Raw genomic sequence first — 61,597 nt, 5'->3', positions numbered from 1 at the left:
GTCTTCAGAGCCCACACATACATAGAGCTTGCACTGGGGTGCTACAATGCATAGGGGGTCCCACAGATCACCAGGACAAGATTCACTGGTAGTAGCAATACAGTTAGGAGTGTTTATGGCATCTTCTTTGAATACCTGTCAGAAAGAAACGAGAAACCACAAAACATGGGTGCAAAAGCACTCCATTGCTCCTTCTGCTGTGCTCAGAGGAAAGACAGGGGTTACCTTCTGTAAAAAATTAAAATCAGCATTATTCCAATGGGCCTTTGGCCTCTGTTTGTTTGATTATGGGTGCCCATCTTAGTCATTTTAATCAGATTTGGTTATCTTGGTTATTTTCATTGTTTGTTGAGCTTTACTCCTTTTGTTTTGATGTTATATCTTGTTTTTTCTGTGCATTTTTTGTTGTGCATTGCCTAGAATCCTTCAAAAGTGGGACAGCTTATAACTCCTGTTAACTCATTGGTTTTTAAGCAGCACCTCAACACAAACTATCTCAAAAGTTTTGGCCACTTTACAAGTAATCCCTTGACAGGGGAATATCTACATCCTAGCCTTTTTCATGGCTCTATTTGATCTTTAATTTTTGGTGTCAGATCAGCTTTCTCCATTCTGGTGTCTTCCAGATGTGCAAATTTCAGTTCCCAGAATTCCCCAGCTAGCATAGTCATTGCTTAGCATTCTGGGAGGTCAAATCTGGAGGGTGCCCACCCTGGGGAAGACTTTTATGCTATAGTTCCTGAGGATCTGATAACTTGCTTTCCAACTATAATATTGACATTGTGATTTTTATAATTTATTCTATGCGATAGGTAAAGGTAAAGGTTTCCCTTGACATTAAATCCAGTCATGTCCAACTCTAGGGGGCGGTGCTCATCTCCGTTTCAAAGCTGAAGAGCCAGCGTTTATCCGTAGACACTTCCGTGGTCATGTGGCCGGCATGACTAAACAGAACGCCCGTTACCTGCCCACTGAAGTGGTACCTATTAATCTACTCACATTTGCATGTTTTCAAACTGGTAGGTTGGCAGGAGCTGGGACTAGCAACAGGAGCTCACCCGGTCACGCGGATTTGAACCGCCAACCTTCTGATCAGCCAGCTCAGCGGTTTAACCCGCAGCACCACCGCGTCCCTATTATTCTATGCGATACTTTTTTTAAATTATCACATAAAATCAGTCCCTTTGAAGAAACCAACACTCTTCTCAATCTCAACTGGAAGGCAGGCAAACAATTTAACAATTCATAGCCAACAGTGTTGAACATCATTGAAAATACCAAATATTCCTTGCTTGAAAGGATCTTTGTCAGTGGCGTACTGAGCAACTCTAACCTCTTTTTAATCTTCCCTAGTTAAGATTAAGTGTGCATTTATCTAAAAACAAGATGACCATTGTAACTGATGGGGTGTAGCAGATAAGGCATTGGACTAGAACCGGAGAGGCTAAGATTTGAGTTCACCCTCAGCCACAGGCAACCACTGGGCAATCTGGGCCAGTCATGCTCTCAGACCAGCCAATCAGGTTTGTTGTTGGGATCCGCATGTAAACCACCTTGAGCTCCTGGAGAAAAGCTGTGATATAAACCTAAGAAATAAAGAAGCCCAGAATGTACTTGGAGAAGCCTGAACCAAAAAGCCGTCAGAAAAATATGAATCGCACATTACCTACACCAATCCCCAGCACTGCAATCAACTTCGCACTGCCTCTGGCCATTGGTGCATGCCTTTCTTCAGAGGGGATAGCTTATCTTAACATTTAAGGTAGGTAATCTGGTGCCCACAACACATTTGCAATACAGCTTTTCCCAGCCCAGCCGATATAGAGGGGATACAAGAACCATAGTCCAAAACATCTGGAGAGGGGCCATGCACTAGCTAGTTGTATCATGCCTATACCTCTATACGGAACAAATCCTTGTCTTGCAACATTTCTAAGATCCCACCCAGGCCAGGTTCGCACACTGCGCAAAGCTATGGTTGCTGAATAAGCCATTAGTTGGATTCACACAACACCAAAGTCAAAACCAAATAAACCAATACAGCTTCATATAATGTACAAGCCCAATTACAGGGTTCTTTTCTTATTTGTAGTTTATGCCAGGCTAATTGAATAAATGTATACTGAAGGTTACTCAGCTGAATGGCCACCCCAGTTCCAATTCTGCAAGACACACATACTGTTAAACCACAGACCTGCTAATTGTAGCTTGATGTGGGTGGAGATTACCTGGCTCATAGGCTGAATTCACATATCACAGAGTCATAAACCACTATTTAGAAATGAAAATCGATCATATTACAGCTCAGCATATGGTTCCTGATCAAGCTCATGGTCTATCAGGGCCTATCAGAGATGAACCATCTAATGGGAAGCATTGCCCACGCTGCTCCAGAGAAATCAAGTGGCTAGCAGCAGGGTGTAGGTAAATCATCCTCTTCTACTCAGATCCTGAGTTAAATCTCAAATGTGCCTGCCCCTTTAAGAGCATCCTCATTGCCTTATTCCACTAGAGAGCCATCCCCCCTCCCCTTCAACCCAGTCAGGTTACCTTAACAGATTTTGATCAGCAAAGGGAGGGTCCCTAGCAGACTGGCTGTCAGCACCTCCACTTCTCTTCCATTGTCCTGCTCAGGCTCAGGGGGAATGGCTCTGGGTTGCACATAGCTGAGCCAGGAGGAAATTCTAGAAGGCCAGGACTGGAGAGAAGAAACCTCATTACTATTTCATAATCCTGAGCTGATGTAGCCCAGTGAACAAGACGCAACACAAAACACATTGTTTACAGGACACAAGTTGGCACCCTATGAGGAGGGATGGCGCTCACACTTGCCCAGTCAAGAACAGGCCAGAAAGCATCCTACAATATTACAGAAGATAAGCAGGGCAGGTTTCACCTGCTGAATGGCTGCCTGCCACACAGCAATTAAAGACACAGAATGCCTAGCCTTTTAAAAAAGAAACCTCTCAGGATTCTGCACAGCAGACACAGAGTTGCCATTTTCAGTCACTGACACCTCCTAATGACCCTTAATATATCATTAAATTTTTTTCTAGTAAACCTTAGAATTCTGTTTATACTCCACATTTGCAAACAGCACTAAAGCAAGCAAGCTACCGGGAAGGGTGTTCTTTCCTTTCTTTTGTCAAGCCATTTTGCTCTAGGAAGTGCTGGAGCTGTTACAGGAGTAACTCCTCCAGCTTCCTCAGGATGCCCCAAAATTGGAAAATAGAGCTGGACAAAGTCAATTACTTTTGATATATGCTTTCCAGCAGCCTCTCCCCACCCACTTAGCAGCCTTCAGCACACTACCTGAGAATTTGGGGGGGGGGAATCTAAGCCCTCTAAAGGCACCAGGTGGAGGAAGGTTACTTTACAGCATGAGTAGTCAGCCCCCCAGTATCACAGGCAGCTGCAGAAAGGGGCATTTCAGTAGATGCAGTGCTACAACAGTGAAAAAAGGGCCAGTATTTTCAATATTCCCACTGCTTTAAAGTTCTTAAAGGTAAAGGAAGAAACATGGCTTGCTGGTTCTACAGCTGAAGAGCTCTGATTAGAGCATCTAGCTAAGCAGAAGTCAAAGGAATCCAGAGAGAACAAAAGCAAATAGAATAAATCTGGGGAGGGATCTTAAGTAAGAAACAGCCAGCAATCCTATCTGGGGGATTGGAAGCAGCTTGTGAAGACAAGGCCCCATCATCAAGTTGCCCTGGTAGGAGCAATGGAAAGGGGATGAAGCAATTTTCTCCCTATGTGTTTGGACTACAACAACCTTCATTATCCCAAACTAGCATAGGGTAATGGACCAGCACAACTAGAATATTCTTGAGTGGAGAGGAGGGACTGTGAGTATTCAAAGTCATCCTGGGTCCCTTGTAGTTCTGAAAAATACAAAGGTAGATAACTTCGTAAAAGGCCTCTCAAAGGTTTTGAGCTACAGTTCCTGCAATTACTTGCCATTATTCATATTGGCTGAGACAGAGAGTTGAAGCCAAAATATCTGGAGGGCACTAGCTGCTTATTCCACAATAATCTTATTCTTTATTTCTAAGACAAACCATTTAGCCATTCTGACTGTCACCGTTACACCATACATATAATATTCCTTCTGTACCACTATTCACATCAAGAGGGTCTCTACTGAAGCACACCCCTGCTTTAAATGCACCAGCTTTCTCATCAACACCCTGTTGAGTCTGCAGTGCTTGAACCTTCCTGCATTTCAGATGAAGAATTCCTTAGATTCATGACCATTCTTTCAGATCCAGCAAGGCATTACTATTATATTACATCCTTGATGGTCCACTCTTTAAGGTCCCATGCCCATCACATATTATCACAGTGCCTGTAGACTGTTCTGGTAATTTATGTCACATTCTGTACCCAGAACTGCCCATGAAATTTGGCTACACAAGCCAAAATAACTTAATTTCAGTACATGAAAGAGGGTAACTGTTGAAACTTACTTTAAGAGTTACTTAAGATTTAAGATTACTTCAGCCATGCAACACCATTTTCAGTACACCATCTGAGGACAACCAGCTAACAGGGGAGCAGAAAAGGCCATCCAGCACATACATATACATGAACAAAGATCCCATCATGCATTTGAGGGCCTTTCTGGTTCATCAGTATAAACTCCAACAGATAAACCCTTTCTGTGAGAGTATCTGCTCTGTCTTTGCTATCCTTCAGGAAAATTTTAAATATTTATTCTAGCCTGGTTGAATATACTGTACTCTTACATTTAGGTTTAACTGATTTTATTTATTAAAATAACCAAAGAAAAAGTGCACAGTGTACCATTTTAGGATCTGATTGTGCATTATGTATTTTTAAATCGCAATCTACAGTGTGAGAGTTTCATTTCCCACAAAGATAAAGATTCCCTCGAGTTCAGGTCAACTCCTGGCAACTACACAAATAAATCCATGACAGGTTTGCTGGAGGATTCACAGTATGGAAATGATTTTCCATTGCCTTCTTCTGAGGGGTTTTTTCCTTTCAACTTTCCAATTTAGCCTACAGCCATAGGAATTCCTGGTGGACTCCCATCCAAGTACTAACAATGTTAAAAACACCTTTTGCCCTCCATAGGGCAACATCTGATGGGGAGCTCAGGATAAATTGCCAAACACTCTTGCTTCCACCCCATAACATCCACAACTTAAATATCTGTGCCAACTCCCACCCAAGTGCCAGTTTCTGAAGGTTTAAATATAAAAAAATGTAAAGGACAAGAAGTGGGTTAAGTGAACAAAATCACTACCTTTGCCTTCCATACTTTTCCCCTTCTTTACATTAAGAATTACAGTTTGTTGGTAACATTTAAAAGGGAGAATGAAGCTGCAGCTGATGAAAGCTTATGCCTCTTAATAAAATTTGTTGGCTGGAAAGGTACCACCAGACTCCTCTTGATTTTTTAAAAAGGACACCATTGACTTAGACACCATTGACTTCGAAATATAGCCTCTGTTTTAAGTCCTTACCATTGGAAAGTTCCACTTATAACACTTATGATGGAACCCCTCCCAACCTCATGAATTTTTCCTGCATGTCAAAATTAAGCTCACCTGGTTATCACGTTGATGAGCAGTGATAGTTCGCAAACAGTTCTGGCACCGGTTCTTGGCAAACACATTGGCCTCAAATTTCTCACAGAGAGGATAATCGGCTGATTCGGACATAGTCCATGCAGGGAAGGAAAGATGCCTTCGGCATGCAGTTTCACAGAGAGGTGCAGAGAGCAGGGAGGGAAGAGCGGCTGTGAACGGATCAGGAGACAAGACACAACACCCTTTGTTTCCTCCAACCTTATCAAAGAGAAAACATTTTGTACAGCCTGGCATCTACTGGCAATTGCAAGATTGCTCTCTCATCACCTGGAAAAGAACCTTCAGATGGGAATATCAAAGCTGGAGAAATGCCTACAGCCACATGGGAATCACCCACTCCCCCATATGAGTATATCCTGTTTAAGTGGACTTGCTCAGTTGACCCAGCAGAGTATCACATTAAAGAGGTTTCCTCAATCTGCTATCTCCTAGATACACTGTAACTGCAGTTTCTCATTTTTTTTAGCTTGCTGAGACCCTCCAGCAAGGGTTATTTTTCAGCTAACCCTGGTTTACAGAGGGAGTACATTGCCTTCACATTTCTTACCTTGATGCATGTATTTCAGCAAAAGCTTTTCTGATGTTAAGACTCTGTCTTTTGTCGTTAATGCAAATGTGATAAAAGACAGCTGAAAAAGTATTGTTTGCCTAAATATCCTCTGCTCCATCATCCCAGCTGGCAGATATTGCTTCTAATTTTCAGCTACACTTAAGTGTGTTGCATGCCTAAAATACTTGTATTTATCTTGATGCTTTTTAAGTTTATACAATGTTTTCAGAAGACATTTATGCCCAAGTTTATTCCATGCATTCCTCTGTGAAGTGTTTGACAAGATTGTTCTACTTTCTGATAGATAGTGGAAATGGTATGGGTCAACGTCAAGCTTAAGGCTTTGGAAGAGAAAAAATGAGAGCAAGTGATGGGTCACCACCTACTTTTAACAGGGAGACAGCAATCAATGCATGATTCCATCAATGTAAGAACTAACCTAATGGCAGTGGGTACTTGCCTCTACTTTTAATTATTTACGCTCATGAGGGTATAAAGTCAAACGACAATGACTGAATAATTAAACGCAGCTGCCCCTGCCATTTAATAATCTCTCAAACTTAACACTGGTTTTATATCCTCAACTTCCCACCTCGGTTTCTTCTATATCAATTCCGCTTTTTATATGCTATTTCTGTGTGGTTAATTTATGAGCCCTACTGTACTTTACCTGGGTACAACATCCCCCTAGAAAAAGAATGGCCAAAAAATCTAATCCAGCTACCATACAATTAAATCACCAGTTCCTTGGGACAACTTAAAAAAAACTAACAGATTTCCATAACATAAGCTTTACACAAGCATACCCCTCCTTGCATAGTATCTCATCCTATCACACAGAAATATAACTCCTGCTCATTAATTAGAAACCTGATTTAGGATTTAGCAGCAGTACAGTAATTTTTAGAAAGAAAATTAGAAATTATTTTCTTGCAATGCTTGTTATACAAAGAATCAAATTTCATAATCCACATCTGCTGCACATCTTCATTTTTTGTGATTTTTTTTCCTTTTCTTTTTTGCCACTGTTTTAAATTGCTATGCAATGCATTTAGAAACATATAAAAAGAAAGCAGTCACTTGAAACTATTCTGGAACTTAGCAACAGAGGAAACTTTTATTGTACCCTAGAGAAATTCCCAACCCTTTATAAAATCCACTTTCTGCCTGCAACTGAAGAAAATAAAATAGATTACCAGTGAATTCAATTCAACAATTGGAAAATGTAAATTCTCTTCTACTGAAAATGTAAATAAAATAGTACTATCCAGTTAAGTGCTGGGTAGTTTTTAATACTAATCTAGAACCAGCTAACTTGTGGCTAGGAAATAGCAAGCTCACACATCCTGACAACATAATAGGAAAAAAAAGGCTATAGAACGCACCTTGAGAATGCAGCTCCTACTACGCACGCCTATACTTAGCTACAGCTGTAACTCTTCCACCACTGACTTTTTTTATGAATACAAACTTTCCTCCGAGGAAGTGGATCAAGACCCCACCCACTAGCCTCCTTCCCATTGGCTGAGTGGACCACACTCATTTGAATGTTATATATCAATTGATTGTCTCAGCGGGGTGGGCCGATCGGCAGCGAATGAAATTTCTGGCGATATTGAAAGTTTTTGAGTCGGGAGTTTTTTGGCTGCGGGGTTTTTGCAATTAAATCGACGCCTCCTCTCCCCCTGTGTCTTATTATAACCCCACGTTGCAGGGACTCTAGGCGTGTGTCTCATCCCTCTGCTTCACGCTGTCAGTGTTAGCATGCTTCCTTTCGTGCAAACCATTTTCTTTTACGCTTTCGGTCTTTACATTATAAGGAAATAAAAATGCGAAATACATAGACAACGGCACACGCTTTGACACAGCGTGGAGTGAATTATTTTGATTTTTGCCGTGGCAATAGTGTCTTTGGAATCTCTTTCCATAATGTGCCAACTTTCCTGTGCCCTGCTCTAGGTCAAGCCTGCCATAGCAATGTATTTTTGGCAAGGATGCTGTCGCTACTGATCAAGCACTGTACCCTTTTGGCATACTGTTCATTGTATGCATGTGCGTGTTTAGATTTGTTTAATAAATATTGGATAATCAACTGTGTGTGTGTATGATCTATGTATTTATCTACTTCTTTAGCCAAAGTTTAATTATTGGATCTGACTTTCACAGTATATTTCATTCACTGTACACTTGGACTAAATATGCTGTTAGGGCCCTTCTTAAATGCTAAAAATCATGTTGCTGACTTGAAAATCATGGATTTTTGACCCCGTGATACAAAAAAAATGTGTGGTTGCACGGCTGCGTCCGCCATCTTGACTTTCTTAACCCCTTCCCGGTGGACACCCCGGCATTCTGAGAGTACCTTCATTGAATCAGGACATAAATCATACCCCAATATGTTGCTTAGTTGACCAACAAGGTAGGTTCTATTTCAATTATTCCAATGTTTATAGGTCTTTTTTCATTTCTCAAATGCATTTTAGCGTTCTTACAGCAATGCCTCCTCCCTTTTCTCTCAATCTGTCTCGCCCTTGAAAACCTGATTTAACACTCTTTAGTTGGTCATTAATCATGATCACATTTCTCCTCTTTCTACACAAGGGGAATTTTGATTAAAACAAAGCTTAAGCGTCTCTTTCTAGACCACCCAACTATTGAAAGCTTACTCTTCTGCACATTAGTAGGAAAAACTAATCTGTTGCACATTTAAATACATATACAGTAATTATGGATGGCTCCCAGATGTAGCAAGCCAAATGGAGATAAACCCTGCCATCCTATGCTGTAGTACCAAAGAAAAAAGAACAATATCTAGTCATAAAGCATTTACGAGCAATTCCACCATTAAGCATCTGAGTTCATACAACACACTAAGCCAAAACCAAGTAAGCCACATTATTGCTTAGTCTCATCTAAGAACACCAACCATTTTAGCAGCCTTCTCCAGTCTGGCATCCTCCTTCATACATCTTGGCCATATTGGCTGAAAATTCTGGGAGCCAGAATCCAAACACATCTGGATGGCATCAGGACAGAGAATGGTCTATACATTCATTTAATTTGGGGGGAGTCTTCAAAGGAGGCAGGGAAGAAATGAAAGAATTCTGCTTCAAGGTATATATGCTCTCTGGAGATCAGGATCAAAGGTGACCTCCCTTTCAATGCTATCCACTGGAGAACAGTGAGAATACTAATAATAAACCTCATGTCTTAATCGTTGAATCTCTAGTTGGATACTACAAGATACTGAATTAAATTGGCCTGATCCAGCAGGGATATCAAAATACCCCCCCACCCCATCTTGTGTGAGGTGTCTCCTCCACACAATCCGTTATAGAAATGGGGCTGAGCTATCTGGCAGTTGTTTGAACTTCAGAGCACTTAGCAACCTGGTCTCCAAATGTTTGGACTAATTCCCATTAACCATATTTGATGGAGACACTGGGTTGCCTATCTGATTTAAAGTCTAAAGGGAATAGTTCCAAGATGATATTCTTGCTAACAATCCACTTCTCATGTTTGTTTCTACCACCTTTTGAAAGTTCAGTGCTAGGATACTTCGCAGGACCAAAGTCCACGCAGGTGCTGGACAAAGCAGCAAATAGGTGATGCATTTCCATGCTCCTGGGTGATGAACTGTATTTGGGTCATGGTTACATTCTCTATTCGAACCTGATAGTGGTTATAATGGAGGGAAACACACGCATCCTAAATTCACCATCAACTCCAATGAATACATATTCAGCCATGGGAAGCAGCTTGCTAGCATAAATTGAGATGGGCAGAGGTTGCCATCATGATTTTCCAAAAGAAGAGTTACAAGATAGCTACTGTACTATTAACCAAATCGACTGATAGGACCCCACAAGGCCTCCCCTACTGATTGTAATGCACAATTTAGATGATATTGAAGGAGGTATTCTCTTATGTACCTGGATCCTAAACCACTTATAGCTTTATAAATTAATCTCAACACCTGAAGTACAGCTCAATAATCACAAACAACTAGCATGACCCTTTCAGGACCAGTGTGATATGGCCCCCTATATCCATCCCCCTTAACAATTAGGCAGTTGCAGCTGCACCAGTTACAGCTTTTGGACAGTCTTCAAGGTAGCTTCACGAAGAGTTCATTGCAGTAATCCAATCCAGAGGTTACCTGGGCATGGAGCACTGACATTAGGCTATCCCAGTCCATGTAGGATAGTAGCTGGCACACTAGCCAAAGCTGGATATGGGTGTGCAAGTGCCACCTTTAAAAGATTGTGCCACCCCATTTTTTGTTTGAGTGAGGGCTTTCCAACAGCTCAGAAGTCAGAACATGTACTCCCCGCCCCCACCCAAAAAGCAGAAAACTACTCAACTGCCATGAATCTAGTGTTTCTGGCATTTAGCCTTCAAAGAGAAGGAGCAAAAATATTTCATCCAGCAAGGGCTGCCATTCAAAATCCTCACATGACTGAGGGTCACAAGACACATACACAGCTTGACCTCCAGGTCTCACCTCTCCCCCATTCCCCTTTCACTTCCCCATCAGAATGCATTCTTTCTCTGTTGTTCTGGGCTCTGTTACCAATTATAAGTAGATCAGAAATATTCTGGCCTGGTGTGGTTATTGCCAGAGCACATGCAACAGCATCTGTACTGGCTTTCTCCCCAGCTCTTCTGCCTGATGTTATAACACAATATAGAAATGCCTCTTCCTCCCTCCCTCCCTCCCTCCTGTCCTTTTGCTGGACAGGCCAAACAGTGCATCCAATAAATCTTCTCAATCTGGAGATCTAATTCAAGAATTAAAAATGTTATTGCCAGATGCCCTTTAAGCCTAGCATTTAAATGTAATTAAATTGTGCTCAGACACAGAGAAGCAGCCAACACTATGAGAGAAGGCCTCTTCAGAAGGAAAAACAAAATGCAGAACTATGGACACATGTGAAGAAGCATTTGGATCCTGACCATCTTTAGGAAATCTCTGACAGCCAGCAGATCAAGTGTGGGGCTTTTAACTGGAGATCTGGATTCATTCCCACTGCTCCCATAGACTCACTTCCTGTGAGCACAAGTTTCTCCTTGTGACCTACTGGGAACTGTGGCCACTTCTATGTTTCGCCATGACAGCAAAAACAATACAGAAAGTTAAAAACTACTTTTATCTTCAATGCTCGTTCAGCAGTAGTGGTGTAATCTTCTGCAAATGTCATAAGGATTTATAAGGAACATGTTTCCTCATCAAGGGATGAGCATTTAATATAATAGTAAAAAAAAATGCACAGGATGAAAATATTGCTATTATCTGTTCCAGCCTTACCCAACTTGATCCTCAACAGATGTGTTAGCACAGTACCAGGGTGTTTGTCCCCACACGTTGAGGACATCTGGTTGTCCATGGCTAGTCTTTTATATCTGTTTCTAGGCACTCAGTACTGGCTCTCCAGCTGAAAATGGGCTCAGAATACATGAAATGACATTGCATGGAGGTAAGAGCCAGAATGTAATTATAAATTTGACCTCCCCCAATCTTGGCAAATGTGACGTTAATCAGGGATCTAATCTATATGTGGGAGGGGAAAAAGCCTTTGTCCACCCAAATGACAGAAAGGTGAATGAGACCTTTCCCAGCAGGAGACCTACACAAACCAAGATCAGGCTCAACATTTCTTAGCTCCCGGAATACCAAAGACCACCTCTCCTCTGTAATCCTGAGCAGACAGGCTTTGTCCACATAACGCTGATCTTCCTCTACACCAATTAGCAGAGTTTAACAGTCCATGCCAGCCTTTCACTCTTGGACATGCCTCCTTTTGCCTGTCATTTTCCGGCGCTGGGACTTGCTTGTTCGTCTGGTTCTCGTCTTTTGGGCTCTGTTCTTTACCCCTTGTTTGTGGCTGATGTGCTTTCTTTTTCCCTTTTTCTGGCTACGGGAATGCAGCGAAGCAGTGAGGGAAGAAATTCTGCAGATGGGAGAAGAAAATAATGATATTCATTTCTCAGTTTAAAAGTTACAAGCTAGCTTCTAGTTCTCAGGTTTACACTTCCCCCTCATCCATGTTTCTTGCTTTTTCCCGTGATGCTTGTCTTTCTCCTCTATTGGGGAGGTTCGTGATACAACTCAACTGGTAAAGCTAATGAGCTCTGGGTCTTAAGCTGCCTAAATGGGAGACTTAGGTTTAATCCATGACCTATCCAGGGAATTCAGGCACCAGGAAAGATCCACAAGACCCTCTTGCAAGAGCAGATGGTCTGGGCTAGATGGAACACCTGGTAGGACTATGCCGCTGGTTTCCCCCTTGCACTAAAACAGCTTTATCCACAGGATGACTTCCAGATATGCTGGACTTCAACTCACATTGCATGGGAGAAGACCCCCTACACAGTATTGTGGCTTGTTTGGTTTGGGCCTTATATGCTGTGTAATTCTAGCCACTGTGGTTTGCAAACTATGGTTTATACTTTGTGATTCATTCAACAAATGATGATTATAAACGAGGTTCAGAACAATGTATGAGTCCAGCCAGTTTTAGGATCTTTAAATGTTTTAAAGGAAATTCTGAGCTCTAAGGAGGGACAGCAAACAGATAAGGAAAAAAAAAGTCCTCTCCTTGGACTACTTCTGACTCGAATGTTCCTGTTATTTAACTTGAATGTTCCTGTTATTTACAGAATTACCAGTCAGTTGTCTTTTCTATTTTATTTTTACATGCATTAAAAAAAATGCTGTACATCTGAAATTCTCCAGGCGGATTACAAGAAATGAACAAAACAATACAAAATGAAGCACCATTAAGAGATAACAAATCACTTCATATTGAGAAAAACAAACTTTGCAGCAATAAACCAATGTAGGACTAGAGAGAGAACTAGCGCAGTAAAATAAAAAACAAAAATCCCCAACGTATTTAAAAGGACTGAAAAACTAACTAATTTTCCTGGTGGGAGAAATATATTTACGCAGGCAAAGGGGTAGGTATAGGAGTATTTGCATACTTTCTAAGGAAGGTATAGCAAAGCAACAGAATCAGCAGTGAGAAGATTTGTTCCTAACTTAGGTCACATTTCTTCCTAACTCAGCCAGTAATACTTCTACATACACTTTCATATAATCCTCTGTGCCCACCTCCACCTGAACGTGTCATATTTACCTCTACTTTTTCTTCCTAACATAATTTGATAGCATCTCCTATTCACGTCTACTCAGAACAAACAACCCTTAATGGAGTTTGCTGTCCCTTCTATGTTAGAATAATCTCTAAGCAAATGTTCAGATGGGACATTCTGAATGGTTTGGTAATTAAAAGGAAGTCACACAATTCTAATACCTCTCAGACAGGAAAGGATCTCTAGATTTCTTAGGCAATGTACATGTGTGGTTGTTGAAGGTATCTTCTCCTTCCAGTCTGGAATTCTCTCTCTAAAAAGAAAGCACACGAGCTCATAAAGAACCACCACAATAAAATCTAGACATACAACTAGAAACATGATTTTATTTTTAGGCAAATTATTAAAATTTCAGATTAAATATTAACCTTTGGATTACTGTAAATAATAGTAGCCATCATTACATCAAGAGCAAATACTGTATGTAGAACCAAAACTTGGCATGCAGAGTCATTTAGCACTGTGGGTGATTGATGTGAACTGTGAACCATAAGTCATGGTTCAGAATTTGGCTTCTAGCTGGAGTCACGCAAACTATTCCCTTCCATAAACTTTGGGGATAACAGCTTAGATATTACTTTCATACACAACACCAAGATCTTGCATATTTGGACGCACAAACACGTGTATGATAGACATCTGTAGTATAGTGGTTAGAGTGTTGGACAATGGCCATGGAGATCACAGGTTAACACCCACTGAACCATACACCTCACTGAGTGACTCTGGCCGGTCTTAAGACTGTTCTCTCAAGATTCTTTTGCACATTTTTTTGGGTGCCTCTGAGTCAGTGCTGACTCCTGGAAACTGCCTGGAATAGAAACCTAACATCAGGTTATATCCAAATATAACTGGGTGAGTGGGTTGTGGATATCCACTGGCATGGAGTTAAGTATTATCAGTATGCTAATGGTATGTAGGTTTACATCTTCATCCTGGGCCAACCAAGCAATGCCTTCAAGTCTGAAGGCCTTGGGGGTTTGGATGGAGAAAAACAAACTTGGGCTCAGCCCAAGCAAAATTGAGTGACTGTGGGTTTTAGCTCACTCCACCCTCACCCACCTGGGATCTGGAGACTTTCCACCTTTAGTTTGGATGGGGTAGCACTCCCCGACAGAACTGGTGCACAATTTGGGGGTCTTCTTGGACTCGTAGCTCCTGCTTGGAGAGCACCTCCCCATTGGACTATTCCAGCACACTGCATATGGGCCTGCCCTTGGCCATCCAGAAGCTACAACTGGTCCAAAATGTAGCAGCTTTGGTACTTATGGATGTACCATGGCCTAAGTTACTGTGTGACCACTGCTTTGCAAGCAACACCGGCTTATCAGCTTCTGGGTGCAATTCAAAGTGCTGGCTGTCACCTAAAATGCCCTTTATGGCCCAGGGCTGGGTTATCTGAGGAACCACCTATTTTGGATAGCTGCCCATCCCACAAGATCTAACAGAAAGGGCATGCTTTGGGTCCCCTCCAAGAAGCAACGCTACCTAAAGGACCCAGCAGGCTTCCCTTCCATGGTGTGGTGTCTGCACTTTAATAGTGAGATTTGGATAGCTCTGACCCTCTGACCTTCTGTAAGGCTTTAAAAACTTTATTCCCCGCCCCTCCAAGTTAAGATGTTGAATGAGACTGTATGGAAAACCTGGTTTAGGATTTTGACATGTTATGTTTATGTGCCATTTTATATTGCATGGTTGTGGTTCTATAATTGTTGTTTACCTTGTCTGCTTTTTAGTCCTATGTTAGCCAGCCAGAGTTGCATTTGTGAGTTGGGCAGCCATATAAACCATTACGTAAAAATAATTTTTATTAAATTAACAAGTTAATAAACAATAGATAAAGTACCTCATGGGTATCTAGCCCCAGCAAACGTGTTCCAGAAAGGTCCAGGTCGCTGATGGTAGTAACAGTGACTGTATGGTTTGGGTGATCGTAGCTCACCGACTCTGTTTGAGATGTCACTAGATGTTCCAACTCATCAGCTTCCTCTGAGAAGATGAAATAAGATACAACCATAATTTCTTGTGCAGTTTCTTCAATCAATCCGTTAAAGAATGGCATCCATGTTCCAAATGAAAACCTTATGGAAGGAACTCTTTTAGACTTTTCAGACATGCTACCATTACATTCTATTTTTATTTCTCTACTTATGTGGGTTGAATGACAATTAATGCCCCCATCTTGATAACTTTAAATAGGGATATTTTAATAAATGAAACACAAAAATAATCCTTCAGCAGGCTCTTTCATTATCTGTATTTACTTTGCCACATAATCATCACCATTTACCTCACAATCCACTAATGATGGGCAAGCTTCTTAAAGCCATCATAAAAGAACTCCACATGTGTCTTTTCGACCAGATCCTGACAATCCTTTCCATCTTTTCATTTGAGTCAAACAGATACCCATGAAAGTATTCTTTCAATTTTTTTATAAATATAATTTTCATTAAGAATTTTGATTATAATAGTAAAACATAATACAAACTAAACTTAAAGAAACAGAATAGACAAAGAGTAAAATGTGCAAGGAAACTTGAAGCTTTCGTTTCTGCCATCAGCATGTGAGGAAGCCATCTTGCACAACCCTTCTGATATTGAAGAACATCAATAATGTGATCCCCATATTCCTGTAAAATGCCAAGCTTGACAGCAATTTCCCTTTGGGTGATCTGTTGATTATCCTTAATCCGTTCATCAAACTTTCTCAAGAGAAAGAACAGATACTAAAGTACACATCAGTTTCTAGCATGTCAGGAATGCCATCTGTTGGTGCCTTATAACATCGGAGGCATTACTCTTCATCCAGCCCTCACAGATATCGTGAACTGAAGAGCTTAAAACCCAAGCTTTTATTTTTTGGTGGTGGTGCAGAGTTGCTTTTTACTGAGATTGTTAGTATTCTAATTATCAACCTTCCCCAAATTGGTGACCTCCAGATGTGCCTAGACTCCTAAGTGCCATGATTTCCAACTAGCATAATTTTGGGTTGAGAATTAAAAAAGTTGAAATGAAAAAAAATTCTCTGGAAAGCATAGAGTTGGAAGTGCATTTCTGAAGGAATCATGATTTCATACAGCAATCATTCTTCTAAAGACAGAAAGCTTATATGGTTCATCAGAAATCAGCACTAAACATCTGTCTCCCTCCAACTGTTTGTGATTAACAGCTGTGGCCTAAACATAGTCACACTGAGTACTGTGTAAAAGAATACCTAGTAAAAGTGTGCTAAAGATTACAGCTTAGAAAAAACTAATTCAATAACAGAGATCAAATGTTTTAAAGCTCACCATGAAGACATGGTTTGAATCATGTTTCATATTTATTTACCCTCATTTTAGAAAAGTTGTTGAACAACCCTCTGTTCTCTTTCTAAGTTGTCATCTTACATATTTTGGGATTCCAGGCTTAGTTACCTTTTCAAATAGGATACCTACCTAAGGCCTCTTCTCTCTCCTTCAACATCTTCATGTATTCCTTATGTCTCTATGAAAGAAGCAAACAAATATATGTTCCAAGATTTTTCAGATCATCTCCTAATTTGGCCTCATTCAAGTCACCAGTTAAAATCCTGCCACCCAGAAGTCATGCACCGTTTCTTCTAGAGCCGTGGGGTAGTATTTCTATATGAACTTACCAAAATCAATTTCCTCTATAATATTGCACTACTGAAGCCTACAAGAGAGTTTTGGAACCTCCCTTAAAATAAGCCAGCTTAAATCATGGTGCCCTAAGCAAAGCTTTCCCCCACAAAGTCTCTGCTTCAAAATATGAGCCACACTCTGAGGGGCTCCATTTTATTTTCAAGCACAGATGCCTCTATGCCTAAACAACATATGCTGTTTAGTCAGAAGTAAAGTCAGTTAAATTCAGTAATACACTGGTATTACGTATTTAGAAGGCAGTCAAAATGGCAAGAGTAAGCTTGCTAAAATAGCAAGCAAATGCAGTTCACAAATTCTCAGCAGGGTCAAAGATAAAAGGCAAAAATGAAGGCAGCTTTCTAAAACCATGTCTGAAAAAACTCATTTTCAGAAGGAAGCAATTCTGCCTTGCTCTTGTAGTTGTTGCAGCCTTCCTCAAATGAAATCATACCTCTTCTTTCATCTTCTTTTCTTCCTCCTTCAGTTTCCGCTTTATCTCCTCCACGGCCGCTTTCCTCCTCTCAACCTTACGTTTGTGAAACCCTGTCAAGAACTCCCTGGAAAGAATAAACATGTTATAGCAGGCAGCCCCAGGTCAGGGTTACCCTCCTGCCTATGGAATCAGTATTCTACAAATAAGTTATCCTGCACAATCAGTAGGCAAAAGCATACAAAACATTTGCTCATATTAAGCCTTCCCATGTAGACATCCCATGATGTATCAGCAGTAGTCAGGCTGTGGGCTAACTTACAAGTATGGGCTGACTTCTGCAGTACATTCCTTAAGAGTCTGATTCATTTGTACAGGAGGAAAAATGGCAGAACAGATTGGACATCTATAAAGTACAGAAGCTATGGTTTTTTTAAGCATCTCAGGGAGTATTACAGGTAGTCCTCACTTAACGGCCACAATCGAGACAGGCAACTCCAGTGCTAAGCGACAGTTATTAAGTGAAACATCACTTGATTGTGCCAGACTTACGTCAGTTCCACTGCAGTCCTTAAGTGAATCACCCACATTTATTAAGCACAACATCACATGACTGTGACCTGTGACTTCCTGCTGGCTTGACTCTGCTTGTTGGAAGCTGGCTGTGAAACTCACAAATGATAATCACATGACTGCGGGATGCTGCAACCGTCATAAATGTGGGCCAGTTGCGAAGTGCTTGAATGGCGATCACATGAGCGTTGGGATGCTGTGACGGTTTTTAAGTGTGAGGACCGGTCATAAAACTACTTTTTCAGTGTTTCTGCAACTTTGAACGGTTGCTAAGCAGAGCAGTCGTTAACTGAGAACTACCTGTAATTCTGAATTTCTAAGGTTTTAGGGAGGTTGCCTTGCATGATTCTTTTCCTCTAGGGCTAGCTTTCTTGCCAACGTAACTGTTGCCCATTACCTGCCACCTTACTTAGGTCCAACTTCTCTGCATGCTTAGAGAGGGCATGATAAGTGGGCTTCGTTGCTCCATTTCTCACTTCTCTCTCAGCTTGCCTATGGGGGGCGGGAGCAATAAATAAGCAGCTCCAACAGAGCTACCCTAACTGAGCTAAAAAATCCATATGCGTTCTAGTTGGCAGTACAGAGAAAAGTCCAACCCAGCTGCTATCTAAATGGTGTCTGGATATTTGCAGCTCAGATACAGTCGCCCTAAGCAAGAAGGATGAGGAGGCCGAGGCCAAGGCCAAGGCCAAGGGAGTAAGCAAGTAACGATTAAGGTCAGCCTCAAGAGAGAAAGTTGGATCTTGCTTTTTGACTCTAAGCTGGTTAATTACTTTGTGGGTCATTTTTAACTCATGACATCCTTCACTTACTTGATGCCACCCAGATGAAGAGGAGTGCAACTCCCATCACCCTCTGCCAGCATTAACCAGCCACTAAGTTCTGTAACCCAAAACATCTGGAGGGTACTAAGCTGGGGAAGATTACTTTGGATAGAATTTAAAAAAACTCACATGTCGCTCCTTTTGTAAACAGACCCATTCTGCCCTACACTCTGTTGCACGTGTGAACTAAGATCTACTAAAGCAGTGTTTTTCAAACTTGGCCACTTTAAGATGGGTGGGGAATTCTGGGATTTGAAGTCCACCCATCTTAAAGTGGCCAAGTTTGAAAAACACTGTACTAAAGCGACACGCGTCTGAACCTTGCAACAAGCATCCTGTTCAGCACTGACTCCTCCCTCAGTGTGCAAGGAGCTCCGGGGAAGCTGCTCGCGTCCCTCCGCGCGGGGGGTTTCTGCGGGGTGGGATCGGCACATCGAAAGGCTGCCCGTCGCCCACCGAGGAGCGAGGCAGAGGAGGGCTCAATCCGCCCTCTTCTTCCTCCTCTCCCGCACTCACCGTCGACTCTTCTCGTCGAAAGACACGACTCTCCGGAATATCGCACTCCCATCGCGCCGCTCCTTCTTCCTGCGGCCCATGCCGGCGATGACTTCTTCCGCCTCCGCCGGCAGAAGCGCAAACAGGCAGCTAGCGCACCGCCTCTTCCGCCGTTGCCTCCCCGATGCGGCTTTGTGTGAAGCAGAGACTGGCTTGTTCGAGGTTCCGCCTCTGCCCTCGGGCTTTAATCAATCATTTAAAGACTTCGCCAGCGCTGCTTGTTATATATCACCAGGTGCTTCGTTGTATGCTGCAGTCGCTGCAAAACTAGAGACGGTCCTGCAAAATCCACAGTCGGAATATCTTTGGGGCAGTGTTTCTCAACCTTGGCAACTTTAAGATGTGTGGACTTCAATTCCCAGAATTCCCCAGCCAGTCTTGCTGGGGAATTCTGGGAGTTGAAGTCCACACATCTTAAAGTTGCCAGGTTTGAGAAACACTGCTTTGGGGCCATACGCCTAAATGCGGCTGCCTCCTGTGGGCAGGCTGTTTTCCCAATTCTTCAAGACGTTTCTGGTTAGCCAAAAACGGGCAATCTGATTGTGTAAATAGCAAAGGCTGTGTTTCCATGTGCGGTACACTAAATTCATAATAGGGTTGTGGTTTGTATGAACCCAGCCAGTGTGGTTTGCAACCCATGATTTAGACATAATGCTTCCAATTGTTTGTTTAGTAAACCATGACAAAGTAAACTGGGTTAGCTTGTTGTGGGAAAATAGCAGGTATCTATATCTCCATATCTTCACCAGATGGACAACACCGCAATCAGATTGACTACATCCTTTGCAGCCAAAGGTGGCGGACATCTATACAGTCGGTAAAAACAAGACCTGGAGCTAACTGTAGTTCAGATCATGAACTTATTGCACAACTTAGGATCAGACTAAAGAGATTAGGAAAGACCCACAGATCAGCTAGATATGAGCTCACTAATATTCCTAAGGAATATGCAGTGGAGGTGAAGAATAGATTTAAGGGACTGGACTTAGTAGATAGGGTCCCGGAAGAACTCTGGACAGAAGTTCGCAGCATTGTTCAGGAGGCGGCAACAAAATACATTCCAAAGAAAGAGAAAACCAAGAAGGCAAAATGGCTGTCTGCTGAGACACTAGAAGTAGCCCAAGAAAGAAGGAAAGCAAAAGGCAACAGTGATAGGGGGAGATATGCCCAATTAAATGCAAAATTCCAGAGGTTAGCCAGAAGAGATAAGGAATTATTTTTAAACAAGCAATGCGTGGAAGTGGAAGAAGACAATAGAATAGGAAGGACAAGAGACCTCTTCCAGAAAATTAGAAACATCGGAGGTAAATTCCAGGCCAAAATGGGCATGATCAAAACAAAGATGGCAAGGACCTAACAGAAGAAGAAGAGATCAAGAAAAGGTGGCAAGAATATACAGAAGACCTGTATAGAAAGGATAACAATATTGGGGATAGCTTTGACGGTGTGGTCAGTGAGCTAGAGCCAGACATCCTGAAGAGTGAGGTTGAGTGGGCCTTAAGAAGCATTGCTAATAACAAGGCAGCAGGAGACAACGGCATCCCAGCTGAACTGTTCAAAATCTTGCAAGATGATGCTGTCAAGGTAATGCATGCTATATGCCAGCAAATTTGGAAAACACAAGAATGGCCATCAGATTGGAAAAAATCAACTTATATCCCCATACCAAAAAAGGGGAACACTAAAGAATGTTCAAACTATCGAACAGTGGCACTCATTTCACATGCCAGTAAGGTAATGCTCAAGATCCTGCAAGGTAGACTTCAGCAATTCATGGAGCGAGAATTGCCAGATGTACAAGCTGGGTTTAGAAAAGGCAGAGGAACTAGGGACCAAATTGCCAATATCCACTGGATAATGGAAAAAGCCAGGGAGTTTCAGAAAGACATCTATTTCTGTTTTATTGACTATTCTAAAGCCTTTGACTGTGTGGACCATAACAAATTGTGGCAAGTTCTTAGTGGTATGGGGATACCAAGTCATCTTGTCTGCCTCCTGAAGAATCTGTATAACGACCAAGTAGCAATGGTAAGAACAGACCACGGAACAACGGACTGGTTTAAGATTGGGAAAGGAGCATGGCAGGGCTGTATACTCTCGCCCTACCTATTCAACTTGTATGCAGAACACATCATGTGACATGCTGGGCTTGAGGAATCCAAGGCTGGAGTTAAAATCGCTGGAAGAAACATTAACAATCTCAGATATGCAGATGATACCACTTTGATGGCTGAAAGCGAAGAGGAACTGAGGAGCCTTATGATGAAGGTGAAAGAAGAAAGTGCAAAAGCTGGCTTGCAGCTAAACCTCAGAAAAACCAAGATTATGGCAACCAGCTTGATTGATAACTGGCAAATAGAGGGAGAAAATGTAGAAGCAGTGAAAGACTTTGTATTTCTAGGTGTGAAGATTACTGCAGATGCTGACTGCAGTCAGGAAATCAGAAGACGCTTAATCCTTGGGAGAAGAGCAATGACAAATCTCGATAAAATAGTTAAGAGCAGAGACATCACACTGACAACAAAGGTCCGCATAGTTAAAGCAATGGTGTTCCCCGTAGTAACATATGGCTGCGAGAGCTGGACCATAAGCAAGGCTGAGAGAAGGAAGATCGATGCTTTGGAACTGTGGTGTTGGAGGCAAATTCTGAGAGTGCCTTGGACTGCAAGAAGATCAAACCAATCCATCCTCCAGGAAATCAAGCCAGACTGCTCACTTGAGGGAATGATATTAAAGGGAAAACTGAAATACTTTGGCCACATAATGAGAAGACAGGACAGCCTGGAGAAGGTGCTGATGCTAGGGAGAGTGGAAGGCAAAAGGAAGAGGGGCCGACCAAGGGCAAGGTGGATGGATGATATTCTAGAGGTGACGGACTCGTCCCTGGGGGGTCTGGGGGTGTTGACGACCGACAGGAAGCTCTGGTGTGGGCTGGTCCATGAAGTCACGAAGTGTCGGAAGTGACTAAACGAATAAACAACCTATCTCCATATCTGTCATCTGAAGTAAGTTTCAGTTTCTGTGGAATATATGGCTAGCTTGCACTTTTAAATGGTTTCCTGGCTTTTCCACTTAGACCTTCTCTAGTATTTGCATGTGAAACTGCTCTCTAAAAGTTCACTTACCACTATAAGCCACAATACCGGTCTTGTACTTTTGTTATGGAAAAGTAGACCAGAGTGATTATATAAATAAACAGTAAGCAGGCTCCCTGGGGGAAGGCAGAAGGTAGATTGGGATCTGTTAGCATTTTACTGGATGTTTTACAGTTGATCTGCAAGAGTTTCCAGCTGATCGTTGTTGAACTGCCCTTGAAGACAACCTGGAAACTACAGCTGGATCAAAATGCAGCAGTGTGAGCAGTAATGGGTGCCTGTGGGCATGTCCATATGTCACCACTGCTACACAAGCTGCATTAGCTGCCAGTCTGCTTCTGAGTGCAATTCAAGGTGCTGGTTATTACCTATAAAGCCCTATGTGGCATAGGCCCTGGATATCTGAGGGACTAATCTGAGCATCCCCCTAGAGATAAGGGCAGCTCCCTCTCTCCTAGGGTTTTGGAAAGCTCTTAAACCTGGCTTTTGTCCCAGGCCTGGGGTTGATGTATTGTTGAAAGTTTTGTCAGGGGGGTGTAGCTGTTTTGTTTGATTTGTATCACTTTTAGATTGTTTTAGTCCAAGCTGTCTGTATGGTTTTATGTTTTATCTGTTTTTATGGATTTTGTTTTGTTTTGTACACTGCCCAGAGTCCATTGGAGTTGGGCAGCTATAATAAATAACTACATAAAACTATAAAAAGAACTCCTTTCAAGATTAAACTGTCAGATATACTATTGACCATCCCAGTACACAACCCTGGGATGTAGTGGGTTGTCAGCTTTACCTCTGAACCACAGTTTGTTTCTGGCTAAACCCAACCAGTAATTTGCATGTAGCAGTAGCTGTGGTTGTTTGGCTTTTGGTAAAAAAAAACAGAGTAGAACCCCAATCCTTGATGCTTGGCAAGCCTGGCTGTGGTTCTACTAGCAGCAAGGATGGGTGGGAAATTACAGATTCTGTGCCTCAGTCTCTGACTTGAATGGTTACAAACACATGAACATTCCTTGAAAATGTGGTAAACTGATCCTAATGCTGAATAGGACCCTGGACCTACAAACCAGTCCTGATGGCCTCCACTGGACAGGTTCAAGTCATTGATGCTGAGATGAACTGGCCGTTGTGCCTTTTCTTTCAAGTCTTCAATAAAGCTACCAATTCTGGACTGTAAAAATCCAGACAATCTCTAAATAACAGCAGAATCAGAGTTTTCTGTATCTGATTGCTACCACTTTTAGTGCTCATCAGGATTTTTGTAACCCAGATTGAGTTCATGGAGACTTATGTTCATGGAAGCAGTAGGCAAACGGGCCTGGAGGCTCTTTTAGGGGTCCTATTGTCATGTGTAGAAAAATCCAGGATAACTTGCATGTGTATGATTCCTCTTGAGGCTCCCCTCCCCCGCCTTTTTAAAATCTCCAAATATGATCCATGCCAATAAGTAACTGATTACAAGGACTCTGAACTTATCAAACAGGTGGGGAAGTTATGTACAGTATTTTAAATCATGGAGCAATCTGCAAAGTGCAGATCTGCTTTCATGAGCTTGTCCTTTAGCCCCTTCTGAGATGGTGGAAAATCCGGTTCTGTGGTTAATAGCTGTGCTTCCCTTTAAGTTTACACCCACAGGCTTGGTCTCCTGTGCTGCAGCACTGCTGGCACTTGAGTCTAACTCCCTTCAGCCTGAACTTGCTTTGTATTACAAAGGCCATCTATCCTGATCAAGTTGCCTTGCAGGGACACTGACTGTTATTTCCGTGTGGCTCTTTCTCTCCCTTGCAAAAAAGAAAAGGAAGGAAAACCTACCTCTCTACTTCTGGCTCCTGTACATGTGGTGGACAGAAAAAAAAGGCCCTGCTCTGCCTTCAAAAGCAGTCCAGAAAAATGGCTGCAGAAGATGAGAAAAATGCAAACCTTCTCCAGGAAGTTTGGAAGAGAGAAGAAAACGCCATGTGTGCAGATTGTGGACAGCCTGGTAAATCTCAGAGAAGGGGAAAATGGTAGTGGTAGCAGGAAGAGATAACTAGCAAAAATAGTCCCTGAAAGAAGCAATTGCTTGGAAGAAATTCAGATGGAGGAATTAAGCCTGGCACTTAGCACAAGGAAGAGATTGTTAATATTATCATGTGCTTTCTTAAATTTGATAATATGTCACAGAATGCTGTGTATATGTTGTGCATTAAATATTTTGTTCTGCTAAGGATTATGAATTCTGTAACTTTGTGCAGACAGTAGCCATCTAAGAAATGAATTTGCTGCTGTCCCTGTGACTTGCCATTTAATTAAGAGAATCTGTGGCAATCCAGATGTTGCTGAACTAAAATTCCAAATGGCCACCATGACTGGCCATGCTTCCTGTGGGTGGTGGGAATTGGAGTTCAGCATCTGGGAATAGGTTGGAAGAGAAATCAGTTTCACCACCAAGGAGTAATAGTGAATTAACTCTGAGGAAGGTAGAAACGAAGTGGAAGAATTTCAGGGCTACTGTATGGAGAGGGCCAGGAAAGCATGAACTTATTGGACTTCATTTACCATCCAGGAAGAAACAAATATTTGGAGGTGTCCAGTCCTTTGAGGTATTGGGGAAATTGATTGATTAATACAGGAAATGATGTAATTGAGAAAAAAGCATTGATTGGGGGGGCTGCATCATGGAGACGGCATGCACATTTGAGGTTTAACAAACAGCTCTAAGAGACATTTATGTGGGTGGGCCTTTGGCTTGGAATTGTTGCAGGCCACTGAGAGGCTTACATGTTAAAACAATGGGAGATTATTTCATCAATCTATACAATAATCTTCATAAAGATTATTGTAAACCACCCAGAGACGCTCTTAGTGAGATGGGCGGTGATGAAATATGAAAAATAAATAAATAAATAAATAAAATACCTTGCATAGGGTATTTTTTGACCTTTGATATTACAAACAGAAGCAGCAGGGCACTGCCTTTGACATGGTACAGCTTTTTAATCCTGTTTGTTGCTTTTTTTTTTACAGCCTGGGTATTCCGGATCAGAAAGGATAGAAATTTTACTGGTCATGCCTTTGATAGGAAATGGAGTTACCTGATTCTAAGGCCTTTCTTGATACTCTGATATCACCGTTTTTGCCAGCCCCCTAGTTCCCCCAGAGTATAGGGGGCTGTTCTGGGATTTTGATTTATTTTAAAAAGATTTGCAGAGACTTATGACACCCATAATACCCCTTAAAAAATATAAATCCCCCAAACCAATTTTTCTTATTTTGGATGCTAGTCTTAAGGCACCAATTTCACCCTTAAAACTATCCCAAAATAGAAAAAAAAGGGGGGGGGTTTAAAACATTCTGCCCTGCTCATTCCAGTGACATCACAGCATTGCTAGCAGTGGCCTCTGCACCTCCAGGCAGGACCCTGAGAAAGGCCCCAAAGAGGGTCCACCTCAGTTCTAGACTGATAAATAACCTGAAGGCATTAGGCTGAGGAAAGTTGTTCCAAGTAACAATGAAACATGAGCAAGAACCCACAGTGATAACTTTGACTGATGGCCATTTTGCCCAGAAGGAACTTATGTAGGCTCCCTAAGATTTATTGTGCTCTCCTCTCAACAACCAATCCACAGCCACTGATGTTCTTTGATTCTGTTCAGATCCTAGCTGGGTCTCCTGTACTTTGGGTGTCTTCATCTGCTTTGAATGCTCAGAAATACACCACAAGATCCCTAACATAAGTGAAGTGAAGTCAATAAGGAAGGATCACTGGGAGGAAAGCCAGGTGCAGGTGAGTATTACCTTGAGAAGTTTCTTGCCCTGCTATTTGTTTTGATTATGTAATCATCTCTTTTTTACCTCTTTTCTCTCAGAGGCACTCAGAAGAAATAGGGAGGCAGATGGCAGGAGAGGTAGAATTACAATTTTCCTTAAGTTGCAGCATCAGGGAAGGAGAGAGTATTAGTGGCCTTGCAGAAAGCAGAGGTCTCAGTAGCATTGTTGGCATGTAAGTATGAGAAGCAGAATTAGGATATATTCTGGTTCCTTTATTCTCTGGCAGATTTCATCTTAGTTAAGAAACTTGGGTAGATCATTATAATGTGAGCTGAATAATGGTTTGTATTACAGCTAGAAAAGTGTGTTGTTTGGCTGGTTGCTAGGAGAATACTATTCCTACAATAGCAGGGATATTGCTTTGCTTGCTTCCCAGGAGGCCTGCTTCATATTTTGGTTTCCTGTAGTTAATGGAATGAGATAGTCAGTAATCGTGACAAGAGCTGTTGGGGTAGGGGGAAATTATGTATGTATCTATATGTTCATCTATAATGTTGCATAGGAGTGGGCAATCTTTTTTTTTTCTGTTGAAAGCCATGTACCTTTAAGATAAAGTCTTGGGAGTTCCATGTCTTTCCCTTTTCTCTCTTTTTTCTCTTTCTGACCCCAGGAGGTTGCTAGGAAAGGGATGGATGGCTCTTCTCAGAAGGTTGAATTAACTACCTAAAAGATGGCTGAGGGCCACATGAGATCCTACAGCTGCAGACCACTCATGTCTTTGAGAGGCTTACTAAGCAAAAGGGTGCAGTGGTGTAAGAATTCAGAAAAGGGTTCAGCAAAATTCCCTCTCTCATAATCTCTGGTGCTGTCAGCCCTTTGATGTAGGCCAGTCAAGAAACAGGCACAGCAAGGATTTCAGGAATCTCTTTTATTGCAATAAGGTGGAATAACAGTATCTTGAAAGCCTGTCCAGGTTTCTCTCTGTCCCATATTTCCCTAAATAAAATTAAGACGGGGTTATTTTGTCCTTCCTTCCCTCCTTCCCTCCTTCCTTCCCCTTCAAGTCAGTTTTTGACTCCCAGTGACTGCCTGGACTAGTCTCTGCAGTTTTCTTGGCAAGGTTTTTCAGAAGTGGTTTGCCATTGCCTGCTGCCTAGGGCTGAGAGAGAGTGACTGGCCCAAGGTCACCCAGCTGGCTTTGTGCCTAAGGCAGGACTAGAACTCATGGTTTCCGGGTTTCTAGCCTATTGCCTTAACCACCATACCACACTGGCTCTCCTTTTTCAAGACCGTCTAATCTTTTCTGCAAGGCCCCCCTTTAATGGCCTGCTTTTTCCTTCCCGAAGGTCAGCTCTACATTCCTTTACGGGTGCTAATTGGCAGACAGAAAGTTTTCTATGAGCATGAGAATTGTTGGGGGTTGGTAGCTGAGAGGTAGAAGTGCCACTAATGAAGAATATTCCTATGCAAAGGGGAATGACTGAGAGCATTTGCCTTTTCTTGCCTTACAGTTTCTAGCCCAGCATGGGAATGCACTGGTCAAAGCAACATATGAGGCTCATGTTCCTGTTTATTATTACCGCCCAGCTTACAGCGACAGCCAGTAAGTGCTATAATTCTTGTCTAGAGAAGGTATAGGGGATTGAGTGGTAGGCATTCTTGGACGTCTCTTACCTGCTTTATCACTTGTGGTGACATTTCACAGAGTCCTGAGAGAGCAGTGGATACGAGCCAAGTATGAACGGAAGGAATTCCTGGAGCCAAAGAAAGAACTTCTTTATTCCAATGGTAACAATTCTACAATGGAATTTCCCCCTTTATTTATTTATTATGCAAACGTATATGGCTGCACATCTTAATAGAATTATAACTTGGGGAAATAACCTTTCCTAACAGCATGTTAGCAGCCCTGAGGTAAAGCCCAGCAGGAGCTGCTTACACTGTAGCAAGCTCTCTATAATTTTCAGGGACCTTAGTATAATGTGCTGGCTCCAGACTTTAAAAGGGAGAATTCCATCAGGCAAAGTTTCCTCCAAGTACACCACTAAAGGGACAAGATGGAATTGGTGGAATTTCCCCCCTTCTGATATGAACTAGATTTAGTCCTTGTTAGGCTGTCAAGTTCTGGACAATCCACCCATCTGCTTTGTTAAAGGAAAGGAATTCCACACAGGGAGTACACAGTCAAGCACACATATGTAGCACATCTCCTTAAGCAGCTTTGTCTTTTTCTGGGATTGAATGGTTGGACATCCCTGATATATTCCTTTATAATAAGTTACATTGAGGATATAGCCATGTATTTCAGGAAATGCAAACCTGCTACCAATAGGGCAGTCCAGTTTTGAGTTCTTCCTGCATAGCTTATAGCTTCCTGCATTCTTCTCATGAATCTGGAGGATGAGTAACAGACAGTAAAGTTTTGCCAGTTGAATTGCTAGTGCTGAAGAAGATACAGAAACTTGAAGAAACCTGCTTGAAGAAAAATATAAGCCAGTGGCACTGCCAGAGTTAAGGGGGCCTGGACAAAATGATCTGTAGGCCCCTCAGTGGTACTCCATCTCCATTCTCCACTTTTCAAAGGAAGCTGAAGGGCCAGCCATCCGACAGACAGGGGTGGGGAAGACAGGACCTGCAGAGCTCTGTAGCAGGAACCCTGTGTGTTCACAAAATAGGGGTGGGGGAACCCTTCATCAGAAGCTGCCCCAAGTATCTGCTGCCAACCTCTTCCCTTTTCGTTGAGGACTGGAAAGTGGCCCCGCATTTTGGATTTCTTTTCTGACTTCAAAGAAGTAAAAAAGATGCATCTATTGTTGAACAAAAATGTGCTCCATCTCAAGTATTACCACTTATGGAAGCTCCTAAGTAGCTACAAATAAGGAATAGGAAGGAAAAAAGGTCGTCTCCTAAAATAAAGGTTTATTTTATATAGGGGATATAAATATCCCTTATAAGATAGGGGAGAGATAGGGAATTTGGCCTTGTAGTTCAATGGCTGAGGTCTCAGTTTCACTCCGGATTCAAAAGATGAAGTAGCATGTTGAAGAGTTGTAGGTACACAACTATTTAGAATTACCATATCTGGGCTGCCAAAAATCCAAACCACTACTAAATGGCCAGAATGAGGTAGTGGTCATTTGAATTTTTGTAGCTGAGATACGGTAGGCCTAGTTATAACTCCTATGAGCCCTGGCCAACATGGCCTGTAATTGGAGGTTATAGGATTATAATTCAAAACATCTGGAAGTTCCAGGCAGGGGAAAGTTTAGGCCAATTGGGTGATTCTGACTTGATATCCCCCCTCTGGCCAATGTGTATAGAGCCTGGGTTCACACATTTGCAGTAACAAATTTAGCCTTAATGTGGTTCTTTTGACTGTGGCTAAGCATGTTGTCAGAAGCCAGCTGTTGTAGTTTATAAACTATGGTTTAGGATTTAATCTGATATGTGACCTGGCCACTGTGGCTTACTCAATGCATCATAATTGAAACAAACCAAGACTTAACACAGCCATACTCTTCAGTTTGCATTTCTTCTCCTAGGACTGAAGGATGGGATCCTGTGGAAACGAGGCCGAGATAATGGGCTGTATCAGCCACGCAGGTTTCTTCTGTCTGAGAAAGAGAGAAGTCTCAAATATTTCATCAAACTGGATGTGCGTAACAATCAGCTTTTAAGTGACTCTTGGTTCACAGAGTACAGCTCTATTTATGGTCAGAGAATCATTTGATTCTCTGGATGTCTTTAAATTTCCCTTTCTCACTATCAACTCAGCTTCCTGCAGAGTTAAAATTTTTAAGCTCACTGGGGACAGAAGGACCTTACATTTTTTGAAGGGGTAAGGGTGGAGCACCCTATGTCTGTCCATCAATAGTGTACAAATAATAGCAAATCCATTTTCTTCTCAGGCAAAAGAACCCAAAATGGAAGTTAAAATTGACACTGTCAATGCCATGTTCCAGCCAGAGAAGATGAGGCATTCCAATGGCTTGCAGATCACTTACGTTAAACATAACAAAACTCGCAACATCTTTGTTTATCATGAGAATGGGAAGGTATGAGGATCTGGTGTATATGATTACTGTACAGCTATAGGAAATTATGGGAAAAGCCTGAAATATTGCTGTGATCTTAAAATGGTACTAGACATTTAAGACCATCGCTGGAGTCAGTCCATATCATTTCTGCTTCTTGTTTAGGAGTATATAGGACTGATCCTATTCCCTGTCCTCAACTCTTCTCTAGAAAAGACCTACTGTACTTGCAACACAGGAATTCTCCATCCACTGGGACCTTTGTATTGCCAGTAAATATATCTATGGTTGGAAGCCTAATAGGGAAATTCTCTTTAGGCAGGTCTTCTGAAAACTTCTCCAGAGCATGGTTAGAAATTTGCAGAGTTCTATTCCTAACACACCTAAAGAGCGCCCTTTCTCTCTCTCTTTTTGTATTAATTATATGCACCTCTTACCTTATGCTATAATTCTTTCAAAACCTTTTCTTTGTGCCCATAATTAATTTAAGAAAAAGGGAAGTATAGTTTGGCACATATTTATTGCAACAAAACTCCCTTCTAGTACACACTGAGGTTTTTGAACGCCCTCTGCAAGTTATTCATACCAATCAACTAAATTCCATAGAAATAAACTGGGAATTGCTTCTGAGTAGATCTCCTTAGGATCAGGCTGCCAGTCATGTTTTAATATTTGTTGTGCTTTTTCTCTTCCTAGGAAATTGTGGACTGGCTCAATACAATCCGTGCTGTAAAATTCCAGCACCTGAAAGTTGCCTTTCCTGGTGCTAGTGATGAAGAGGTAAGAAACTTACAAAACTGGATAGCCTATTAACAAAACTTCATTACAGAATAAATGACCTGATTTCCAGTGACATAACCACTCTAATTATTTTCAGATTTTGGCTATCTCAGTAAAATGGGATAATCGTATGTCTCTGAACTCATGCATGTTTGCTTCTCTGTCCAGCATGATTACATAAAACAATTCATCCAGATCTTTAATTGTTCAAAGTAGTAAGGCATTTTCACAGATCATCCTGATAAATTTCTTTGCTGCAGCTGAAAACCCGGCTGACACAGAATTTCCTGAGAGAAGGTTATATGGAAAAAACTGGACCCAAGGTATAACTGCTACTTATTGCTTTAGATTATTGTATTTTGTTGCCATTCACCAATAAAAGAACTTTGTGCAAAGGGAGCATGAAATATAGACAAGACTGTAGTTCAGTGATGCTCAATTCCAGGCAGATTTGAATAATTGACTATTATTTAATTCAAGAAAGTGCAATGTTTTTGAAGTGAAAAGCCTCACTTTGTCTTTGAGTGGCATCATGATGATGATGATGATGATGATGATGATGAGCCATCAAATTTTTGTCAACTCTTAGCAACTACATAATTTTTTTCCATGATGATCTGTCCCTAACCTGGTCCTTCAGCTCTTCCAATGGTGTACTCATTGCTACTGTAACTGAGTCTATCTACTTGGCTGCTAGTCATCATCTTTTTCATTCCACTTTTCCCAGCATTAGAGCCTTTTCCAGGGAGCTAGGTCTTTGCATAATGTGTCCAAAATAGGATAATATGAGCCTGGTCATTCTGCCACGAGTGAGAACTTGGTTAATTTGTTCAATAAACCATTTGTTTATTATTCTTGGCTGTCCATGGTATTCTCAGGAGTCTTCTCCAACACCAATGTTCAAAAGCATCACAAGGCCCGTACTCCAAAAATGGCTGGTCCAGGACTAAACCTGAATTTGATTTATTGACTAAATTGCAACTTCCAGGGTTGACATAATACATGCTAAACCATAAGCCATGGTTATATTCACATAACAGCATAAGTCACAAAGTCCAGTCAGGCTTAGAATGATATGTGAACCTGTCATCATGATGTCCTTGGAAAAGACTGGCTGGCAAATGTAAAACCAGCAACAAAGGAAACAAGTAAACCCAAGACGTCCATTTTAGAAGTTGACTATAGCACAGGTTAGGAATGAAAGTAGTTTTTAATGCTGCTTCCAGAGAATGACCAGGTGAGGGCGCTCTCCTCTTACAAATGTTCTTGGTTGGTTTTCACAGCAGAAAGAGTGTTTCAAGAAGCGCTGGTTCAGTTTGGATCACCGAAGGCTGATGTACTTCAAAGATCCTTTGGTAAGCCAGTAATTGATTATGCCTTTTCTCTTACCTTCCTGATTTACCCAATTATTTAAGAATATATTATTCCAGCAGAAACATGGCCATTTTGTTGCTTGAAATAAAAATGGGGTGGTTGATGTTCGCATTAGAATCTGTAGTCACCCAAAAACATAAATGTTAAAATTTGTATTTTTTTCCACTTGATTTCTGCATATCAGACCTCTATTAAAAGCACATTAACAGGCCAGACTATTTCTCCTTTTATTGGTTGTGTACTCTAAATTAGAGAGAAGAATTATCCCCTCAAATGTGAAGTTGGAGCAGCCTCTCCCAATTCAGTGCCTTCCAGATATGCTTGAATTGCATCTCCCTGAATCTCCAACCAGGACATTGAAGGTCATTCATCTTTAATTTCCAAATAAGATTAGTCCCAAAGATTGAGGGTACCTTGTTGAGAGCCCAATTTTGACATTTCCCATTCCTATGCATTATACTTGTGATCCTTTCCCTCCCCAGCAATTATGCTGGGTATGATAAATATTTATTGCCCAGCACATCTGAAAGGAACTAGGCCAAGGAAGATTGTGACTGCTGATGTTGCTGGGATCTTGAAGGTTCAATAATAGCCTAGAGGTGCGACAAATTTTTCCCATTCAAGGCTAAGCAGGTGCCATCTTTGATCCCTCACTGTAACATGTAATCTCCAAAGCAAGTCTATAATATAAAAGAATAATATGTATATTTAAAACAAAACAAAACAAAACAAAAATGGGCACTAAAGTACAAAAATAAAAAACCCAATAAAGCAAAATACACCCATGTTACAGTAATATGCAAAAGTGACTACGTTTTTAAACAACTTAAACTTTGCCCCAAAGGAATCATATTGATTAGTCTTTCCATTAGCTCACTAGACAGTCAATTCAAAGGCTGAGAGTGAACAAATTTCTTCAGGATTTTAGGTCCAAAGTGATAGTTTCTTTTCAGCAACACCCAAAATCCTTTTAGCTGCATCCCAAGTTTGAGAATTGAAAGTTATTCATAAATCAATAAATTCCAAGTTTTTGGTACATAATTTAGTTTTACATTAATATATTTAAACCTTATTTCTCTTTCCAAAATTATAATATGAATATAGATCAAAATGGGACAACCACAGGGCAAATCCTCATGGCACAGAGCCTTGTTATTTGAAGAACCATCTTTCTCCCATGGTGTCTGACAGATGCAGCATGCTTGGGGTCCTATCTATCAAGCAGTGTCATCTGATGGGACCCAGGACCCTTCTCTGTTGCACCTGCCCTCTGGAGCAGCATCCCCCTAGAGATCCATAAAGCCCTAATTCTGCTCTCTTTTAGACATGCCTTAGACCTGGCTCTTTCTCCAGGCATTGGGCTAATGTATGGTGTGGGCTCACTGTGAGTTGGTTTTATTCTTATTGCATTTGTTGTCTCCTGTTTGGCCACCTTTTTTTTTTAATGGTTTGGATTGTTTTCTGATTTCTTTTTTTTTTATTATTTGTGTGCCACCCAGAGTCATTCTGAAAGGGTGGCCTACAAATGTGACAACTAAATAACTAAAAGGCTAAACCATGTGTGTTCCTCAGACATATTACCCCCAGCCCTTCTTAAACATTCATGGAGTGGATCGTTACACATAAATAAGAATCTTTTGATGAATTGCTTTCACGTTAAGGTCATAAGAAGCATATTTTTTTAAAACATGACCATTTATTTGTTTAAATAGGATATTCCAATTCTGTATTCTAAAGTTCTTGCAAGTTACAAAATATGCAGTCAGTTGTATAAAATGTTGGCATCTGCATTTAGAACAGAAATTGGGCAATAGTTCACATGTTCTAATAAGTCTTAAACCAGCTTAAATATTATTTTGTGTGGAACAACTCCCTCTTTCACTGTCAGGAGGGGCTGGACCAGCTTGTAAGCACAGGCATTCTCACAAAGAGGAATAGTGTTGAAGCTGGCTTTTTATGTTGGTTTTAAACTTCAGGGTCAAAGTTTGCATAGAAATACAGCCAATTCCTTGTAACTTCAGTTTTGTAATCAACAATCAGAAATGTCAAAGGGGAACAGGGAGAAAAGAACTCAGATACAAAAGTTTAGAGTCTTTTTGTAGAAAAGATCTGAAGACTCGTTTGACTGGCAAACTTAATTTGCTGACTCCCTAAGAAGCTGCGTGTGTCACATATTTTTAAGTGAAGATTGGGAACACTGCTTGGCAAATTGTTCCCCAGTGACAAAAGGGGGAGAATCTTGAATGGGGTTGACTGGTGAAATCAGTCTCTCCAGCATTATGCCTAATAGCAGGTGTAAGAATCTGACACTTTGGATCCCAATAATAGTCTGAACTCATGCACAAATAAAATATGCAGAATTCAGATTTATTGAGAATGTGTACAGATCAAGGAAAAAAGCTGGGATTGAAGATTCCTGCCTAAACTACCTGATTAAAAGCAATCTATTACCCCCGCTTTGGCAGGCAGGTAACGGTGTTCCGTTCAGTCATGCTAGCCACATGACCATGGAAGTGTCTACGGACAAACGCCGGCTCTTCGGCTTTGAAACGGAGATGAGCACCACCCCCTAGAGTCGGACATGACTGGACTTAATGTCAAGGGAAACCTTTACCTTTACCTATTACCCCACCCAGCCACCCACCCTTTCTACTGTTCCCACCTAATTCCAATGGCCAGGCATGCCAAGCACAGATGTCTTCTGATGGTATGACCTTAACTTTCCCAATTAGCCCAAACAGCATACTTTCACACTCCTTGATGTTTCACCTTCCCCACTGGTTCTTGACACGCATTGACTCATCATGGCAGATGAACATGGTCAAACGATTCATCAATCATTTGATCGTGGATTCTGACAGCAGGACTTGACCTGAAATATTCAACAGCCTAGAGTTCTTCCTTCATCAATCAGATATTCAGCCCCCTTCACTATGCTTCCCTTAGCTTATCTATGAAGAATATAGAACAAAAACCTTTTGGCTTTTTGCAACTTGTGTAAGCCTCATAAAAAAGAACCGGGAAAAAGTCCCTTTGCAAAGCAATGTGTGGTAGCCATGCCTTTTAGAGGCAGTAACAGGTGGTTGTATCACCAAGTTAAGTTGGACCACGTCCATTTGATCTGTATCTGGTCTGAAGTGGAGGCCAAACACTATAGCTTGTGTGATGTACAATGAATAAAGTTGAAGTTTGCATAGTTGAGGTGGGGGGTGCATATGAAATGCATCAGAAAGCATTAAAGATGGCAACTACCTGTTGCAGTTATCAGCCAAGCAGATATTGGGTGAAAGCACTGCGTGCTTGGAAGAAGATATCTGGAGGAAAAGAAAGGGACTGGGGCTCTGACAGGATGGACAGCAGGGGAACACCTGAACTTTGCATGCAGCAGAGTATGTCCTGGCTACACAGACCTCCTCATTGTGCTGATAACCCCAGCCTTAAATGTTTCTGCTGAGAGAACTTTGGTTATTGCCCAGATTAGGAATAAATGAACTGTTTCTGCTGTTGTTTTAGTTCTTCCAGCTGCTGCTTCTCTTCCTAATGTTAGGTTCTTGGAGTTAAGGTACTGGCACATTTCTCCCAGGCAGGGTTCTGTTGTTTCTAGGCAACGGGTCTTTAAGACAGATGCATTTTTCTCTCACCCCATGCAGGATGCTTTTGCTAAAGGTGAGGTTTTCCTGGGCAGTGAGGAACAAGGGTATACTGTCATGAAAGGATTGCCATGTGCCATGCAGGGTAGGTTCACCTGGAAACATGGCATAATTATTGTAACTCCTGATCGCAAGTACATCTTCACCTGTGAGACTGAGAAAGATCAGGAGGAATGGAAAGCTGTCTTCAGCCACGTGATGGAGCAGCCCATGACACCCCAGGAATATGCAGGTAAGCCCCAGGAGGATGTTTTTGTTCTATTCACCCATGAGAGATTAAGGACAGTGGGTTGTCCTAAGGTGGTTGCCGATTTTTCTCTTGGAGTTCCTGCCCTCCTGACTTGGTAAATTTTTTAAAAAATTGAATTAAAAAGTAAGGAGTGGCAAGCTGCATTTTAAAGTGTGTGTGTGTGTGTGCCTTCAAGTCAGTGTTGACTCTTGACAACCACCTGGACAAGTCCCTGCAGTTTTCTTGGCAGGATTTCAGAAGTGGTTTGCCATTGCCTGCTTCCTAGGGCTGAGAGAGTGTGACTGGCCCAAGGTCACCAAGCTAGCTTTGTGCCTAAGGCAGGACTAGAACTCAGTCTCCTGGTTTCTAGTCTGGGGCCTTAACCACTACACCAAACTGGCTCTATTGTAAAATAGCAACCTCTAATAATACTTTTGGGGCCCAATTGGACCCTGTAAGCTTGATGGGAGACTGGAGTTGAGTGGCTTGTTTGTGAGTGTGCCAACATACCCAGAAAAAGGGCCAAGGTAAGCAGTGGCAATAGGGAGAAGATGGCAGGTAGCATTTTGTTAAACTGGTGTTTGTAACTGTTTCTGTCCCCTATGGAAGCTACTTTGTGAATATTGCAAGACTGCCCACTACATGTTCTCAACATTCCAAATATATCCACCAACCCAGTGTTTCTCAACCTCAGCCACTTGAAGCATGCTGTCGGGGGAATTCTGGGAGTTGGTCTATGCATCTTAAAATTGCTGAGTTTGAGAAACACTGCACCAACCCATAAGAATCAGGAAGGTCATCTAGGTAGATTGGGCAGAGATGAGAGTTGAACAACAGATATCCTGATCCATAGCCAATATTTTCCCTACTATATTACACAAGCGTGTCGTATTTACTTACACTGCTTAAATTACTATGTTTTCACTAGTCACAGGGCAAGAGGATCTTTACTGGATAGTAAATGCAGCTGTCACCTCTTGCTGCCAATAGGCAGTGCCCACAACCCTTCTAACTTGTCTCTTCAACCAACAAGACTAGAAGAGTAATCTTAGAATGAATTACGTTATATGCTCAGCACTGAATGTAAACACAGAGTTGCAGAATCACCCCCCCCTTCGCCTATGGCTACTCATTTTTGCATGATATAATAGATTTCTCAATTTTTTTTTACAGTTGAAGCTAATTTCAAGCTCAAACATTAACATCTCTGAGGATGAGTAAGTAGCTGCTATTCTTCTTGGTCTACAGATTTTAGAAAACACAAAGGAAAAGAAGACATTCTGGAGTCAAAACAGCCTATGTATTCTCTCAGAGCAGGAAGAAGTGTCGAAAAAAATGAAATCCATTTAGAGAGTCCTCTGCCAAAGAACTGCTGGCCACCTGGCCCTCAAAGTCCTCTGCCATTTTGATCTAGAACAACACTTGGTGTAGAAATAAGCAGCACAAAGACGGATGTAAATCAGCTAATGGATGCTACTGCATTGCCCTACAATAAACTGAACAGTTTGTTTCATATTGGTCAGAATATGCACGTTCCCACCTCTGTGCTACTACTGCTTGCTGTGGACTTTGGCAGGAATATGTAGCAACCCCATCCCCTGGCTGGGGAATTCTGGGAGTTGAAGTCCACACGTCTTAAAGTTGCCAAGATTGAGAAGCACTGCTGTATAGGGTGACCCTTCTGACACAGCCACTTGCCTGTCATTCTGTGATTATTCTGATTCTGGGGCTACCATTCTTCCCCATTTTGCTGTCTGCTCAAGCCCATATGATAAGTTGCCATCTTTGGCGTCCTTGCACTCTGAAATCATCTTCAAAGGAAGGTGGGGAGAAAAGGGCTGAAGATCTCTCTCTCAAAGCTGCCTGTAAACAGTTTGCAAGCCCCTTTTAAAGGGTGAGGTGTACAAAATGCTATTTGTATACTGTTTTATTCATTCTTTTAATTGCATTCTTTTCACTTTCCCCAGCGATACCAATGTGAGACCCAGCCAGTTTTCTGCTGCCAATATCTTCACCGGCTTCCTATCCAAATGACATGAAAATTTTAGGTATTCTATGATGCCCCAATCAGAAGTTGCAAGACATATTCAGACCACATGCCATCCTCTATTCCCCGCTATGGGGTTATTAAAGCTCCTCAGAATTGCTTCATTAAAATTTTGTGGCAAAATGGCTGATTTTGGCAGTATACTTTTTAGTGTTTTTTTTTCAGAGAGCTGAAGGTGAAAATGGATGGTCAATGCATCCATTTTCATCTTTAAATGTGCTCCAACCTCCCCCCACTATATATCACTGTATCATTGGAGCAAGCCTCTTTCAGCCTTTGAACAAAAATAATCCAAAAATGGAAGTACTTGTAAAGAGTGAGGGGTGTCCACAGGGTAAGGTCAAGAAAGTCAGTATGGTGGCCATGATGGTGTAATCAATGTTTTGCCTCTGTTCTATATGTCATCTTTCCTTTTTTGACCATACCCTGCAGACACCCCTGTAAAAAGTTGTTTGCCTCATTGCATCAATTCTATCCAAATTCAAGCAAATTGGACAAAGAAACAGTTCTGATGGGCCATAAAAGATGCATATCCTGCAAAGTTCCCATTGCTTTCAGAAAATCATTGCTGCTGCTGCTGCTGCTGTTAATATGAGATATTGATGAGTCAGTTTGTTTATTTCATCCTCTACCACTCTTTCTCTTGTGCATTTTCACCCATGTGTGCAATCTTTCAAATATTTTTCAGTCCAACAGAAATGAAAGCAAATCAAAGAAACCAAAAAGAATAACCCTCCCCCCAATTAATTAAATTCTTGTTTGTTTCATAAATTTCTATCACCGCCCAGAGGCCCCTTCTTGGGAGAGATGGGTGGTGATAAAAATTTGATAGATAGATAAATCAATCAATCAATAAATAAAGCAATCGAATGGTGGGTCAGTTGTATCATTTCCCATTACATTTTAAACACCCCTAGCCTGGGAGGAGCTATCATGCCCATTTTTCTTAACAGATGGCAGCATCTCACTTGGCTATCTTAAAAAGCTAAGCAGGTGCAGACTTGGTTAGCTGGGATGGGAGACTATGAAGATATATCAGGGACTGGGAAGTTAGAAAAGAAAAGACCAGTGGCGCATTGAAAAGAAAGCCACGTGGGTGTACTCCTGGAATCACCAAGAACTGACATCAGCGTGAAGGAGACTTTCTCAGGTTTCCTCAGACAAGTTAGGTTTCCTTGGATTCACAACTGCCACCTGAATCCTTTTTTCTGATCAGTCTGGTTGTCTGATTGGTTGGGCAATGAATTGACCAGGTGAGAAAATGTGTCTAGAGAAGGGTGGTTTCATTTAAGGCTGCCGATCAGTGCTTGCATTTGCAGGAAGAAGCCACCTCAGAAGCAAAATTAATTTATTTTTTCTTAAGTAAGGGAGTAACTTGTAACAGATTCAAAGAAAGTACTTCAGAGAGACTCAGTTAAGAATGGAAATGTAAACAATGTTATTTTCTTACATCTACATCTGAAATAATGCTAATGCCACTAGTTTTATTAGAAGCTTTTCAGATGTAGGCTTTCCTCTCTGCTGATCAAGCTGGTCCACAGAGCAACTCATCCTGCAAAGAATTCTTTGCTGTCATCTAGTGGTCATTTGGATTTTTGCACCTCAGATATGATAGCCCAAATGAGTAAATAATTTCACCAAATGCTACTACAGGCTTCGTAGTCCTGCTTCTGCTGACAATGTGGCAGATTTTGGGAATATTTTGTTCTAAGCTCCCACATGCAGCCATCAGATCCCCTGTGTAACCACATCCACGCCTTCTTGTGTAGCGCTGACAAACAATATCCATCTGACTGTCTTTTCTGTCTATAGGCTGGGATTGGGCAGTGGTAGATCAGAAATCTGCTGCTACTTCTCTTGCTTGTAGATCAGCAGTGATTTCTTACTCCTAGGCTTGAATTAAAAAGGCTTCCACTTACTGAAGTTATGTGCATCACAATATTCCATGCAGCTTTCCACAGCCTGCCACCCTACAGAAATATTATACTATAATTTCTAGAATTATCTACCAGAACTGGTTGACTGTTCTGGGAATAATGGTCCAGTGTATTTGAATGCCCTTAGAATGGAGAAGACTGGCTGAACTCATAGAGTCCAGTAAGTAAGCAACTGATTTCATTCCAGTTCCATCATTTACATACCTTATTATCTCCCCTACAACCGCTATTTGCTCTACTTGCCTGGTATTACTTCAGGGTGCTGATAAAAGCAAAGCAAAATCTGGAACAGGTCCAAAGAAGAGCAACAGGGAGGATCAGCAGCTTGGAAAGTAAACTCTGCATGCTTCAAAAATGATTTGGAATAATCACTTGGGACCTGGCAGGGGCACATCTCACTGCTATTCATTATAGCAGCCTGTCTTTTTTAGGCCTCCATGCAACCTTGAAAAAAGATGTTTGTTTTAATGGTTCAACTCATTAAATTTAATGTGACTCTCAAAGCAGCTGAATCTTTTTTTCTCCCAGGTGCTTGAAAAAAGCAGGATGCTTTACTAAATAGCAGAGAAGTGGGGTGCAAGATTCATAGCCCATTTGTTTCAAATCATTTTTGAAGTTTCTTTCCAGGAAACTTATGTCCTACAGGAAGAGATTACAGGAACTGGGTATGTTTAGCCTTGAAAAAGAGGGTGATGGGTGGGAAATTCGATAGCTTTCTTCAAATACCTAAAAGGATGTCATACAGAAGAATGCCATAATCTGCAAGACTAAAACATGGAATAATAATCTTAAATTCCAGGAAGGCAAGGTCCACCAGAATGAAAAGAAAAGAAGTCCTAAGCAGTTTAACAGCAGAGCTAATTTCCAGGATTGGTGGTGAGGGCCTCTTCCCTGGCTGAGTTCAGCTAGAGGCAGGAAAATGAGGCTTGCTTTAATTTGGATTCTTGCATTGATTGGGGGCTGGCCTCAATCGTCTAAAAGCTTTTTCTAACTCTATGATTCTCCAGACCTGATCACATCTGTCACAGGCCACTGTGTAAGATGATGAGCATCCTGATTAGATCAAGAGAGATATCAGAGAGAGAGGATTTGATTAAAAAGCCATCTTTTTATTCCATGTATATTACGTTAAAATCACAAGCAGTTGTGTTGGTCCCATTCTTTAACACTTATACATATCAGAGAGGGAATTCTTTTCAGTGCCAGCACCTTCTGTGATACCATAGAAAGCAGTGTTGCATCTGCAAAGTTAACTAGTTTGTCAGGTTGATTGTCTTATTCCATCCTAGCCCGCTTCTTTCCTAACACTGCCTTTAATTTTCTATTTTTGTTCTAAGCCAATTACTGTAAGGACCTTCTTTTCTATTACAGCAATGAAAAACACAAAGGGAGAGGCTGAGGTTGGAGAAAGCAATGGAGAAACTGACAGAAAGCTGAAGGGAAGAAAACAGGAGTTAGGTGGATGTGAAGACATGTTGGTGTAGATACACAGTGTTATTCTTCATTAGTGAACAGTCCAGTAGTTATTCCTGAGAGTATTGGTATTTGAGTGTGAAGCTGTGAGTCAGACACATTCCTCCACCAAAAAGGGAATGCTATTTTTGAGTAGGGGGCAGTCGGACAGCAGAAGAGATGAGAAAGAAATCTGGTGGATTGCCCTGGGAAGATTTCTTTGTGTTAATGGGCCAGTAGATGAACACTGGAATAGAGAGAGAAGTTGAAGGCACACAGAGGACACAATCTTTGGAGTCTGTAAACAGCAAGAAGAAACTGCTGTTTAATTCATAAAATGGAATGGATGTACTTCTTCCAATCGTGGTCTTTCTTTAAGGAACGGTAAGAAGCGTTGGTGAACATGACATGCAAAGAAGACAGTGGCATCATTTCTTATGAAGAATAGGGTTTTTTTTTCATATCCAACCTATTTTTGATTTCCTCCCATCAGCATTCCTATTCTTTCTTGCTGATCTTAAGTTGCCAGAAGTGTGAGGCACAAAATGTGTCTGTTGTATTTTTCTCTAGAATTGGAGTACATTTTGGCCAGTCAGTGATGGCAGAATTCATTGAAGAACCATCATGGGGCAATTTCTCTGATGAAGAAGTTGACTTTAGGGATCAGAGTTCTCTCACAGGAGTTTTGGGAGCAATCCTCCTTCTGATGTGCCTCATTGGGATGACAGGAAATATCTATACACTAGTGGTGGCATTTGGTGCAATGGCGATTCGTTCAGCAGGTTGTTTGTGTATATATATTATTAACTTGGCCTTGGCGGACTTACTCTACCTTTCCACTATCCCCTTTGTGGTTTGTACATATTTTGCCCAGGACTGGTTCTTTGGAGATGCAGGATGCAGATTTTTGCTTAGCTTGGACTTGCTCACAATGCATGCTAGCATCTTTCTGCTGACGGCCATGAGTTTGGAACGTTATTGGGCAGTGACTAGACCACTAAGGGCTAGGATTGTTGGGAACAGTTATCACAAGGTTGCCAGCATTGCTATGTGGTTTCTCTCATTGTTGCTTACCATACCAATGATGATCATGATCCAGCAGCGGGAAGGCAGAAGCCACAAACATATTTGCTTTCCCACATGGACACCTGATGCCTTCCGAGTTTACCTTACAGTTCTCTTTGGCACTAGCATTCTAGGGCCTGGCCTTGTCCTAGCTGTACTGTACTCACGTCTTGCATGGGCCTATTGGATTTCCACAAAAGCTATGCAGCCTCAGGTCATGGGCAGGATGCTGAAACAGAAGCTGTTCTCCAGGATCTTCAGCATCATTGTGGCCTATTGGGCTTGCTTTGTACCATTCTGGGCCTGGCAATTAGCCAAGTTGTACTGGCCAATGGACTTGGAGATTGGGCCTACCACGCAGGCTTACCTCAACTTTGGTGTTACCTGCTTGACCTATAGCAACAGTTGCATCAACCCATTCCTTTATACCCTGCTAACAAAGAATTACCGTGAGTACATATCAACTCAGTGCGAAGAAAGACAAGGCAGACAGTATGTCTTCTTCAGGAGGGTGAGAGATGCAAAACCCCAAGCAAAACTTGTATCTGCAGCACAGGGAGTTGTACCAGACTGAAGAAACAGAAGATATCCATTGATAATTAATGCCAAAGATGTTTGTAAGGTTCATCCTACTCACTTAATCCAAAAACTTCAACCTTTTTGGGTCTGTGGTCACATTTAGAATTTTGACAGCACACAATAGGAACTCATGCAGACTAGTGAGAATGTTCCTGCTACCCGCTCTGGACCCTTAAGATGCTCTCAGCTTACCTTTTCCTTATTCTGAGCAGATAAGCACACTTACAAATTAAGCATGGGCTGCAGCCACACAACATTTTTATTTTCTAGGATTGCTAGTGGGGATTATGAAGACGTAGAAGTATTATTGAGAATTAAAAAATAATAATACTAGAGAGTGGGATGTTGCTTTGAGGCCTAGTAAATTCCCATTTCATTATTCTTCAAAATCAGTTGGGGAAGAGAAACCAGGTAGCATTATAGGAGATATCCATGATAAATTGGTAACAATAGGCATCTTGCTGCAAATGCTAGATATGTGTGCAAAATGTAATGAGTTTTGCTGCCAGTGATTCAGTCAGGTGGCTAAAGGGGATGGATCAGCCTGGCACCTGTTGGCTATTTCAGGCTGGTGTGGGGACAACCTTCCCCTCTGGTCCTTGGGCACTCTCCTCCAGGATCATTCTGTTTCAGGGAGACAGAGAATCTACCTTTTTCAAACCAGGCTTTCCTACCACTTCCTGGGTAGGCTCAGGATGTGGCTCTTATGAAAAAGCCTCCCACTGTATTTGTTACCTCCCTGAGCCCATAGATCAGCTGTCCAGTGGGCATGAGCATGGGGCGGTTTTATTATTTTTTTAAGGGTGGCTTTATCTGCAAATTTAATGCTCTTTTCTGTACCTGTACATGCCACTGTTGGTGAGGGGAATGAGGAGAGGATGGGTGAACCATTGGGAGGAGGAGGAGGTTCAGAAAAGATTACTCAGTCTTGAGAAAGAAACTAAAAAATAACGCTGCCTTGATTTTGTTTGGTATAAGATGTAGTAGACAAAAACTCTGGTTTACTTTCAAGATGCTGTTATTATATCCTACAACAATAAAAAGTATTCCTGAAACCCCTGCTGGTCTGCTTCCTGTCTATTTACCTCAAAGTGCTGACAGCAGCACATTTTCTTCTGGTTCCAGGGTGGGTGGATAGCACTTGAAATGTGTGGTGGGGAAAGGCCCAGTGTCTCCCCTACAATAGTGCTTACATTCTTTTCTCAAAGTTGAAAAGACTTTGTTGCAAGTTGGAAGTCAAATGCTAGGTTAAAATACCCTGGTCAAAAATGGCATTTAAGAATAAATAAATAGCTGCCCCTTGGCTTTTTGCAATATTGCAATATTGTATTCCTGGCATGTTGCCATTTTGTTAATGGTCTGGATGCTATCTCTATGTGAGGGCTCTGCATTAATTTAAGAACAGCTCTAGACTTCAGTGAGCTTATTATATTGCCTTGTTTAGCAGCTGGACTAATTTATTTCTGGCTCAACTATGGTGAATTTGAAATTACTTTTTTCTCTGAAAACACTTTTGACTCATTTGAGCCTGTGGATGATCATTTCCCCTTCTTCAGAACTCCTGCCTCACCATTCCCAGAGTTTGGGCTTCAGATCTTTCAAGGGATCCAGTGGCATGACACTTGTGTAGCTCTATAATTCAAACCACTGGATTCTGTATTTTGTTTTTATTTTACATGCCACCAGACAAGAGCAGACAACAAGTATAATTGATGTGTATAAGGCAATTTAATTCTGTTTTGGATGGAATAGGGGTGAGGGGATTTTTGTTAGTGCAGAATTTCTGGCAGCTCTGGGTGGGTCAGTGATCTTTGCTTCTCATTCTCAGCATTTTGAAGTTGGCAGGTTTGGAGAGGATGGCAGATTTTTGAGGAATTAGGGAATGGAAGTGGTGGTAGTGTGTAAATATTATTCGAGTAATTAAATTAATATTAATTTTAGTTAAGCCATGTTGATTTCAGCAAGACTGCTGTGATCCAGCTTATTGCTTCTAGTCTGGATCTAGCCTGTTGTTTTTCAGTTGCCTGTCCTTGATATATGCATATTAATTGATTGATTGATTGGATTATGTGCCATCAAGTTGTTGCTGATTCTTAGTGACAACATAGATAGATTTTCTCCATGATGATCTGTCCCTAACCTGGTCTTTAAGATCTTCCAATGGTGTACTCATCGCCACTGCAACTGACTCCATCCATGCATTCTTGCATACAGCAGAGAACAATTGGCATGATTCCTCCCATAAATTATGTCAGTTTGATGTAAGTCCTGGATGGCTATAATGTCCTAGAAGGAAATTCTATTATCCCCTCAGTTCCGAGATTTTTCATCCATTGTAGATATGTAATAAACTTCTTACCAAAACCAAGATGGTAAAAATGACAAGTTTAACAAGTAGGTTATTGAAGTAAGTGGCTACTTGGTAAATTGTTGTCTATAAGCTTTCTCAACTTCTACCATGTCTGTGCTATGCAGAGGTGCTAGGAATTATAATCCAGCACATCCAGAAGACATCAAGTTAAAAAAAATTGTCCTAAAATACAGTATATACAGATCACCATTTGGGATGTAGTCCATTACTATGGCATAAGTATAATTATCTGGTAAACTGTCTCATTCTCACATGTTGAGCCTTAAGCCTATCTTGTGCTTCCCTTGATTTTCTGATCTGGTACAAACCAATAGGGCAATATACTGTAGACTATTGGAGAAAACAGTTGCTCAGCTCTATTTAAGATTAAAAATGGGCTTATCAAGAGATTATTGGCACATGTAGTAGAAAGCTACCACTTGGTCAGTGATGATAGATGTGCAGGAATAGGTTTAAGGTATGGATATCCCAGTTACGACCTGTGAACATTTCCAATACTGTAGTCACAGAGAGTGCAGTCTGGCTTCCCATCCCCTCACCTTCTGAATAGTTGCTGCTATGTGGTATGTTACAGCCACATGAAACATTCTTTCTTTCTTGGAAAAAAACACACCCTGCCTGAAGATCTAAGGCCGATTCATAGCCTGCCAAAGTTTCACAGATGACCCTAAAGTCATTTGTGCATTGGTTAATATTTTTATTCACATCAAGCATCATGATCTGAACTCATCCTACTTCTGCAGTTGCTGGAAAACTCTGTCTGCCATATTGTTCACTGACTCTACAATAGCTTGCCCTAATCGTGCTTTGGAGGCAACTTGTGTTAGCAAATGGAACGGAGCAAATACTTTAAAAAAGAAAACAGAATTGCATTCTGTGATAGCCTGATGTTCTGTCCAAACTTCATTACCACAGCCCCTAATTGGTGGAGTCCTCTGCTTCTTGAGCCCTCCAGTGGGGTAAAAAGGAAAAAGAAAACACCAGATTTACTATTTTTTTAATGTCACCTGGACCAGAAGGGAAAAGCAGCACAACTGTTGGTAATTTCACTTGGTGAAAGAAAAAAAAGGTACATATACCACTGTTCTACTCTTCTGTCAGAAGAGATAAACCACATTTATAGAGATTATAGAGATAGACCGCATTTACATATCATTCAAAAGAGACAATAAACAAGCTAAGAAGGAAACAAAAAGGCCAGAATATATCCGCTCCAACAGCCAACACCCAAGATAAGCAGGGATTAATACCAGACAAACAGTCAAGCAGAAAACATTATTCTAATCAAGGAACCACCAAGAAGAAAACCACACCCCCACCAACACTGGCAGGGCAAGCTGAATGTACACAGGGAGCAAACCCCACTAGCACTGATGATGTTACCTAGTCAGGTAATGAAACATCTGCAAACAAAGAACCAAGCTCAGAGAGCACCAAGGACTCCACAGTTCAACCCTAACCTACATATATTCTCTTCTATTGGCTTAATACCTAAAACTAAGATCTCCACTGTATAGTTACTTATTATTGTTTGTGTATATTAAAAAGAAAAAAAACAAAAACAAAATAAACAACAAGAAAAAGTTAAAAAAATTTAAAAGACTACAGTATTTGGTTTCTAACTTCCCCCTTTTTGTGCCTCTACCAATCTGTGGTATTCATAAGCATTTAGGCCCCCTTAGAAGCCAGACTGTGTTTACATTTGCCATGCTGAGCAATATATTGCATATATGGGAACCATTCTTGCTTGAATTTGTTTAAACTTTTGCTGTGAATATATGTTAATTTTGCCATTGCTACATATTCTCCAGGTTTAAGTTCCCAATCAGATAATCAGATATCAACAGAATTATATCTTTTTTCCAGCATTGCACAAAATTCATTCTCACTGCTGTAAACATGTATCTCGGTAACTTATGATATTTCTGGATTATACCTACTTTAAAAAATTGTGATTTCATTTCAAATTTAATTGCCAAAATTTTCTGCATTGTACTATGTATAACTTTCTACTATTTTTGAGGGTTTTTTGCATTTCCACCATATGTGGTAAAATGTTCCTTCTGTTTCATGGCATTTCCAAAATTTATTACTGAATTATTTATCTGTCTTGGAGATTATTGATGGAGTTGTGTACCATTTATAAAACATTTTATACCAATTTTATTTTATATTGTAGCTTGGAGTAAATTTTATGGATTTGGTCTGTAAATCTTCCCATTGTTGTGTTGACCCTTTCTTTAAAATGTTGCATCCATTTTATCATATAGTTTTTTATTTATTCTGTCTCTGTGTCATTTTTAAGTAGGAGTTTATATATGTGCCCTAACAGATGGTATTGGCTTTGTATAAGCATTTCAAATTATTTTTTCTTAATATCCCTCCTTCATTCTTAAAATCAGATTTTCTCCCTCCCTCAATTTGAAAGTACATCAACTGTGGTATATTCCACTCTTCACTGAATGATTCTTGCTGTGTCTTTAATCTGTTCATTGAATCTGAGCTGATCTTGGTGATTTCTTGATGATCTTGAACCTACAAAGAACAGATCATAGTTGCAAATGGAAAGCAAGTAAATTCACAAGGGATTGGAAAGTTTACAAAAATTGAGGATGGAGATCTGTTGTTGAAAAGAACAATATTAGAGTCCAGACCTTTCAGAATGGATTCCCCAGAGAGTTGTGAATCCTCTGATAAGAGAAAAACAGCTGAGCTTGTAAAGCTAGCAAAGCAACATAAAGGGAGAAATTGTGTTGAATCTTGGCATAGAAAACTAGGCATTCAGAACATAAATCAAATCAGGTAGATACATATCAGGAAGATATGGCCATAAAGAAGCAAGATGCAAACAAAAATGTAAAGAGGAATGGGACATGGGTAGATTCTTTTTAGCTCTTCCGTCTTCAGTAAGTCCATTTTGCCAAATGAAAATCTGCATGCAACCTAGAGAGCTTTGTTGTAGCCTGCAATACCGGATGGCTTACTGCCTTCTTCTTCATATTAAAGTAAATTTAGATAAAACTGGGATAGTCAGGAACGTGGTTTACCAGGATGGTCCTTGTGGCATATCTATCTCACATGCCCAGTTTGAAGCTGAGCCCACAGCCAGGAGGTGGGCAAGGGTATCACTTGGTGGATAACAGACAGCGCAGCCAAAAGTAGACTGACCCTTTCTAAGATTTGTCTTTCATAAGGTTGGCAATCCTTTGATGCACAGGAAATAGCCCAGTGCCTTACCCTTAACCACTACATCAAACTGGCTTAGGTATATTTTAGAAATCCCCAAACCCTGGGTTTATCCCTTCCCTCCTGCTTTTTAAAAGATCTCCATGCCTGACATGGAGATCTTAAAATATATTCGTGTTTGATAAATTTTGTATTGGCTTAATAAAAATCCCTAATATTTCCCTAGTAAGGATTTTAGATTTGCCCTTTTTATCACACTTTTCTAGCCATGAACATACTTTAAAATGCTTGCATGGCACTTTGAGGGCTTTTTCGGAGAAGCGGCTCATTGTTTTAAATAAAAACAATTATTGAAGATTATTGTACTAGTATGTAACTTGAAATAAGTAAGTGCTAATTTTTCTTGGACGATTACTCCATGGAGGGCTGCATATAGTTGCATGTTCTGCACTTCTGGAATATTCATGATGTATTTATGGCTACATAAGTAACAAGCTGGCACTTGGAAGTTCTGATAAATTTTCAGCAGCTGGTTAAGCGTACCTTCCAAAGCAGGCTTCTGATAACTTTTTTTTTTTTGGTTCCTTTGAGTCAGCATTGGCTCCTGGTGATTGCCTGGACAAGTTCCTGCTGTTTTCTTAGCAAAGTTTTTTGGATGTGGTTTCCCACTGCCTGCTTCCTAGGGCTGAGAGAGGGGGACTGGCCCAGGGTCACCCAGCTGGCTTTGTGCCTAAGGCGGGACTAGAACTCACAGATTCCCAGTTTCTAGCCTGATGCCTCAACTACTACACCAAACTGACTCTCTATTTCTGCTAACTCCAAATAATATATTTAATTAAACTCTGTATTGGTGAGGGTACTACAGTACAGTTAGACAAAACTGAGAGAAGCTTATCTCCTTTTTTCCCAAGGTCAAAGATTTTGTGTGTGTGCATCTGCTCTGTGGAATAACCCCCACTTCCATGATACACCAGGCTTCAAATTTCAGCCATCCTTTAAAAACATATATTTTATGCTGGCTTTCCTCAACCAGTAACTTTTCCTAAAATATGTTTTGTTTTGAAATAGATTGCTTTTATTCTGGTTTATTATCCTGTTTTATTGTATCTTTTTTATAGTTATAAAATAAGAACAAACATACAAATACTTCTACTAAATAATAAAGACCCCAAAATATACTTCTTTGACTTTTTTGTATGTACACAGCTTTTATAGCTTTAATCCCTCAGCCAGGTGAGATCCAGATATATAAAGATGCTCGGTTTGAGGAAAACCTGAACTACAAAGGCAAAAATTCAAAAGACACGTCACCAGAAGACCAGAATCCAGTTGCATTTATTTTGTTGCCTTATTAATCAAGAAAGGTGAACAGGACAGGAGGAAGGCTGGTTAAGCAAGTGAGATGCCTTTGAAATTCAGATCTCCTTCTGTGCAGATAAATTCAATGATTTCCAAACCATTCTCATTGGGAAACTTGAACTGATGGTTGCCAGGCAGTGTAACAGTCACTTCTTTTTTGTCGTGTGTGAAGATCACCTGAAAAAGAAAGAAAAAACACAGTGGAATGAGATATACAGTAAAGAGGAGTTCAGCAGAAGAGACAGCATCCCTTTCATTATGCCAATATTATCTCTAATGAACCATAAGGGTTTTTTTTTAATTCTGCCTTTATTATTTTTATAAATAATTTAAGGTGGAGAACATCCCTAAAAAATTGCCAAGGTAGATCTGACTACATGGCTGGTAATTTCATAGAGCTTCTGGGCCTTTAATTGTGTGATGAATAAGCTTTCTATAAAACAGGGTTGGAGAATATATAGCCTTCCAAATGCAATAGAATCCAGTTCCCATCAGTCTCACCCAACACAGTCAGTGATCAAGAATGCTGGGAAGGCCACAAGTTCTCAATTTCCTCTATTATTTACAACAGACTTCCACAACCTGAGATCTTCAGATATGATGGACCTCCATCATCTCCAACAAACTCTTCATCATTCAGTCTTGAACTAGAAAGAGTTAGGAACTCCCCACTGTCAAGTGGGACAAGTAAGTAGATAAACTGCTCCCAAGAGCTACCCATCACAAAACCTTTGAAGGCAGCAGTTGGGACTATTAGAGGAGTAATTTGAGGGACTATTAGAAGTCTGTTAGAGGAATAATGTCTAAATCAGTCTTCAGGCATGTTCAAATAGAATGCTGATAATCCACCGGCTGGGGAGAAAGGGAATTATTATCAAAAATATCTGGAGTAAATGTTGGGGAAAGCTGCTTCATATGTTGCGATAGCTTCTCATACAGTTCTTAATGGCTCTAATAGAAGACCTTCCAAAGGTGAAAAGAAGGTTCACCACCACTTTGGAAAAGAAGCAAGGGTATTGGGATTCCAGATACAAAACTGTTTGCCTAGTTGAACACTAGGGAACTGTCTGTTCCTGCACAAGGTGTATCTAGCTCTAAGCCAGTGTTCTCAACCTTGGCAACTTTAAGATGTGTGGACTTCAACTCCTAGAATTTCTCAGCCAGCGTGTTCGCTGGAGAATTCTGGGAGCTTAAGTCCGCACATCTTAAAGTTGCCAAGGTTGAAAAACACTGCTCTAAGTTTACCACAAGCATATCCAATGCATGCACACACACGCACACACTCTCTCTCTCTGTGCACTTTTAAGTCTCACCTCAGCACTGCTGCCCTCTTGGAAAGGGAAGTTGGTCTCCCTGAGTTCTTTCCCCCATTGCCCTTTGTTCTTGGAATTGCACACGATGGTTCTTACATCTCCATGAATATCAAAACGTGCATTGAGGTGTATTAGAAGATGATCTTGGGTTTTGCCCAGATTTATTGCAAAACTGTGATGGATGAAAAAAAATATTATAAGATCCTTTTGTATGAAGAATAACAGAAATAGATTGGTTTATGGCTTTTATATCACTCTCTTCCAAAATCACCAAACAAAAGTATTTCCAGGGCAATTTATTACAGAGTAGAATAAATTAATCCCTGCAGGATTTAATACAATGTCCTGTGTTTAAGCCTAGACCTTTATGAATTTATCAGCTTAGTTCAGCAAGCAGTAGTCTAATGGGTTATGTAAAAAATAGTGACAGTATGTACTTCAGGCCTTACATGAAGTGTTTGCATGGCACCCTCACTTACTCATACTTTATTAACCCAATTTTTTGGCTCTCACAAGGCACTGAAGTATAAACTAAACTGTCAGGCTGGGTTCACACAACAGAGAAGGCTGAAGTGAGGTTGGCTAGTTTGCTGAATGCTCTACAAATGCAGCCATTGAGAATTATTGTGGCAGCTTTCCCTTCCCCTCCTTCACATTGTAATCTGAAGCAAGTTCTGGTCCTGAATAGGCATTCTCACTCACTCGTACAAATATTTCCCATTGCACACTTTTGTAATCTGGATAAAGAGAAATAAATGAAGAAAAGAATAAACACACACGTTACAGTACTTCCATGTTCTGTTCCAAATCTAAGAGTTAGTTCTGGAGCAGACCATCTCAGGAAATATCTAACTCAGTTCACCATAGTGTGGATCCTAGTATGTTTCCTTTGTTCTAGTAAGCTTTGACATTGTTTTGGAAGTTCACACAATCAGATTTGACAGAAGAATTTTTCATGTTTCCTCCACTCAAGATTGTGTTGGTTTGAAATGTCATATTTCTTAAAGAGATTTTAAACTCCGAGAGGAATTCTGCATTCTGAACTAAACACAAGAGAGGTGTATGAGCAGAGAATCTATGAATTTATCTCATAATATGAGGATTTATCTCACGCAAAGATAATGAATAGAGTGGGAAAATTTCTAGGATTTAAAAAAATATTTTTTAAGTACTTGAAAAAATCCTCTATATAAAGAAACAATGTAGGGAGCTGCCAGTGGGCTCATCTCTTGCAACGCACAAAATCAGAGAAAGATCTACATCTCAAACTTGGGATGGGACAGTCCAGTTACTGATATATACATAATTGCAAGAAAAACAACTTGGGAAGAAGTGTTCCGCTTTTTCTCGGGACCTGTTCCCATTTCTACCTAATCACAGCACAAACACAGCTGGCTGCATCTTTTCCCTGCCCTGTCCCCATGATATCCCCATGAACTTTTCCCCAGTCCATGAGTGGGACAGGCTTAAGTCATGCTTGTCTATACTCTTCTTTGGATAGCTCCAGTTGCACTGGCCTTGTCATCCCTTACTTTGGAGGGAAGTTAGGTGACTACTAATTTGAAACAGGGGCAGGATGGGGATCAGCAATGGAAAATTCCATGCTGGTAGTTTTATGCCAACTTCAGGATGGGTGGGAGCACTGTAACACGGTAATGGGGAAAAGGCATTGCTGCCATTTCCAAGCTTCTCCCACCCCGATCTACAGCCTGGCAGCTGCCTCTTCTTGCCCTTAAGGCAAACTGAAGCAGTCACACAATAACTTCCCTGCTCAAGCATCTTTTCAAAGAGCAGTTTCCTTGGTTTTAATTAGTATCATCTGTCTCTTTCAGGGATCTTCCCTGCCTTTGGGGCTCAAGTGGGAGGTGTATGAGCCAAGGAACGGGAATGATTTTATTCCCAGTGAGGGAAGAGTCAGGGCATGTTGATCCTCCGAATAGTCTGTCTCCAGTGACAAAATCCAGATTCCCTCAAGAAACCCCTTTGTAACAACCACAGATGCTCTAGTATACCTCCTCCCTGATTGATGCTTCCTAGAAGTATGCTACTATTCCCTTAACCAAGCCTAGGAGTGATGGGAGCTTAAAATCAGCACATCTGGAAGTCACCAGGTTGGGTAAGTCCATTGTGTAGATAGAATATCATCATTTTCATTATATCCTGTAACTTTTTCCTTTGAAAGTGTATCTTTGTGCAATGTGGATTCTGCAATTATCAGACTGTACTGCTATAATATGTACTTGTTCAGCATATTTAGTGCTATCTCTTTTGCAAGATGCTCCACTGTTCTATGTCTTTACTTGGAGTGGTTTCTAAAATATTCTCCTGCCCAGACCTGCTACTCCACTACAGACCATCACCCATTTTTGCCTTCATGTTAAGCCAAGCATTAAGGACTGATCACAAATTACAAAGTGGATCAAGGAAAGTTGTCTCCAGTTCCTATCCTGTCATTGGTGAGAACTGGAAGAGCATAGCACAGACTTTGAAAACCTTTTAGAGGCATATGTAGTCAAATATCCTATTCTGCAAAAAAGGATAGCCAAATGCCAGGGTTTGAAAAAAAAATCAAGGTAGTTTTTCTCAACTTGATGTCTTTATGCAGCTCCCAGAATTCCTAGCCAGAATGACATTTGAATATGCTGGCTTGAGCTTTTGGGCTGTGATCTAATACATCTGGAGAACACTTGGTTGAGGAATGCTACAGTATGACCCTACAAGTGGACAAATGTGTGTTTCTAATATACTCAAAATGGAAACCACAGTTAGAAAGAGCATACGTGTAGTTTTCAAATAATCTTGCTCATTGTTCCTAAAAGAACACCAGAGTTTACAGTGGACAGAGAAGAGATATCTTCCAAGAGGAGACAGAAGGAACGAAGACAGACTGGGGCTAAGGCCCAACAGCTGGTTTTATTTAGTCTCTTGGCAGGAGCAGCACAGAGAAGCTGTGTGGGAAGGCCATTAAACATGTTCAGATATGACTCATTGGAAAATGTTACAGTAGGTGGCATTAACCCTTTTCTAGCAAGTATTCTGCTCCTTTAAGAATAAGAGGAGGGAAGAAGAAAGGCAATAGGATTCTTCTGTTTTGTTTAGTGCGGACTATACATAGCTCTTCTTCCCACTCTCACACGCCTAGGGTCGTATTTCACAGAAGAGTATATCAGTGTAGAGAGTCAGGGAGATGATCTTGATAGAAGTATGCAAGAACCATTACATAAACGAAGAGGGCTGAAATACTATTTAAGTCCTGGGAAGCAAGATAGTATTCAGAAGTGACTCAGGCAATCTCTTCCCTGATTCACTGGGATACAAGGAGGAGGGGAGTTGAGCACAGTCAGGCTTGCAAGATTCTGGTATCCTATCCTATCTCAATAAAGTACAGTTCTAGTTTTTGTCTGGAGTTGACTTTCTGGTCTGCCCTACCTGATGGGGCTGGCAATGAAAAAGGTACAAAGGAATCTCTGTATGTTACTTAACAACAGTTCCCAGGGGTTTGGGAGGATGCCATGATGGTGTAATTCAGCTTTTAACAATCTGGTATCTTCCAGTTGTGTTGGATATCAACTCTTACTGGGCATCTGGCTATCACCTGGTGAGGAAAGCTGGTTAGAGCTATATGAACCAATATAAGGTTATTCTATACATGATTCTAAGTATGTTCCAAATCACCTTACTAGTGAGACCAACTTACCTTTTAGCTCCTGGTAGAACATCACCTTTCACAGCCACACGCTGGCCAGGTGCAATATGCAGGTTAGTACAAACAATTCCCTAGAAAATAAATTCAGAAAGCATTTATTTAGATGCTCATGTAGCTCCCTTTGTAGAAAAAGTAAGTTGGAATCCAAATCCATTATGAACAACTGCTGTTGGGTTATTTGAAGCCAACAGCTTGCTGCATTGATAGGGTATATAATTTATTATACTGGGTGGGAGGGAAATATGGTCATGCAGCACTTCCGGTCCTTTAATTTAAAAACAGATGAATATTTAAAGTAATATACTAAAAAGTGAACAATCAAAACCCTTTAAAGTCTAATGCTTTTATTATGGCAAGGATTTGGCAAGAAAGATTCCATCCTTCCCTAAACTGAAGACCTCTAAATGTATAGGAATCCAAGTCCCATAATCCTCAGTCAACAGGGCCAGGTTATAGGGAAGTCATTTTTAGCATGAAGAATTTGAAGTTGCTACCATGTTAAATACATTCTGTAGGGAGAGCTGTTTGGATTATTTTTTAAAAATCAAATGTACAGATTTATAAAAAATACCATTAGATTTTACCCAGCGTCACCAGTTCAGAGAACCATCCCAGAAGTGATGGATTGCAATACCATCACCTCAGCCAACAATGGTGGGATCTAATCTGTAACATCTCTAGAGGGACACTGGGTTGGGAAAAGGTATTCTGGGCAAATAAACTGGTACGAAGTTATTCCGATTAGCAGAAATAAAGTCTGTCCGTGCATTGTCCCCATAATGCATCTTGATATCTGTTTTGTTCCCCAAATTATGATACTGTCACATAGCAAAGTGGCCTGCTAATCAAATACAAATTTATATTTGTACTTCTCTGCTAACCCAAATAACTTTGTACCAGTTTTATTTGCCCAGAACAGCAATAAGATTGTAACAGAATGAGGTTTCTGCATAAATCAGAAGGGATAACATCCCCTTCATGTATCTTTTTAGATGGAGGGATTTATAATCTGTGCTGCAATTTACATAAGAATCCAGGAAATTAGTTATTCCATATTAGCATGGCATATTAAGATGTTATCTTTTAAGTAGGCGGCTCTGCTGGGAATGAAAAGATAACCATATAATTAGATTTGTTGCTATTGACAGATAAAACAGAAATCATCATCCCTTCCTTTATGTATGCTAAACATAAGGGTGGCTATACCTTGGACCAAATGCTCTATCATTTGTCATTGTGCAGTTCTAGCCACTGCATTAAGACTACCATGAAACAGCAGAAAGAACGTCAGCTGACATTTCTATCCTGCTCTCTCTGAGCTGGCATTCTTTTGCCCCCAGACCATGATTACCGCAGCCTCATCCTGCTGTCTTCTATCCTGTGAAATGCAACAGAACTGAGAGGAGAGAGGCAGGAACCAGGCTGAGTCATGACGATGCCAGCCGCCCTTTCTCTTGCTGCACAGAGTTTAGTTTCACTACCGGAAAGGCTGTGAGAGTAGCAGAGAACTGCTTCAAACCCCACAGCCATCTCCTGCAAGGAAGGGCAGCCCCTGCCCATCTGTGCAAGGGATCTTGGTGAGATAGCTGGGCAGAAGTTTCTCTTACCTCACCATCTGATAGTTAACTTCTCCACACTAATTCACACCTGGAAGCTGCAAAGTCTTGGGAGTAAAAGATTGCAACAAGAATGAGAAAAGTTTCCTTCTGGAAGGAAGGCTAAGGTCAGACTCCTTTCCTATTGAGCCTGAATGCCTGATATGACTTTGCTCAGGAAAACCATTCACAGTCCCTGTTTGCTATTCAGAGAAATTGATTTTTAAAAAAAAGCCTTCGGGGTGTTTTAGAAATTAAAATTGGCAATGCATGTTTTATGAAGAGATAAGAGAAACGCTAGTTGTATCTTTTTCTGATACTTATGCTTTTTATAAGGCTCCCAAAACAGAACTCAAGCAAGCGATATTCTTTCTTGCCACTGACTGAAAGAAATGGGAAAATATGCATGTGTTTAATTTTTTTTTCTGTTATAATAGTTACGTTCCCCATAAAAGAGAAAATGGTAGATTATGAGGAAAAGGCCTAATAGGGCAATACCCCTGCAAGTGTATGCCAGTCTGAGCCACACCCAATTGCCCCCACACTTTGAACATTCCTGTTATTCCCCCCAACTGATGTCTTCAGTTCCTTCAAATGGTGGATTTAAAATCATGCTGGACTTCAAACAAGTGGCAAAAAATGGGATTACAGGGTCTGCGAAATGGAGGCTTCCATCAGCAGCTTTTTTCAACAGCTGCTGCATGATTGGGAGAAAGCTGGTAGGATGAGAACTGGGAGAAAATGTTGTTAGGCTGAAGCAAATCTAAGCCAACCCCCCCTTCCCAGATGCACTTCCATTAACTTTTTCCAAACAAATGAGCTACAATAATCTCATAGCTATTTGGTCCTTCACAAACCCTCTGCTAGATTGCAGCCTGTTAAGAGACCGCACACTCTATTTAACATTTTTTTTTGCCAACGTCACCTTTCACTGTGGAAATACAGTAACAGCTTTTAAGAGAAATCAGTCATCCAGCTCAAAATCAAGGTCCCCTCTCCCATGAAGATCCAGCCTTCTTGCTCTTACGTGGTGGTGTCTAACCGCTAAGAAGGCAAGATACCTTAATCTGATTTGAATGTCTGGCTCCAGTGACAGCCAGCACCCTTAAGCATCAATAGCTACATCACCGCCCCATAAACTCACAGGCATGCTTCTGTCCCTTGCTCCTGCAGCTCACAGAGAAGATCCTGCACAGAGATGCGGGGAACTAAGATGCCACTCCCTTGCTTTAAATACTCTGCAACTGAGGAATTACAAGCTCCACCAACCAATAGAAAGGCAGCTGTGAAGGCTGGAAGGATTATCAAGGCAGTTGTTTGTGGGGGATGTGGCGTAGTTTTTTCATTATGCATTGAGGCCAATGGAAAATACTTTTACAATGAGAGGGCTTCATTGCCCAAGATCTCCCCTCCCCCATCTTGATTTAAATTGAGCAGTTGGCAGGCACTTCTAGGCCTCTTTATTGAAAAAGCCTGTACAGATCAGAGCCAAAGGATTCAGAGATATTTGAATAAATAGCCTTATTTAAAAAAAAAAAGATGTGGGGGAAGCCTAAACCAGAATTGCTGAATTAACCTATTGTTAAGGCATGATTCTAATATCTAACTCAAGATATCATACTCTTGTCCAACAACTAGTGATGGGCATTAAAACACATCCAATATTAGACTGTCCTCTTGTCTGACTGTTCTTCCAAACAGAGATTTTATCTTAATGTTTTACTGTTGTATCTCCAGTGTTAGGCATAAATATAGTTGATTTTGATCTCAGGAAGGATTGGATGTGTTTTTCTTTAATTGGAATGATTTTATTTTTATTTTGTGGATCCTTCAGGTTATATTTCCCAAGAAAGGAGAACATAACCATCAGCAGCTAATACAACTGAGGCTGAAATCTTATGATCTGTGTGAGGGCTTTCCAGAGATCATAAGACATTTTGGATTTCCCCTCTGAGGCTGGAGAAAGAGTGAGGAATCTGATATTGAAAAATCGTTCTGCAAGGTTTCCAAACCATGTTTTTGTGATGTTAGAAAAATCTAACATTGGGAAGGACCAAAAGGAGGTTTGCAGGGTGAGAGTGTAGAACCGCAACGTGCTAGTGGGGAATTCTGGGAATTGCAAACTCATTACTTTTGGAGGACATTAGGGAATTAGGTACTATATTTAGGCTCCTTAATTTAGGCCTCTTTTTCCCTTTCTCCATGATATTAGTTGCCAGCACTTCATAGCGTTGTTCCCATCTTTGCAAGTCGCATGCAGTGACCTCAGGATCAACTAAGCATCACAGTGGCAAAATGAGCATTGCAACTTTTCACCAACAGTTGTAAGAGAATGTGCTTTAGGAAGGCCAGTGAGGAAGGGGAGCCATGTAATGGATGTTCCCATTGAAAGAGGTACAATAGAAAATTATGTAGCAAAAAAACAAGCTATGCTATATAGCATAAAAAACAAACTAAAAACAAGCAGTAAACCCCACACTCACTCGCAGTGATGATGTTACCTAGTCGGGTAATGAAACGTCTGCAAGCAAACAACCAAGCTCAGAGAGCACCAAGGACTCCATAGTTCAACCCTGAGCTACAGGTATTCTCTTCTATTGGAGCAAGCCATATTGCCCAGCAGAGAGTACAACCATTGTCACTTTGGTAGGTCATCTCTACTGGTTTCTACAACTCAGTTTTTTTCTTTTACTTGATCCACTGTAAAGTCATCTGTTGAGAGCTCAGGTATGGCCCAGCACTGCCAAAAGGCAAGGTGGGTGAAGCTCTTTAGATTGGGATGCCCTGGATTGTTTAAGCAAGTGGCCAACTTTCAGATCTAATCTAATCCCTTAAGCGGGTATGGCTTGGTGACAGTACAACTGGTTTCAGATGAGTTAACAGAAGAGTTTGGTACAAAGGCAAAGGCTTCTCAGCAGCTTCTGCATATCTTGAGACTGACCAGTTTTTAGTGTGTCATGCCAATTGTGAGTCACTGCACTGGAAAAGGACTTTTTCCAAGGTGGAGGATAGGGGTTGGGGAGAATGAGTTACTTCTCTGAAGGCAATTTGATGCTGTGCAATTAAATCTGCAGAGTAAAGGAAAAGGAAGCCTGAGGCAAAACGTCTTTTTCTGTGGTTTGTGGTTTTGCTTGTATTTTCATCTCAAGGCAGCTGAAGTCCTTCCAAGAGTTCCAGAACAAACAGCTCTCTTTTTCTCTACTATACTAGCTTCTATTTGCTTATGGAAATTGTATTAATCGATCTCATATTAGCATTCTATTGGAAACTCCAGAATTTAATACATTGATGATATAATAAATGCAAAGATAAGAGACAGCTATAGAGGCTGGATGCTGAACGGAGAAAGTGTGGGGATATCTTCCCTCCCAACAAAAATGCTTCTCCATTTCCAGGGTATTAGCCCTGATTTAGCCTTACAAATATAACATACGATGGAGGGGTAGGTAGCTGCGGCCTTTGTTTCATATACTTTAGAGCTGGGTTAGTTGCTTTGCTGTAGTCCTTTAAACTTACCAGTCATGATTTTTCTGCTCCTCTTTGGTGCAAACAAACATGGAAATAGAAGTGTTAAGACTCCAATAAGCTTGTTTTCGTTTTTTTTCTTTTTTCTTTTTAAGCAATCCCAATTCCTCTCTCTCTCTCAATCTTGAGCGTTGTGTCTGGATTCCCTCTAGGAATGCTACGTTCTGTCGCTGCAGTTCTCCAGGCGAAAACTTTGCCTACCCATGAATTAAGCCAAGGAAAGTGAAAGTTTCCTGGTTCAACCAATTTCTCTCCTACAGACCATTTACAGGGGTAGATGATAGAAATATTTTGGAGTGATCAGTAGGCCATAGCCAAGCACGAGCAGTGATTTTGCGCTATTTTTCTTCTCTGTTTTGGAAGGCCGACAGGCGCATCTGTGCAGATTCTTTCAATTCCAGCAGATTCAAAACAAAACAGTTTGAAATCTTTTGAATATGGAAAGGGGTATATGTGGCAAAACATTTGTGAAGAATACATCCCTCTGCTGAAAGTTTGTATATGATGCTTGCTATCACAGTCTAATTGGGAATTCTGGGAGCTGCAGACCTAGGACACGTGGAAGAACTTGGCTGGTGGTAGCAGACTAATGACAAGTGTCTTTCAATCACTGTATTTTATATTAATTCAGGATCTAAAAGTAGCTGTGCATTAATATATCTTTTCCTTCTCCTGTGTGATTGCCTGGACAAATCCCTGCAGTTTTCTTGGCAAGATTTCAGAAACGGTTTGCCATCACCTGCTTCCTAGGACTGAGAAAGAGGGACTGGCCCAAGGTCACCCAGCCAGCTTTGTGCCTAAGGCAGGGCTAGAACTCACAGTCTCCGGGTTTCTAGCATGGTGCCTTAACCACTACACCAAACTGGCTCTCTCTAATATATCTAAATACTGATATTGTTAAAATCTAGCTTCATACAATTATTGTTGTTTCCATTTCCTTCTGGTTTATAGTATATCGGGAAAAGTGGTAAAACTGAGATAATTCCATGATTTTGGATAAGGATTTCTTGTAAAAATGTAATGGACATCATCTCTCTGTGTGTACAGTAGATATACACAAAGCCATCTCATTCATATATATACTGTATGTGTATGTATGTATATGTGTGTGTGTATGAATGAAACAGCGATCTGTGTTTGGCAACCCCACTGGCACTCTCTCACTTCAAAATTGATCCAATGATTGTCATATAAAGCTGGCAATAAA

The 61,597-nt window shown here is 41.0% G+C and overlaps 4 protein-coding genes across 4 annotated transcripts; 2 read left to right on the top strand and 2 right to left on the bottom strand.

The window, feature by feature from the left end:
* Positions 1-11,824: 11,824 nt before the first annotated feature.
* NOL12 (nucleolar protein 12) lies at positions 11,825-19,438 on the bottom strand. Its single transcript, XM_063308980.1, has 6 exons — positions 19,311-19,438; positions 17,419-17,524; positions 16,761-16,809; positions 15,167-15,309; positions 13,482-13,573; positions 11,825-12,116 (listed from the first exon to the last, which is right to left on the bottom strand). The coding sequence occupies exons 1-6, from the start codon at positions 19,388-19,390 to the stop codon at positions 11,945-11,947; spliced, it is 642 nt and encodes a 213-aa protein (XP_063165050.1). The 5' UTR covers positions 19,391-19,438; the 3' UTR covers positions 11,825-11,944.
* Positions 19,439-24,077: 4,639 nt separating this feature from the next.
* LOC134501304 (arf-GAP with dual PH domain-containing protein 1-like) lies at positions 24,078-38,427 on the top strand. The gene is made up of 12 exons (XM_063308979.1): positions 24,078-24,419; positions 26,074-26,204; positions 27,700-27,791; positions 27,894-27,976; positions 29,731-29,843; positions 30,097-30,243; positions 30,919-31,002; positions 31,263-31,325; positions 32,286-32,357; positions 36,027-36,258; positions 37,429-37,472; positions 38,223-38,427. Exons 1-11 carry the CDS (start codon positions 24,329-24,331, stop codon positions 37,455-37,457), a joined length of 1,137 nt encoding a protein of 378 aa, XP_063165049.1. The 5' UTR covers positions 24,078-24,328; the 3' UTR covers positions 37,458-37,472; positions 38,223-38,427.
* Positions 38,428-42,174: 3,747 nt separating this feature from the next.
* On the top strand, positions 42,175-44,006 carry LOC134500934 (urotensin-2 receptor-like). The gene has a single exon (XM_063308424.1). The coding sequence runs from the start codon at positions 42,290-42,292 to the stop codon at positions 43,328-43,330; it is 1,041 nt and encodes a 346-aa protein (XP_063164494.1). The 5' UTR covers positions 42,175-42,289; the 3' UTR covers positions 43,331-44,006.
* A 6,205-nt stretch (positions 44,007-50,211) lies between these two features.
* On the bottom strand, positions 50,212-58,154 carry LGALS1 (galectin 1). Its single transcript, XM_063308420.1, has 4 exons — positions 58,010-58,154; positions 55,262-55,341; positions 51,565-51,736; positions 50,212-50,428 (listed from the first exon to the last, which is right to left on the bottom strand). The coding sequence occupies exons 1-4, from the start codon at positions 58,013-58,015 to the stop codon at positions 50,282-50,284; spliced, it is 405 nt and encodes a 134-aa protein (XP_063164490.1). The 5' UTR covers positions 58,016-58,154; the 3' UTR covers positions 50,212-50,281.
* Positions 58,155-61,597: the final 3,443 nt, after the last annotated feature.

This window comes from Candoia aspera, chromosome 7 (assembly GCF_035149785.1).
Source record: "Candoia aspera isolate rCanAsp1 chromosome 7, rCanAsp1.hap2, whole genome shotgun sequence".
In the NCBI taxonomy this organism is placed as follows: domain Eukaryota; kingdom Metazoa; phylum Chordata; class Lepidosauria; order Squamata; family Boidae; genus Candoia; species Candoia aspera.
Note: the sequence above shows the minus strand (reverse complement) of the source record. Positions and strands in the feature narration are given on the sequence as shown.

What these genes read in the sequence shown, in the direction of transcription:
- NOL12 (XM_063308980.1), bottom strand. Translation starts at nt 19,390, where the DNA reads ATGGGCCGCAGGAAGAAGGAGCGGCGCGATGGGAGTGCGATATTCCGG. An exon ending in AAAAGAAGATGAAAGAAGAG is followed by an intron (nt 16,810 to 17,418) that starts GTATGATTTCAT and finishes CTTCTTTCATAG; the next exon opens with AGACATAAGGAATACATGAA. An exon ending in GATCCTTTCCTGTCTGAGAG is followed by an intron (nt 12,117 to 13,481) that starts GTATTAGAATTG and finishes TCCCATCTGCAG; the next exon opens with AATTTCTTCCCTCACTGCTT.
- LOC134501304 (XM_063308979.1), top strand. Translation starts at nt 24,329, where the DNA reads ATGGCTGCAGAAGATGAGAAAAATGCAAACCTTCTCCAGGAAGTTTGG. An exon ending in TGGAAAAAACTGGACCCAAG is followed by an intron (nt 31,326 to 32,285) that starts GTATAACTGCTA and finishes TGGTTTTCACAG; the next exon opens with CAGAAAGAGTGTTTCAAGAA. An exon ending in TGTACTTCAAAGATCCTTTG is followed by an intron (nt 32,358 to 36,026) that starts GTAAGCCAGTAA and finishes CACCCCATGCAG; the next exon opens with GATGCTTTTGCTAAAGGTGA.
- LOC134500934 (XM_063308424.1), top strand. Translation starts at nt 42,290, where the DNA reads ATGGCAGAATTCATTGAAGAACCATCATGGGGCAATTTCTCTGATGAA.
- LGALS1 (XM_063308420.1), bottom strand. An exon ending in GTTCTACCAGGAGCTAAAAG is followed by an intron (nt 51,737 to 55,261) that starts GTAAGTTGGTCT and finishes CATCCATCACAG; the next exon opens with TTTTGCAATAAATCTGGGCA. An exon ending in AAGAGGGCAGCAGTGCTGAG is followed by an intron (nt 50,429 to 51,564) that starts GTGAGACTTAAA and finishes TTTCTTTTTCAG; the next exon opens with GTGATCTTCACACACGACAA.